The sequence below is a fragment of the Lithobates pipiens genome, unplaced genomic scaffold, assembly GCF_037356315.1.
Source record: "Lithobates pipiens isolate NorthernLeopardFrog02 unplaced genomic scaffold, aLitPip1_a1.2 Scaffold_18, whole genome shotgun sequence".
Taxonomy (NCBI): Eukaryota; Metazoa; Chordata; class Amphibia; order Anura; family Ranidae; genus Lithobates; species Lithobates pipiens.
In genome coordinates, this window is record NW_027507758.1 from 634,126,890 (window position 1) to 634,198,978 (window position 72,089).

General features: G+C 46.2%; 2 protein-coding genes across 2 annotated transcripts; both read left to right on the forward strand.

Moving 5' to 3' along the window:
- Positions 1-7,746: 7,746 nt before the first annotated feature.
- LOC143989643 (uncharacterized) lies at positions 7,747-30,051 on the forward strand. The gene is made up of 5 exons (XM_077489898.1): positions 7,747-7,800; positions 18,497-18,604; positions 18,728-18,859; positions 18,946-19,069; positions 28,397-30,051. Exons 1-5 carry the CDS (start codon positions 7,777-7,779, stop codon positions 29,713-29,715), a joined length of 1,707 nt encoding a protein of 568 aa, XP_077346024.1. The 5' UTR covers positions 7,747-7,776; the 3' UTR covers positions 29,716-30,051.
- Positions 30,052-41,165: 11,114 nt separating this feature from the next.
- Positions 41,166-58,145, forward strand: LOC143989554 (uncharacterized). Its single transcript, XM_077489731.1, has 6 exons — positions 41,166-42,141; positions 42,258-42,355; positions 42,445-42,666; positions 50,451-50,651; positions 50,775-50,916; positions 52,113-58,145. The coding sequence occupies exons 1-6, from the start codon at positions 42,057-42,059 to the stop codon at positions 53,693-53,695; spliced, it is 2,331 nt and encodes a 776-aa protein (XP_077345857.1). The 5' UTR covers positions 41,166-42,056; the 3' UTR covers positions 53,696-58,145.
- The last annotated feature ends 13,944 nt before the right edge of the window (positions 58,146-72,089 follow it).

Here is a 72,089-nt window from a genome sequence, read left to right on the forward strand (position 1 = left end):
TCCGGCTGTGATGAATATTGGATGTATTTTATTTCACACACTGATTTCCTTGGCTCCATCTAGTGGCCATAATGCGCTATTGTATAATTTTTACTAATGACGGTATCTTAGGAAAATTACCCTATTATGGTCACTAGATGGAGCTGACAATCGTAGGAAATCACTTTGCTACATTATGGCCAGAATATGTAATGGCTGGATGAATAATTGTCACATTCGTACCATGAATTTTCTATAAATAGAAACATCCCCTAACAAGGAGATCACAGTAACCCCCGGTACTGTTCAACTGCCTAGACACCACACGTGGAGATTGTTTGTTCCCCCAACAGCATAATATAAGGCCTATGTGCGGATTTGATGCTGGCCACTTATGGGTCCCTAGCACTTTCTGGCTCTTCAGCTCCGTGGGGCGATCTATCAATAATTCTGGCAGATAACCTGCATCTGTCACCTGGTCTCAGGTGACCTGACAGTTTGATCAGCCATGGACCCAGCTGATGTGCTGCTACCCGCAGATGACCCATTGCAGGGCTTAGTTCGCAGACTTGAGACCCAAGAATCGCATCAGACCCAGATGATGCGATTCCTTCAGGATTTGGCATCCCATTTTGAACAGGTTCAGGCCTCATTAGGACCCCCGGTTCAATAACGCTAACGTCTGCTGCACCTATCGCATCAGTCGCAGCCACACATTCATTACAACTACCTGCTCCGGCCCGTTTCTCTGGGGACTCCAAGGCTTGCAGGGGGTTCCTTAGCCAGTGCACAATTCATTTTGAACTTCAGCCCCAAAACTTCCTGTCCGATCGGGCAAAAGTAGCATATATTATAACCCTCCTGTCCAGGGAGGCGCTAGCTTAGGCTGCCCCTCTGTGGGAACTGAATGATCCAGTGGTTTCTAGCCTGTCTGATTTCTTGAAACTTTTTCGGAATATCTTCGAGGAACCGGGTCGTGTCTCCTCAGCAGCTAGCGCTCTTTTACATCTCCATCAAGAGTCCGCGTCTGTGGGACAGTATGCTCTTCAGTTCCGTATCCTCACAGCTGAATTGAGCTGGAATAATGAGGCCCTAGTTGCAACCTTTTTACATGGCCTCTCTGATAGAGTGAAGGAGGAATTAGCAGGAAGATCCCTTCCTGCTGATCTGGACAGTGTCATCACCTTGTGTAACCAGGTCGATATTCGCTTTCAGGAGAGGGCCCTGGAAAAAAGACGCCAGCACTCCCCGTTCTTTAGGCAGCCTGAGTCCCCAGTCCCTTCTCTTCGATCCGAGGAACACCCCCTGCCTACCGAGGAACCTATGCAGTTGGGCTGGACAAAGTTATCTCCTGAAGAACGCGCTAGGCGCAGAACTCTGGGCCTATTCCTCTATTGTGGGGCCAAAGGTCATTTCCGTGACACTTGTTCTCTTCATCCGGAAAAACGCTCAGGGCTAATACATCTGGAAGGTGGAGTATTAGACCCTGAAATATCACCTTCACCTTCTCGTCTTCTCCTTTCTGTGTTGCTTCATGTCGGTGCTTCCTCTCGTTCGGTCTCAGCACATCTGGATTCCGGAGCCGCTGCCAATTTCATGGATTGGGAAACTGCATCCTCCATGAGACTTACCCTTTTGCCCCTTACAACGCCATTGGTGGTCTTGGCGATTGATGGCACTGTTCTCCCAGGGGGCCCTATCCGCTTCCAGACTCTTCCTGTTAAGATGTCAGTAGGAACACTCCAAGAGGAGTGGATATCCTTCCTTGTCTTGCCTAAGGCTTCATCTCCTATCATATTAGGTCTTCCTTGGTTACGGCTCCATTCTCCACACGTTGACTGGTCTGCTGGACAGATCCTGGCTTGGGGTTCCTCCTGTTCCTCTTCCTGCCTACTCAAGGTTACCCCAAAAGAGAAACTTCCTGTTGCCACCATCCCAGTATCTTCTGCTCTTCCCGCTGTATATAGCGATCTCGGGGATGTGTCCTGCAATAGTCGGATTGATGCACTCTCTAGGTCATGTGATACTAGAGGGGCCCACCTATGAATCTGCGTCGATCATTCACTCCAGTTTGCATAACCATTTACCTTTGCCTGTCCCTAATCTCCCTTGGACGCACAGCCAGGCTAACTTGTCTGCAAGTTCCAGAGTCGCTATGCCCTGTGATGCGATTGAGATGGTCACTACACCTGACAATACTATTCAGTCGGCCTCTGCACCAGTTATGCCAGTCCAGCCCATGCCCAGTGAGCTTCCTGCTTCTTGTTCAGGACCTTCTGTAACCTGGCCTCACCCTACTGCTACTATGTCCATTCAAACCTGTTTAAGGGGCTCAATCCATCCTTTGGATAGACTGCCTCATTCGGCCAGGTGGGGTTTTCAATCTTTTTCTCAGGGCTTTCTGCATTCTGTTTGTGTTTCAGCTACTCAGCTTGACTCTTGTGACACATAACCTTCTAACCAACCTGACCTCAGGGATCCACTGACCTCTGCTCAGTCTGGTGGTCCTGTGCTGGATGTTCAGCTCATCTTTAAGGGTTTGGGGGACCCTGCTCAGACTCCTGATCTTCTCATGCCTTTACCCATTCCTAAAAAGCCTTTAGTCCTCAATAATTCCTCTCCCTACACCTGTTCCGGTCTCTGAGGATAATCTAAAATATGAGGTTAATCAAGTTTTGGATTCCCCACTCTGTAAAGGCATTCTTCAGTACCTCGTACACTGGAAAGGGTTTGGCCCTGAGCAGAGGTCTTGGATCACTGCATCTGAGGTCTTTGCTCCTCGTCTGTTGAGGAGGTTCCATCTGGAGTTTCCCTTTAAGCCTGGACCCAGGCGAGGGAGGGGGAGGCCTTGTAAGGGGGGGGGGGGGGGACTGTCATGGTTATGCAGTAATCTTCCACTGTTTGCTTACCTCTCCTCATGTGTTCAGACTAAGAGGCCAGCCACTTCCACCTGGTGGTTTTTATAACCTCTCCTCTAAGCAAGACTCCACCCTAGGTCCTATCAGGGAACCCTATATTAACCTGTGCACTGCAAGCCAGCGGTGCTGATCAACCATTGTATATTTGGCTTCCTGTTTCCTGCTTGCCACGTGCTCTACGTTTGACTCTGTTACCGACCTTGGCGTGTTCTCAACGATTCCTGTCTGCTTGTGACCTTGACCTTTTGGCATGTCTCCGACCATCCCTGTCTGCCTGTGACCCTGAACCTTTGGCGTGTACTCTGTTTGGTAGTTGCCCTGACCTCTGCCTTATCCCCTTACTATCCTTGTCGTTCCAGCCTGCTGCTTCCTTCTCCTGTAGTCTACTGTGAGCTTGAGCTGTGAGACCCTAGGGGCCGCGACCTGGAGCCAGACTGCAGCGAAATCCATCGTCACCACTGGAGGCTCTGGCGAACACTGGCTGGCTCTTAGACTCCGCGCCCTGGGGAATCTATGCTCCAGTTCCCATTGGGATCTGTGTTAGTGATCCAGTAGACCTGTGTCCTGAATCTCCCTGGGTACAATCCGCAGCAGTCAGTCCTAAGGTCCACTACCTAGCGGTGCACTTCCGACTCCTACGGAGTGCATCTGTCACCTGGTCTCAGGTGACCTGACAGTAGTTTTGTTCATTTACAAATAAATGACTACAGCTATTTGTTCTCCTTAGATACGCCTCTGAAGAAGGGAATGTTTTCCTGAAACATGTTAGGCGTTTTGGAGTTCACATTATAAAACCATATATGAAACCTTTGATGTTGTGCAGACTATATATTTATATGTACGATTCCACGCATTGATATATGTATGGATTTTTATACTGTTCTGTAAAACTTTTGTGAATAAATTTGTAATATATTTTTTACTTATATTTTTGGTCTGCCTTAAAAGTCCCGCTGTACCGGGGATCTTTCTATTTACACGTTTTGGGATGTTGGCGGCAACCGATGTACCGGGTAGGTACTGTGATCTCCTTGTTAGGGGATCTTTCTATTTACACGTTTTGGGATGTTGGCGGCAACCGATGTACCGGGTAGGTACTGTGATCTCCTTGTTAGGGGATCTTTCTATTTACACGTTTTGGGATGTTGGCGGCAATGATATTGGAACGTTTGATGCTTTCCTTTATGGTTCATCTCTTATATAATGAATTTTCTAGAAGTAGACTCCTTTAGTTTCCTTCATCAGACATGTCTTCATACTAATACCTGAGATCATACTCATAGACTTCTAATTACCAAAACATCACACAGACCCCCCAAGGTTCTTCTATGTATTTGGGGAACCTTTGGAGGGTCTGTGTGCTGTATAAAAAAATAAAATAAAGAAGCCGGAAATAAAATGTTATTTTCTGGCAATTTAAACGGATTCATTTTTTCTTTGTAAATATCACTTTTTCTGTAGCCGTCCTACAGCAAGAATGAAAAACTGTATAGAGACCCCCAGATACATAGCAGGCCCTCTGAGTATGAGTTTGATATTAAAGGGGACCTCACACAAATAAGTGTGTGCCCCTCAGAACATCCATACCAGACCCGTAATCCAAGCATCCAGCCAGGAAAAGGGCAAGACAAGCGTGCGGCTCCACCCCCCTTCTCCTGAACCATACCAGGCCATGTGCCCTCAACATGGGGGGCCTTGTCAAGGGGGGGACCCCTCATTGTAAAGCACCTTGTTCCCATATTGATAAGGACAAGGGCCTCATCCTCACAACCCTGGCCTGGTGATTGTGGGGGTCTGTGTGCAGGGGGGGCTTATGAGAATCTGGAACCTCTCTTTAATTTTAGGGGTCCCACAGATACTGCCCCCCTACATGAATGAGTTTGGGGTACATAGTACATTGCGCACCTACTCATTCACCCAAAAAATATATATAAAGCAATAAAGACCCTCAATGTCCTTTATTATTAAAAATCCCCCAAAAAGTCTCTCATTGTAAATCCATCGTCAATAACGGTGCCAAACCCCCACAATAACCACCAATGACCCGCCACACAGGAACGATCTCTGATGGTAACACTCACTGATTGATAGTGTCCTGAGCCATCATCAGATATATAAAAGGAAGGGGCGGGGATAGGGGTGACATCATTGCCCAGATATGGTCATATTCAGACAATGATGTCATGTTCTATGCCCCACCCATTTGCCTATGTGGTCATGTAAGTGAATGGGTGGGGTGAAGTCGGTGGTTGCTAAGGACACAGCTGTTGCAGGCAGCCATTGCTTCCCTAGAAACCAGTGACAGACAGAAGCCGTCACATCCATCTGCACCAAATGCCATAAACATTGGATGTTCAGAAGAATGTGGGAGGAGCCAGTGTTCATCCAATCTTCTGTTCAGACACGGAGCTCCTCCCTAATGCAGATTATTGTCAGTATGTGGAAGTGATTGTATCTGGCAGACGGGGATCTGTATGTGTGTGTATCACTGCCTGGCAAACCACTCACATCACACACTTCATCCAATCTGCCCTAAATCATATGTGTGAGGGTGGGCCGGGGGCGGGGAAGTCATCACACCAGGATTCTAGATTGAGGGATCGCTTGGTGGATCCTCTGAAGTGTGTGGGGATCACTTGTCTGCTCCACACTCCTTAGATTGTACCACATTGTATGAAAGATTTGTATCTACCTGTGTGTGTCCAGACAGATAAATGTGGGAGAGTCTCCCTCCAGTGGTGGTCAGCAGTATTGCAGGCTGTGAGAACTGTATCATAGCTGATTTCATCTACCCAGAGAAAGCTCTCCCCTCATTCCTCCTCCACCAATCAAGAATCTCATTACAGTTAGCAAGTCACCATGGGAATGAATTCCTTGTAATCCATTGTTGGTGTCCTTGTGATAAAAAAAAACATTGTTGGTGTCAATATGATAAAATAAATACCTTCTTTGGTGTCAGTGGTATAAAAAAAAAAACAACGTTGGCGTCAGTGAGATAAAATAAGCCCCATTGTTGGTGTCAGTGAGATAAAATAATATGTATAATGTATGGTCCTATGGCTGCACCATCTCTTATGCATTTTTCTAGGGTGTGCCCCCCAAATCTTTGTCTAATGTATGGATTCTGACCAAATCCCTTTAGACTGGAGCACCCCCCCCCCATCATTGACTCTTATTGGTGTCCACCTGTGTTATAGGAGGAGTCCTTAATTTTCCCATTTAGAGGAGTTTGGCTCCCATAGTTCCGAGAAGCAGGATCTGCCATTCTACTACTAGGGTGGGACCCACTAATTCTGGGTACTTTGTCACAGTAAGTGGGCTTAGCACTATATGACCATATAGTGTGACCAAACCCCCGTATTTTTTAAATATGTTCAGGTGTTTTTAACTAGCCTTCAGGATAAATGTCATTTTTGTATGTGTGCGCTGTAATCTTTTTTTTTTTTTTTTTTTACAGTGAGATAAAATAAGCCCCATTGTTGGTGTCAGTGAAATAAAATAAGCCCCATTGTTGGTGTCAGGGAAATAAAATAAGTCCCATCGTTGGTGTCAGTGAAATAATATAAGTCCCATCGTTGGTGTCAGGGAAATAAAATAAGTCCCATTGTTGGTGTCAGGGAAATAAAATAAGTCCCATTGTTGGTGTCAGTGAAATAAAATAAGCCCCATTGTTGGTGTCAGTGAAATAATAGAAGTCCCATCGTTGGTGTCAGTGAAATAAAATAAGCCCCATTGTTGGTGTCAGTGAAATAAAATAAGCCCCATTGTTGGTGTCGGTGAAATAAAATAAGCCCCATTGTTGGTGTCGGTGAAATAAAATAAGCCCCATTGTTGGTGTCGGTGAGAATAAAGTGTAACCCCAGCTCAGCATTGGTGGTCAGTGGGGGTACTTACCTCATTACACACACCCGCTGCCTCTCTGCTGATTTTGGAGTTCTACTATCACTGTCAGAGAGGAGATCACTGCTCCCCACAGTCATCCCCTCACTGACACTCGGCACTCAGAGTCCTGGAACCTGTGAGATGAGGACATGATATCACTGTACCCACAATCCCGGGACTGTCCTCACTCATCCAGGAACACTTGGCAACAATTACAAGGCGGTGTTCACACTAGGAGATATTTCTCGGGGGGCTGTGTAACAACATATTCGGCAACCCATCGCAGTTTGCTACTGAAATGACGTTCTGTCACCGCCATCTTGCTACACCCCACACTTGTCCACAGTAAGGATACACTAAGAAGGGGGAAAGCCGACATGTTGTTACACCCTCTGGAGTTTTGCATTTTACACGTATTTATAACAGTAAACTGCGTTTTGTATAGTGAAATACAGGGCTTAGAACTCTGTCTGACTGCTTAGATGTTGAATTTTAAAAGCAGCAAACTTCTGTCAGATTAGTAAACCTGTGAAATTAGCAGGCATGCCGCTGCTTTTAAAATGCAACATCTAAGCAGTCAGACGGAGTTCTAAGTCCTGTATTTCACTATATAAACTCACTTTTCTGTTATAAATACGTGTAAAATGCAAAACTCCGGTGTGTGTAACAACATGTCCGCTTTCCCCCCTCTCCCTAGTGTAACCTTACTGTGGACGAGTGTGGGGTGTAGCAAGATGGTGGCGACGGACCTTCACTTCCGCAGCAAGCTGCCATGGGTCGCCGAACAGGTCGTTACAGCCGCAGTTCCTCTGATCGCCACAAGGGGAGACCGACAAGAAGCGATGTCAGGTACAGGCAGGAAGTGATGTCAGGTACAGGCAGGAAGTGATGTCAGATGCAGGCAGGAAGTGATGTCAGGTACAGGCAGGAAGTGATGTCAGGTACAGACAGAAAGTTCCAGGTGAGAGGTGAGTCGGGAGGAAGTAGAGAGAAGAGGATGCTGGAGGAAGCAGCAGAGGAGGTGATAAGATCTTATTTTCTATTTACACCCAGTAAGCCCCCCCCCCGTCCCCCCCCGTCATGTCCGTCCTCTTCCTCCATAGTCACTGTGATGTCTTTTATCTCCAGCAGATGATGATACCCACATATATAGTGTGGGCATGTAGAATAACCCCTTCAGGGTCAGAACATTCTCCTCATTGTGGGATGAACTGCCCCGGGTTCCAGTCAAGTGTTGTTCTGTAAACTTCTTAAACCCACTGAAATGAATAGGAGGTGAATCTGTCAACCTAGAAATGAAAATATTTTTTTTTTGGCCTAACAGACAAGGGGGTGCCAAACAATAACATGTGAGGAAGAGCTCCTCCTCCTCCCATGTTACTGTTTGGCACCCCCTTGTCTATTAAGGCCAAAAAAAAAAATATTTAGTTCTAGGTTGACAGATTCACCTCCTATTGCCCCGGGGAACATGAACCAATGAAAAAAAAAAAAACATTTCTTAAAAAATGACATTCAGCCAGGAGCGTTTTTTTTGGGGGGGGGGGGGCTTTTTCTGCTCTAAGCCACAGCTCTAAATACGCCCCAACAAAACAAATCCCATTGCAATGGCCCCCTCTTGACATCTGAGCGTTTTGGTCACCTGAAGCAAAATGCCTGAAGCTCAAAAAAAAAAAAGTACAGGAGTTTATTGCTTTGGCAGATTCCAGGCGTTTTCTGCTTATTACATCGGTGACCTTTTTTCCCCCCGTGCAAAAACGTGGCAAAAATCGCCAGACTTTCTGCCTGAAAACAAAACGCGTAGGTGGGAGCATAGCCTAAATACTTATAGGGGTCATACACCCCCAGTGCTTGTTCACCTTAATGCGGCCTATGTGTCAAGGTCAAAAAACACCTGACACCCCCCAACCACCCCGTTTTTACTCAGCCCTGGAACTTGACCCGGTGGGGGGGCACTCTTCCTCTGCCCGGGGTTCTCGGATCTTGATTGGATAGATTGGTAACAGTACAGCCATTGGCTCCCGCTGCTGCCAATTAGGGATGAGCTCAGGCGAGTTCGCATGCTCCACGTGCAGAGCCCGCCAGGAAGTCGGCGCAGCACTAATCACAGGCAGTGACAGATTGCCTGATCTTTGCAGCCGCACATCGGGCAATGTCTCACTGCCTGTGATTAGTGCTGCGCCGACTTCCTGGTGGGCTCTGCACGTGGAGCATGCGAACACGCCGGAGCTCATCCTTGCTGTCAATCAAATCCAATGACACGAGGGGTGGGGCCGAGTCCTGCATTCGGTCTCTATGAACGCCACATGCTGGACTCGGGAGCACGCCCGCCCGCAAGGTAAACCCCCCCCCGCCCCGGGAGTGTGCTTCTCCCAAGGGGTTATCTGATGTGAGGAGGAGCCGCAAGACTTTTTTGTGGTTGAACTAGATGGACTTGTGTCTTTTTTCAACCTATGTAACTTGGTTGCTTATCTGCATTAAATTAGCCTGAGAACCTGTGTAATTAATGTGTCCTGGATTAAAGGGATGATGTGGCAACTAGGGATGAGCTCAGGCGTGTTCGCATGGAACATGTGCAGAGCCCGCCAGGAAGTGAGCGCAGCGTTGTGCTAATCACAGGCAGTGAGACATTTCCCGACCTACACGGTTTAGGAGATATTTCCAAAAACACAGCCACCGCTGTCTGCGGCGCATGCGCAATAGACAGCGGCATGCAGGCGCACTGGGCAGGCCGCAGATCGCAGCAATATGCCGTGAGTGTCGGCTCCCGTGCGCATGCGCGGGAGTGACATCATCGATGCTCCGGCGAATCACAGTGCCGGAGCAGCAAGACCCGGAAGTCACTCCGGGATACATGGCAGCGGCAGACATGAAGACGGGGGACCGCTTCGGGGGCTTCGTTCTCAGGTAAGTTATTCATAATGAGCTAGTATGCTATGCATACTAGCTCATTATGCCTTTGCCTTGCAGGTTGCCCCCCCCCCCCCCCCCATGGGTTTACAGCCTCTTTAATTGCGGTACTCACCCATAATGTCCTGCACAGTGTTTGAACCTGGTCAGCTGCCTCACGGCAGCCAATAACAAGGTAGCTGAATAACCCCTCCTTGCTATAAGAGGAGGACTGAGATCAACCAATAATAGGAGGATGGATAACCCTCCCTTACTATAAGAGGGGGGACTGAGATAAACCAATAAAGGGGGGTGGATAACCCCCCTTACTATAAGAGGGGGACTGATATCAACCAATAATTGGGGGGAGATGGATAACCCCCCTCACTATAACAAGAGGACTCAGATCAACCAATAATGGGGGAGGTAGATAACCCCCCCCCCCACTAAAAGAGGGAGACTGAGATCAGCCAGCCTATAATAGGATATGGATAACCCAAGCGGGGGACTTAGATCAGTTAATAATGGGGGGGGGGGGGTAGGTGCAGTGTTTTCATTTTGTTCAAGAATACGTTACACACAGAGTTCAAGACAAGAATATGTTACAGGCAGGGTTCAGCAATACGTTACAGCAGGGCTTGACAAATTTGCTTGGAATCTAGGAGCCACCTAAAAAAGTTAGGAGCCAGGTCGGTAACGGCGATCCGGACCTGTCCCTGGCCTGACATGGAGACGAGTGAGGGGAAGATAGCGCCTCCGCCCCCCTCCCCATCTCCAAGTCATTGCCCATAGCTGTTAGAGGGACATTTTATTTATTTTTATTTTTTTCAAATGACATTTTTGTTTAAAATTGCATTTTAGTGTAAATATGAGATCTGACGTCTTTCTGACCCCCCAGATCTCATATTTAGGAGGACTTGTCATGCTTTTTTTCTACTACAAGGGATTTTTACATTCCTTGTAATAGGAATAAAAGTGGCACAATTTTTTTTAAAAGCACAGAGAAAAAATTAAAAATAAAAGTTAAAATAAATAATAATAATAAAAAATTTAAATGCGCCCCGTCGCGCCTAGCTCACGTGCAGGGGCGAACGCATACGTGAGTAGCGCCCGCGTATGAAAGCGTTGTTCAAACCACACATGTGAGGTATCGCCGTGATCTGTAGAGCAAGAGCAATAATTCTAGCCCTAGATGCTCCTCTAACTCAAAACATGCAACCTGTAGAATTTTTTTAAACGTCGCCTATGGAGATTTTAAAGGGTAAATGTTTGTCGCCATTCCACAAGGAGGCGCAATTTTGAAGCGTGACATGTTGGGTATCAATTTACTCGGCGTAACATTATCTTTGACAATATAAAAAAAAATTGGACTAACTTTACTGTTGTCTTATTTTTTAATTAAATAAACTATTTTTCCCCAAAAAAGTGCACTTGTAAGACCGCTGCGCAAATACGGTGTGGCAGACAGTATTGCAATGCCACCATTTTATTCTCTAGGGTGTTAGAATAAAAAATATATATAATGTTTAGGGGTTCTAAGTAAAGGGAAGGAGATAGGTGGGCAGTGAAAACAGGCAGGGGAAGCTTCATTAGCATTGTTGTCATACCAATGGCCACCACAAGAGGGCGCCATATTTCAGAAGGAAGCATAGGACCGCAGAAGTCCTCAAAGCCGGGGCCTCAATTACCGGCCAGTGGCGGCGCGGCTCAACGCGATCACGCTGGGGGGAGGGGGGGTGTGCACGGAGACAGGATACCCCCTAGCGGTACTGCCCCAGGCGCCAGGTCGGTAATTCTAGTCCAGGAGTGCCCTACATGCAGGCTGCAGTGTCCGGGAGTGCCCTACATGCAGGCTGCAGTGTCCGGGAGTGCCCTACATACAGGCTGCAGTGTCCAGGAGTGCCCTACATGCAGGCTGCAGTGTCCAGGAGTGCCCTACATGCAGGCTGCAGTGTCCAGGAGTGCCCTACATGCAGGCTGCAGTGTCCAGGAGTGCCCTACATGCAGGCTGCAGTGTCCAGGAGTGCCCTACATGCAGGCTGCAGTGTCCAGGAGTGCCCTACATGCAGGCTGCAGTGTCCAGGAGTGCCCCCTGCATGCAGGCTGCAGTGTCCAGGAGTGCCCCCTGCATGCAGGCTGCAGTGTCCAGGAGTGCCCCCTGCATGCAGGCTGCAGTGTCCAGGAGTGCCCCCTGCATGCAGGCTGCAGTGTCCAGGAGTGCACTACATACAGGCTGCAGTGTCCAGGAGTGCACTACATACAGGCTGCAGTGTCCAGGAGTGCACTACATACAGGTTGCAGTGTCCAGGAGTGCACTACATACAGGTTGCAGTGTCCAGGAGTGCACTACATACAGGTTGCAGTGTCCAGGAGTGCACTACATACAGGTTGCAGTGTCCAGGAGTGCACTACATACATGTTGCAGTGTCCAGGAGTGCATTATATGCAGGGCTTTAAGAGTGTATTACACACAGGTTGCAGTGTCCAGGAGTGCATTACACACAGGTTTCAGTGTCCAGGAGTGCATTCCGTCCAGGAGTGTACTACATACAGGCTGCAGTGTCTAGGAGTGCACTACATACAGGTTGCAGTGTCCAGGAGTGCACTACATACAGGTTGCAGTGTCCAGGAGTGCACTACATACAGGTTGCAGTGTCCAGGAGTGCACTACATACAGGTTGCAGTGTCCAGGAGTGCACTACATACAGGTTGCAGTGTCCAGGAGTGCACTACATACAGGTTGCAGTGTCCAGGAGTGCACTACATACAGGTTGCAGTGTCCAGGAGTGCACTACATACAGGTTGCAGTGTCCAGGAGTGCACTACATACAGGTTGCAGTGTCCAGGAGTGCACTACATACAGGTTGCAGTGTCCAGGAGTGCACTACATACAGGTTGCAGTGTCCAGGAGTGCACTACATACAGGTTGCAGTGTCCAGGAGTGCACTACATACAGGTTGCAGTGTCCAAGAGTGCACTACATACAGGTTGCAGTGTCCAGGAGTGCATTATATGCAGGGCTTTAAAAGTGTATTACACACAGGTTGCAGTGTCCAGGAGTGCATTACATACAGGTTTCAGTGTCCAGGAGTGCATTCCGTCCAGGAGTGCACTACATACAGGTTGCAGTGTCTAGGAGTGCACTACATACAGGTTGCAGTGTCTAGGAGTGCACTACATACAGGTTGCAGTGTCTAGGAGTGCACTACATACAGGTTGCAGTGTCTAGGAGTGCACTACATACAGGTTGCAGTGTCTAGGAGTGCACTACATACAGGTTGCAGTGTCCAGGAGTGCACTACATACAGGTTGCAGTGTCCAGGAGTGCACTACATACAGGTTGCAGTGTCCAGGAGTGCACTACATACAGGTTGCAGTGTCCAGGAGTGCACTACATACAGGTTGCAGTGTCCAGGAGTGCACTACATACAGGTTGCAGTGTCCAGGAGTGCACTACATACAGGTTGCAGTGTCCAGGAGTGCACTACATACAGGTTGCAGTGTCCAGGAGTGCACTACATACAGGTTGCAGTGTCCAGGAGTGCACTACATACAGGCTGCATTGTCCAGGAGTGCATTCCGTAAAGGGTGCAGTGTCTAGGAGTGCATTCCATACAGGGTGCAGTGTCTAGGAGTGCATTTCATACAGGGTGCAGTGTCTAGGAGTGCATTACATACAAGGTGCAGTGTCTCGGAGTGCATTACATACAGGGTGCAGTGTCTCGGAGTGCATTACATACAGGGTGCAGTGTCTCGGAGTGCATTACATACAGGGTGCAGTGTTCAGGAATGCATTACATACAGGGTGCAGTGTCCAGAAGTGCATTACATGCAGGGTTCAAAGGTGCATTGCATACAGGGTGCAGGGTTCATAAGTGCATATCCCACAGGTCACTCTAAAACAAAAATGAACTCCCCCCCATACCCTTCCCAAATCCCTCTCTAGCACAGATCTCTCCCCCCAATTTGATTAATTTCAGGTTAAAAAAATGCTTACTTTCTGGTAGTTTTATCAGCATCACTTTTCCATCAGGTGGGTGTAAGACCCCTTTCACACTGAGCCACCACCGGCTTCAGAGGTAAAACTGCGCTATTTTTACCACCACTTTACCGTTGTTTTAGCGCCGCTAATCGACCGTTAGCGGGGCGGTTTTAACCCTCAGTATCGACCGAAAAGGGATTAAATCTGCCCGCAAAATGCCGCTGGAGTATCGCAGCGCTGCTCCATTGAATTCAATGGGGAGCAGCGTGGAGGAGCGGTGAGTTCACTGCTCCTTCACAGCTCCAAAGAAGCTGCTGGCAGGACTTTTTCTGACGCCCTACCGGCGCACTGCTCCCCTCAGGCTTTCACACTGAAGTGAATGGAGCCGCTTTTTTCAGGCGCAAAGCAGGTGCTATTTTTAGCGCTGTAGCACCTAAAAAATGCTCCAGTGTGAAAGGGGTCTTAGCCTTGTACACACGGTCGGACATTCTGACAACCAAATCCGTTGGATTAATTCCGACGGATTCATTCCGGGAGAGGTCCGGAGGTGATGTTGCATACACACGGTCGGACTAAGTTGTCAGGAAATCCAATTGTACATAACGTGATGACATTATTTAGTTACGACGGGACTACGTTCAGGCTAGTAGCCAATAGGTTTGGTCTAGGAATTTGATCTGAGCATGCGTGGCACTTTGTCCGTCGGAGTAGGCTACACATGATCGGAGTATGTCCGATCGGAGCATTTTGTTGGAAATTTTTTCCGGCAAGTTGGAAAAGTTGGTCCGTCGGATATTCCAATGGAAACAGTCCGATGCAGACCACACACAGTCGGAATATCCGACAAAACGGTCCGATAGGAAACATTCCGACGGAATCTCCGACCGTGTGTACAAGGGCTAAGTGTGATCTGATAAGTGGAAGTAACAACACATCTGAAAGCCATAGGAAGGGGTCATCTTATCACATTACAATTAGGGATGAGCTTTCTGTTCGGGTCAAACATGAGTTCGACTCGAACATTGGCCCGTTCGTCGAAAACCGAACATTCTGGGCCGTTCGTGCCAAATTCGAGTGGCGTGTAACGGCCCATAATGTACTGCGGGAGCGCAGTACATTGCTGTATGATGATTGGCCAGAGCATGCACCATGACCTGCATGCTTTCACCAATCACAGTGCCCTCAGCTGAGAGAGCCATAGGGTGCCTTTTGCCAATAATGGCTCAGGGGGACTAAGTCCACGCCCCACACTATATAAGGCCGCCTGCACGTCTGCCTCGTGTAGTGTGTAGTTGGCGTGGACGGAGAGAGAGTGTCATTTAGATTGAGCAAGCAGACAGGCAGGTTATTCAGTTAGCTGCAGTGTATTTAATTAATAAATGATATATAAATATCCTCTGTATCCAGTTTTAGCTAGATCTGACTGCAGTCTGTTCCAGGTGTACTGTTTCTAATATACTTCAGGCAGGCAGGTGATTCAGTTAGCTGCAGTGTATTTAAGATATAGATATAGTCATATATATATTTTTTTATTGTATATAATATACTGTATCCAGTTTAGCTATATCTGACTGCAGGCCGTTCCCGGTGTACTTTTTCTAATTTAGTTCGGGCGGTGTACACATTATACAGTGCTGTGCACCCATAGTGCAGTTGCTCATACTTTTCTGGTGGTCAATACAGTACACCAAGAACCAGAACGCCAATTGGCATTGCATATAGTTACTGCAACTAAATTGACCATGGCAAAAGCCTGGAAAACTCCGTCTTTCAGTTTTGAAGCAGTTCAAAATTGCATAAATGACATCATGGTTAACAAAAAACTGACAGCCGTGTTTTCTGACACATATGACAAATTCCTCCAGACTTGGCAACCTTGGGTGGCATATACCCACCCTTCCCGGTTCGACCCAGCACTACTCTTTCTATAGTATGTCTCCACCCCCCCCACCCCGTGGACTCCCCTCTTGTCTCTTATTCCCCTTTCTTTTTTCTTCTGCTTCTTCCCCTCTTTATCTATCCTACACACCTATTCCATTCCTCTTCTGGTCTTCCCCCTTCTCATGCTTTCTTCCTACCTGCTCTTTTCTATGCTCTTTGCCAGGGATATGCAATTAGCGGACCTCCAGCTGTTGCAGAACTACAACTCCCATGAGGCATAGCAAGAATCTACCAGCCACAAGTATGACACCCAGAGGCAAAGGCATGATGGGACTTGTAGTTTTGCAACAGCTGGAGGTCCGCTAATTGCATATCCCTGCTCTATGCTATACCTGCTCTTTTCTATGTCTCTCTGGCCCACGGGCTAGGTCCTGCTGGGATTGGACACATGGCGAGAAATCGTTTACGGGTATATACTGCCTTTCTTTAAGTACGCTCAACAATTTCTTTATTTTTTGTCTTTTTTTCTCTCCATCCATTCTCCTTTTTAAATGCTATGTTTTACATGATCTCTCGACGTTTGTGCCATCTTAGGCACGGCAAAATCACTTATACACAGCTGAAATTTAGCGTGTTACCACACCATCAGGAGTTACGGACCTCATATGATCGCCCTTGAATCTTCAGGAATTGGCGCAAACTCTTGTGTCCCAGACTATAATATTTTTGACACCTGAAGTTTATGTGAATATGTATACAGGATGTGTCCAACACTGTTTCTTTTTTCTTCTTTTTTTTTGTATTATTCTGTTGATGTTCAATAAAAGCCTTTGTATAAGAAGAGAAAAAAATCCTACAGCGGCGTGAGGACAAAGCTTTGAGGGGGAGGGGGGAGGTCGGGGATTCAGAAGAATATGTAGCCCACCATTGTAATCGATATGGCTTAACTTAAGACCCATCACCCTTCTCCCATTTTCCTCCAAGCTCATCGAACGCCTTGTCCATGACTGAATGAGTCGCTACCTCACAGACAACAACATTCTCAACCCCTTACAGTCTGGCTTCCGTCCACAACATTCCACTGAAACTGCCCTACTAAAACTCACCAATGACCTTCTAACTGCTAAAACCAATGGCCATTACTCCATACTCATACTCTTAGCCCTTCTACACACGGTCAGAGATTCCGACTACCAAATCCGTCTGAGTAATTCCGACGGATTAATTCCGGAAGAGGTCCGGAGGTGATGTTGCATACACACGGTCGGACTAAGTTGTCAGAAAATCCAGTTGTACATAACGTGATGACGTTATTTCGTTATGACGGGACTACGTTCAGGCTACTAGCCAATAGCTTTGGTCTAGGAATTTGATCTGAGCATGCGTGGCACTTTGTCCGTCGGAGTAGGCTACACATGATCGGAGTATGTCCGATAGGAGCATTTTGTCGGAAAATTTTACCGGCAAGTTGGAAAACTTGGTCCGTCGGATATTCCGATGGAAACAGTCCAATGGAGACCACACACAGTCGGGATATCCGACAAAATGGTCCGATAGGACACATTCCGTCGGAATCTCCGACCGTGTGTACAAGGGCTTAGATCTCTCTTCTGCCTTCAACACAGTTGATCACCTGCTCCTCCTCGGCAAACTACACTCCCTTGGCCTCTGCGATTCTGCTTTATCCTGGTTCTCCTCCTACCTATCTCATCGCACTTTCTGTTGGGGTACCCCAAGGCTCTGTCATTGGGCCCCTCCTATTTTCGCTCTATACCTCTTCCCTGGGCCAGTTGATAACCTCCCATGGCTTTCAATACCATCTCTATGCCGACGACACCCAGATCTATCTCTCCACTCCTCAAATCACCCTCTCGATCTCCTCCTGGATCTCAAACTTACTGAAGACATATCGGTATGGATGTCGCACCACTTTCTCAAACTCAATCTTTCTAAAACAGCTTGTTATATTTTCTCCTTCCAGTCCCCCCCCCCCCCATGACTTTACCATTAAGATCCACAACACAACCATTGGTCCCTCCACACATGCCAGGGTGCTGGGTGTAATCCTTGACTCTGACCTCTCTTACAGCCCCCACAACCAAACAGTGGCTAAATCCTGCCACCTTAACTTCCTCAACATCTCCAGAATTCGACCCTTCCTGACTGACACCACAAAGCAACTTATTCACTCCTTGATTATTTCCCGCCTTGATTACTGCAACTCTCTCCTTAATGGCCTACCCTTACGCAGGCTATCCCTCTTCAGTCTATTATGAATGCTGCTATTATGAATGCTGCACCTCACTAACCAATCCATGACTGCTGCCTTTATCTGCCAATCCCTTCACTGGCTTCCCCTCCCCCACCGTATAAAATTCAAAATGCTAACCACAACACACAAGGCCATCCACAACGTTGCCACCATCTACATCACCAATCTCATCTGCAGAAATCGTCCTGTCCGCTCCTCTCGGGACCCCCTGCTCTCTAGCTCCCTTGTTACCTCGCTGCCTCTCATGCTCGCCTTCAGGACTTCTTCAGAGCCTCTCCCATCCTCTGGAACTCCCTGCCCCAGTATATCCAATCAGCCCCTAACCTGTCCACCTTTAGGAGATCCCTGAAAACTCACTTATTCAGGGAAGCCTATCCCACACCCACCTAACAACTGCTCCAAGCCACCCCCATCAAATCATTTCCTGCATCTATTACCTTTTGTTCCACCAACCCCTCCCTTTAGAATGTAAGCTTTACGAGCAGTCCTGTCACTCCTGTATTAAACTGTACTGTAATTGTGCTGTCCCCACCTCTACATTGTAAAGCGCTGCTTAAACTGTTAGCGCTATATAAATCGTTGGGAGCTAAAACGTTCATAGTGAGGGGACGGGGTTATCTATTTCTTCACATTATCTGCTCTTACAAATCAGCTGATCAGAGGCTAAACAGTGTATTTTCCACTATCCGTCTACAGAGAAATCCACATATGACCTCATCGATGAGAATGGAGGAGGAACGGAGTCACGTGACTGAGAAGATACTAAACTTCACCCTGGAGATCATCTACCTGCTGACCGGGGAGGTGAGGAGGATTCTGGGAGGTCACATGACATCACTCTTCTCTATTAATAAAACAGACCTGACCGGAGAGGGGAGGAGGATTCTAGGATTCTAACATGATATTCCTATTGGTTCCCCAATACAGAGATTTCCTCTTGTGAAGTCAGGTGATCATATGACCATCACAGTGCTTCCATGTGACTCCCTAAAACCTGAGAGACACATGGAGAAGATTCTAGAAGTCACCAAGAAAATGATGGAGCTGCTGACAGGAGAGGTGAGCGGTGCCGGGAATTCTGGGACATTATCCAGTAACAGACAAGGGATGTGTCTGGATGGTGACTGTATCATTGTGTGTGTCAGGTTCCTATAAGGTGTCAGGATGTCACTGTCTATTTCTCCATGGAGGAGTGGGAGTATTTAGAAGGACACAAGGATCTCTACAAGGACGTCATGATGGACAATCAGCCGCCCCTCACATCACCGGGTAAGAGGAGACTTTATTGTGTATGTATTCAGTATCGGGAGATGGGAGGCAGCGGTGTGGGACCTCTGCAACTTTGTTTCCAGTAAACCTTTAAGCTTCCATTTATTACTGAATACAGTGGAACCTTGGATTACGAGCATAATCCGTTACCAGGAGAATGCTTGTAAGCCAAAACACTCGCATATCAAAGTGAGTTTCCCCATAGAAGTCAATGGAAACTAAGATAATTCGTTACACATTGAGTTCTATTACATGCAATACCACATGTGCCCAGAGGTGGGGGGGCGCTGGAGAGCCTCGGAAATACTCGGGGACAACTCAACTGAACTTGGAAAGCCTTGGAAACACTTGGGAACAGAGTATTTCTGTGTAATTCCAAGTATTTCCGAGCGGCTCTGAACCGTTCCGAGTGTCCACGATGCCCGAGCACCTCGGGCCAAATGCGGTACTGCACGCCCCATTAACTTGAATTCTGCTCGTTTTGCGAGACGACACTCGAAAACTGATTTTAGAATAAAAAAAAAAAAAAAAAAAAAAGTTGCTTGTCTCATCAGGGTTTACTTCCTCTTTAACCACGTTACTCGTTAACCAAGGTTCCACTGTACCAATATCGTGAGTCCTGACCCTTATACTGTATAATTTATATTATAGTTGTAAATGGTGGAAAGCTGTGAGAATGCCATCATCCCGGTCATAACATTAAAAAAAAATACCCTCCAATGGAGTAGGGACTATAATGGGCATATCACACAAAATAAATTCCAAAAACATGGATTATAAAGCAATATAAATGTTAGTACATACAGATTAAAAACGAGATTATAAAAGAATGTGGCTTGTGAACATTTGTGAAAGAGCAGTTCAACAGTATGATTACCAAGACCTCAACCAAAACATAATAATGACAAATGAGACATCCGAGTCATTTTGAAAATGAGGGTTGGAAACCTTCTTCAGGGATGGTCATATGAGATATATATATATATATATATATATATATATATATAATATATATGTGTGTGTGTGTATTCAGGCCACTTGCGATGCCTTCACATGGACAAGTTAAGGATCATAAAGACAAGATATTGTGCCGCCACCTTGATGTCTTATGTCGCGTACACCCGACCAGACTAGGTCCGACGGTCTTCCCGGCGGAGTTCCGATGGACTTTCCGAATGAACGGACTTGGCCACACACAAGCACACCAAAGTCTGATGGATTTGAACTGGATGACGTACGACTGGACTAGAATAAGGAAGTTCATAGCCAGTAGCCAATAGCTGCCCTAGCTTCGGTTTTCATCCGTCGGACTAGCATACAGACAAACGCATTTTTTTGACCGGACTCAAGTTTTGAAGCATGTTTTATTTCTAGGTCCATCGAACTTTTGGGGGAAAAAAAAGAGTCCGCTGGAGCCCATACACGATCGTAATATCCGACAGATTCATTCCGTTGGACCTAATCTATAGAAAAGTAATTTCTATAGTTTTACCTGTTGAACAGGTTCACCAGTACGTTGATTTAGCAGACGCACTGTGTTTCACAGTAGATGCTATGAGAGACGCGTCCATTCAGAATTCACATCTGATGTTGGGACTAGTGCATTCTTTGTCTTGAGTTCTTTGGTTTAAGAGTTGGTCAGCCGAAGCACCGTGTAAGAAGCTCCTAGCCAGTTTCCCTTTTCATGGTGAACGGCTATTCGGAGAAGATTTGGATAAATACTTATAAAAGATTTCCAATGGCAAAAGCACTCTGTTGCTAGTAAAGAAGAAATTTAGACATTTCTCATTTAAACGAGCCTCTTCTGTATCAGGGACATCAGCCTCTAGGCCAGTGATGGCGAACCTTGGCACCCCAGATGTTTTGGAACTACATTTCCCATGATGCTCAGCTACACTGCAGAGTGCATGAGCATCATGGGAAATGTAGTTCTAAAACATCTGGGGTGCCAAGGTTCGCCATCACTGCTCTAGGCAGTCTCGACGGCCTCAGCTGTCAGGTTCAAGGGGCAATCCCCAGGGACAGCACCAAGGTCAGAAAAGATCTTGGGGAAAGAAGCCTACCAAGCAGAGTACTAAAGCCTTCCTTATGAAGGGGCGCCCCCACTCGCTTGGGTGGGGGGAAGGCTCCTGCAATTTTCAAAGATCTGGCAGGAGCAATGTCAGGACTTCTTCAGGTTTCTAAGGTCAGGGGTTCCCAAGGACCCATAAAAGAAGGCGGCTCTGCTTCTAGCACTGGACCATCTGCTAGCCAAAGCAGTCATATCAGAGGTTCCCTTAGAGGAACAGGGCACAGGTTTTTATTCAAACCTCTTCACGGCCCCGAAATCAAATGGGGAAGTAAGACCTATTTTAGATCTCAGAGATCTAAATCAGCACTTGTGCATCCGATCCTTCCGTATGGAATCAATTCGGTCTGTAGTAGCCATCCTCCAAGTAGAAGAATTTTGGCTTCAATTGATATGAAGGATGCCTACCTTCATGTGCCAATATTTCCCGCTCACCAGAGGTTTCTACGATTCGAAGTAGAAAACCGTCACTTTCAGTTCGTGGCCCTGCCATTCTAGCCATAGCTCCTTGAGTATTCACCAAGATTCTGGCTCCTGCTTTAGCCAGGTTAAGGGCTCGGGGCATAATGGTCCTAGCCTATTTGGATGACCTACTCTTAGTAGATCATTCGGTTTCCGGGTTAGACCACGGTCTGGTGACAACAGTAAACTACCTGGAATCTCTAGTCTGGGTTCTCAACCTAGAAAAGTCGTCCTTGAGGCCATCAAGGAGGGTACAGTACCTGGGATTAATCATGGATACCAGGCAGGAAAAGGTATTTCTACCTCCAAAGAGAATCGGTTCCATTGTAGAACTAATTCACCTCATCAATGCAAAGAAAAAGCCTTCAATTCTGTTGTGCATGAGATTATTGGGGAGGATGGTGGCCTCCTTCGAGGCCATCTCTTACGCTCAGTTACATTCAAGATTGCTACAAAGCGTATTCCTGTCAGCCTGGAACAAAAAGGTTCAGGCCTTAGATTTTCCGATTCAGTTGCTCCCAAAGTACATAAGAGCCTAAATTGGTGGCTGATGTCCAGCAACCTTCAAAAGGGAAGGACATTTCTGCCTTGCACCTGGAAAGTAGCAACCACAGATGCCAGTCTTTCAGGCTGGGGAACAGTCCTGGAAGAGGATTCTGTCCAGGCAAGGTGGTCCAGGTTGGAAAGGACCTTGCCTATCAATATTTTGGAAATTCGGGCAGTCCATCTGGCCTTAAGATCCTGGACGGCAAGACTAAAGGGCTGTCCTGTCAGGATTCAGCCCGACAACACCACGGCTGTGGGTTACGTCAATCACCAGGGGGGCACGAGGAGTCCTGCAGCCCAGAGAGAGGTGAATCACGTTTTGTCTTGGACAGAACACAACGTTCCTTGCCTATCGGCAGTGTTCATTCCCGGGATAGAGAATTGACAGGCGGACTACTTAAGCCGCCAACAACTGCTTCCAGGAGAGTGGTCTCTTCACTCTGAAATCTTTCTTGCAATATGTCAGAGATTGGGTACTCCAGACATGGACCTGTTCACGTCCAGATTCAACAACAAAGTTGACAACTTTGTATCAAGGACAAGGGATCCGCTAGCTTGCTGAGCAGACGTATTAGTCTTCCCATGGGATCAGTTTTCTCTGATCTATGCATTTCCTCCAGTTCTGCTACTTACGCGTCTTCTTCGCAAGATCAGACCGGAACAAAGGGAGGGGATTCTCGTGGCCCAGAAGGTCTTGGTTTGCCGAGATCATAAGGATGGCAGTAGGAGTTCCCTGGACTCTGCCATTACGGCCAGACCTTCTTTTGCAGGGTCTGGTATTCCATCCTACCTTACAGATGCTAAATTTGACGGTCTGGCTATTCAGACCCACATCCTAAGGGGTCATGGGTTATCTCCTTCAGTCATATCTACCTTGATTAATGCCAGGAAGCCAGCTTCCAGGATCATCTACTATAGAGTCTGGAAGGCATATGTTGCCTGGTGCAGATCCAGGGGTTGGCACCCCAGGAAATATGTTATAGGTAGAATTCTTGAATTCCTACAGATGGGATTAGAGATGAATCTGGCCTTGAATACCATCAAGGACCAGATCTCAGCCTTGTCAGTGTTCTTTGAATGAATGAAATATTTGTATAGCGCACAATGCGAACTGAATCGCCTCTAGGCGCTGTGGCGAGCTTTGATCATCTGCTAAAAGAGGAAGGTCTTGAGTTTTTTCCTAAAAGCCAGGTGATTTTCTTCCAGACGGATGTCGATTGGTAGAGCATTCCATAGCCGGGGCCCTTGGACAGCGAATCTCCAATCCCCCTTGGATTTATACCGGGCTTTGGGCACGAGGAGGAGGTTTTTGTTGGCTGATCGAAGAGTACGGTTTGGTGTGTAATGATTTATTTTCTCCATAAGGTATTGCGGAGCTTCTTTATGCACGCATTTGTGGGTGAGGCAAAGGGTCTTGAACGTGATCCGATTTTTTACAGTTAGCCAATGTAAGCTTTTCTTTCAGCGGACTTTCGTTTCTTAGCTTCCGGGATCATCTACTATAGAATCTGGAAGGCATATGTTGCCTGGTGCGGATCCAGGGGTTGGCACCCCAGGAAATATCTTATAGGTAGAATTCAAGAATTCCTACAGATGGGATTAGAGATGAATCTGGCCTTGAATACCATCAAGGACCAGATCTCGGCCTTGTCAGTGTTCTTTCAGTGGCCTTTAGTTTCTCACTCTTTAGTGCGTAGCTTTGTGCAGGGGGTAACACGGATCAGTCCTCCGATCAGGACACCCCTAAATCCTTGGGATTTGAACTTTGTCCTGTCCGCTTTACAAAAGCAGCCTTTTGAACCTTTACGGGAGATTCCCTTGGTTCTGTTGACCAGAAAAAAATAGTATTTCTGGTTGCCATTTCTTCTGCCAGAAAAGTTACTGAACTAGCAGCTCTATCTTGTAGGGAGCCATATCTGATTATGCATAAGGATAAGGTGGTTTTACGCCCTCATCCTGAATTCCTGCCAAAGGTAGTGACAGGGTTTCACTTACACCAAGATATTGTTCTTCCTTCATTCTTCCCAGAGCCTCAATCTAGGGAAGAGAGGTTGCTACATTCCCTGGATGTAGTAAGGGTGGTCAGAGTGTATTTAAGGGCGACCACTCAGGTTCGTAAGACAGATATTTAGTTTATTCTGCCGGATGGTCCAAAGAGAGGACAGGCAGCATCTAGATCCACTGTTGCCAAGTGGATTCGTCAAGTCATTGTGCAGGCTTATGGTTTAAAGAGGAAGATTCCTCCTTTTCATATTAAAGCACACTCTACCAGGGCGATTAGTACCTCCTGGGCGGTGCATCATGAAGGCCTCTGTGGCTCAGATCTGTAAAGCCGCGACATGGTCTTCAGTTCATACATTACCAGATTTTATCAAATCGATGTTAAGGGTCAGGATTCTGCCTTTGGGCGCAGCGTATTGCAGGCTGCAGTATAAGTCCCCTGACTTCCTTTTTTGTTATGTCTCCTCCCCCCCTTCAGTTGCCATTGCTATGGGACATCCCATGTAGTAAGTACTACGGCTCTGTGTCCCCTGATGTAAGAAAAGAAAATAGGATTTTTAAAACAGCTTTCCTTTTCTTTGATGTAAATCAGGGGACACAGAGGTCCCTCCCTTCTTCTTATACACTTATATTGCTTGGCTACAAAACTGAGGACTCCCAGTAATGGGAGGGGTTATATGGGGAAAGTTCACGCCTTAAGGGGCGTGCCAGTGTCCAGCACCTGATAAGCCGATATAACCCACATAGTAAGTACTACGGCTCTGTGTCCCCTGATGTACATCAAAGAAAAGGATTTTACAGGTAAGCTGTTTTAAAAATCCTATTTTTTGGCCACCAAAAAAAAATGCTATGTCTGGCGCAAACCCATCACATCACCCAAAGAACACCATACCCACTGTGAGACATGGTGGTGGCAGCATCATGCTGTGGGGATGTTTTTCAGCAGTCAGGACTGGGAAACTGGTCAGAGTTGAGGGAAAGATGGATGGTGCTAAATGCAGGCATATTCTTGAGCAAAACCTGCACCACTCTGTGTTATTTGAGGCTAGGATGGAGGGTCACCTTCCAGCAGGACAATGACCCCATACATACTGTGAAAATGGACCCACGCGCCACTAAGTGCTAAAGGTGAAAATATATCTAAATGCGTGTAAGTCAAAAATTGAAAAATATACCAACAAAAACAATATATAAAGTAAACAGTAAAATAATACAAAAGTGCAAGTGCTACTTGGTAATGCAAAAAAATGCAGTGGGACAAAATAGTAAACACAAACTATCACATCAAATAAATAAAGTAAAGAGTCCTGCGCAAATCGTGCCACTAAAAAAATTAATAGATAGAACTGTATAAAAATGTGTGAAACAGTCAATATAAAAATAAGAAAAAAAAATATATATCAAAATTCACACACCGATGAGTGAGGATAAATAATGAAAAAAAGAGAAAGGACGGGACCAAATGTTCAAAAATTCACCAATCCAGGCTCTCGGAACTCTCACCTCAAGATGAAATAGGCAAGCAAATGAAAATAACCCCAGACACTTCTCCTTTGCTTCTCTGTATAAAGCTTCCAAGGAATTGCAGATAAAGCCTGTAATATACACTTCTGCCACTAGAGGGCCATTCCCAGCTCTTTGCACTGCAGATAAAAGCTTCTATTTCTGTAGTATGGAGCTTGAAAAAAACACAAAGGAGAGGGGGAAGGGGAGAGAGGGGACTCCAATCGTGTAGTAGTTCAAATAAAGCAGATAAAATTTATTAAGAAATAACCTAGACTCTCACATTTCAAGCATAAAAAATACACAGATAGAGGAAGATGGAGATCTGGCGTCTTCCGCCAGTCTTACGCTACTTCCGGTTTGTCCTACGGCCACTCCCTATGCGTTACGTCATACCACGTGACTTCTTCATTATTAATCCCCATGAAGAAGTCACGTAGTATGACGTAACGCATAGGGAGTGGCCGTAGGACAAACCGGAAGTAGCGTAAGACTGGCGGAAGACGCCAGATCTCCATCTTCCTCTATCTGTGTATTTTTTATGCTTGAAATGTGAGAGTCTAGGTTATTTCTTAATAAATTTTATCTGCTTTATTTGAACTACTACACGATTGGAGTCCCCTCTCTCTCTCCCCTTCCCCCTCTCCTTTTTGTTTTTTTTCGAGCTCCATACTACAGAAAAAGAAGCTTTTATCTGCAGTGCAAAGAGCTGGGAATGGCCCTCTAGTGGCAGAAGTGTATATTACAGGCTTTATCTGCAATTCCTTGGAAGCTTTATACAGAGAAGCAAAGGAGAAGTGTCTGGGGTTATTTTCATTTGCTTGCCTATTTCATCTTGAGGTGAGAGTTCTGAGAGCCTGGATTGGTGAATTTTGGAACATTTGGTCCCGTCCTTTCTCTTTTTTTCATTATTTATCCTCACTCATCGGTGTGTGAATTTTGATATATATTTTTTTTCTTATTTTTATATTGACTGTTTCACACATTTTTATACAGTTCTATCTATTAATAATTTTTTTAGTGGCACGATTTGCGCAGGACTCTTTACTTTATTTACCCCATACATACTGCTTAAGCAACACTTGAGTGGTTTAAGGGGAAACATGTAAATGTGTTGGAATGGCCTAGTCAAAGCCCATACCTCAATCCAATAGAAAATCTGTGGTCAGACTTAAAGATTGCTGTTCACAAGCGCAAACCATCCAACTTGAAGGAGCTGGAGCAGTTTTGCAAGGAGGAATGGGCAAAAATCTTAGTGGTAAGATGTGGCAAGACTCATAGAGACTTATCCAAAGCGACTTTTGCAGGGCACTGTATACTCTGTGATTTACATTAAATACTTCTGACCCCTGCACTATATACTCTATATTGTTACATTGCATACTGACCAGTGGTGGATGGTGCTCAAAATTTTAAGGGGGGGGCACAGAAAATGAAAAGTTCTGGAAAAAAACATCAATTGCAGCCACTGTGCCCCATGAAACGCACCCACTGTGCCTCATCAAATAGTACCTCTGTGGCCCCTCGCCGTCTGCCCAGCACTTACCCTGTCTCGGCGAGCGGTGAGACCTTGCAGCGGGTCAGAGAGCTCCTGTGTCCTCCGTACGTCTCCTCCCCTCTTCCCGATAGGAGTCCAATTGTAGCGCCTGTCCTTTCAGCCAATCAGGTGATGGGTAACAGACGCACGCACTTGATTGGCAGAGAGGCAGTTCACTTTCCTAACACACGTGGGTGGGCTCATAGTGCAATGCTTTGCATCACGAGTGCACGTTTTTTGAAGCCTATGGTGCAATTCAGGCACCCGGCATCCGAAAAGGGGCCGGACACCCGAATAGGGGATGGCGGTGGCCGTGACCATGGATAGATTCATGGATTCTATCCATTATACACAGAGGGGGTGGTTGGAGAGAGGGGCAGCGCACGTGCACCCTTAATGGATGCACCGCCACTGCTCCTGACCCCTGCACTATATACTCTGATGTACATTAAGTACTCCTGACCTCTGCACTATATGCTCTGTTATACATTACATAATTCTGATACTGTAGTATAGTATAGTCTGTATAGTCCTATCTGTTCTATCTTATACAATATGTTATACATTACATAGTCCTGACTTCTGCTCTCTACCCACTGCTATATATACACATAATGTGTTTTCTCTTTTTTGTTACACCCATTTTCTACCAGCTGGACATTTTATATCTGATGATTTGATTGGAGCACAGACTTTTACATGTTGATAACAATGTGATAACCTCCTCAAACTTTGGAACCTTAAACAGAAAGTGATAATGAGGGAGGAGTCAATAACCCAATGATGGGGGTCTTCAGGATCAGTCCAGTCTTCATCTTGGTTGTTCTCCCCCCATCCTCACTCTCTGACCTCTGGTGGGGCTCAGCCCCGCTGTTATTCATGACTAAATCATGGACTAAATAAGGAAGTGCAGGACTTCTTGTGTTGGGAAGATGGCAATGAGTGATAGAGGGGGAGGGGACACTCGTCCTATAATCCCCTCATCACTGTCACTCCTATAAAAGACAGTTCTCGTTGTTTCCTCACTCTCTGACTAAGGTCCATGAATAAAGAAATGATCTGGTAGGAGATCAGAGGACCCATTTACTAGTTACCTTGAGGGGGGAATTGTAAGATCCTCAGAGACAAAGCTGCCTGATGTGGGCGGAGTCCTGGTTTAGGGGAACCAATCAGCTCATGTCTAGTAATAATCTTTTTATTTCTATTTTAGTAGATGGACGGGAGATGAGGAAAACCTCAGAGGATTGTCTCACTTTATCTCCAGACTGTAAAGTAGAAGATGAGGACATCACACAGTATAGTCCAGGAGAAAACCCAACTACCTCAAATGTCCATCCGGCACCACACAGTGTAGATGGACCATCGTATTCCTCTTATCTTGAGCACAGGGACAGTGCCCTCCTTCCAAAAGATAAGAGGTTTTCCTGTACTGAGTGCGGGAAGTGTTTCCCTTCTACATCCAAACTTAATAGGCATAAAAGAACTCACACAGGGGAGAAGCCATATTCCTGTCCTGTGTGTGGGAAGACTTTTATACAAAAATCACATCTGGTCACACATCAAAGGCTTCACACAGGGGAAAAACCGTACTCCTGTTCTGAGTGCGGGAAATGTTTTTCACACAAGTCTGTTTATAACAAACATCAAAGACTGCACACAGGTGAGAAGCCGTATTCCTGTTCCGAGTGCGGGAAATGTTTTATCCAAAAATCACATCTGGTCAGACATCAAAGGCTTCACACAGGGGAAAAACCGTACTCCTGTTCTGTGTGCGGGAAATGTTTTTCACACAAGTCTGTTTATCAGAGACATCAAAGAGTGCACACAGGTGAGAAGCCGTATTCCTGTTCTGAGTGTGGGAAATGTTTTGTACAAAAATCATATGTGGTCAGACATCAAAGGCTTCACACAGGGGAAAAACCATACTTGTGTTCTGAGTGCGGGAAATGTTTTTCACACAAGTCCCTTTATCGCACACATCAACGATTGCACACAGGTGAGAAGCCTTATTCCTGTCCCGAGTGTGGGAAATGTTTTGTATTAAAAGCAAAACTTGTCACACATCAGAGGTCCCATACGGGGGAGAAGCCATATTCCTGTCCTAAATGCAGAAAACGTTTTTCAGATAAATCCAATTTTTCCAGACATCAGAAATGTCATATGTGTGAAAAGCCATATTCCTGTCTCGAGTGCGGAAAATCTTTTTCAGGGATGGCTCGCCTTTACACACATCAGCGATCTCACACAGAAGACAAGCCACTTTCCTGTTCTGAGTGTGGGGAATTTTTTTCAAGTAAGTCCAGTCTTCGTACCCATCAGAGAATACACACAGGTGAAAAGCCACATTCCTGTCCTGAGTGTGGGAAATGCTTTTCACGTAAGTCCAATCTTTACATACATCAGAGATCTCATACGGGGGAGAAGCCGTATTCCTGTCCTCAGTGCGGGAAATGTTTTTCACAGAGGTCAAATCTTTACACACATCAGAAATCTCACACGGGGGAGAAGCCATATTCCTGTCCTGAGTGAGGGAATTGTTCCTCACTGCAGTCCTGTCTTCCTGTACATCAGGGATCCCACACAACCCTCGAGGTGTATTAGAGCCTTGAGTGCGGGAAATGTCTCTCAAGTGTGGAAGAAGCACAATCCGCTCTACACCTCAGATATAGTTACATAGGGGTTCCTTTACCAAAAATTAGGAGAAGCAATAGATGTTAGACGCCTAATTGCAACAACTGCCTTCCTTACCTGGAATATGTAGTCTATGGACTAAGATGTATGTTATAGTGCGAAGATACTTAAGGAACTTGATGTACAATATAATATTTGAATGTAAGTGAACTTCATGTCTGTGTTTTATTTTGAAACTCCAATAAAAAACAATAAAAAAATAAAGAATATCTAATTATTATATATCTTAATTCTTAAATCATGGTACTGCTATATATGCTAATGACTGTCTTTTGAAATGATTCAGTGTGTGTGTCTCTCTGCTAGCAATCGTAAGTGAAAGTAAGTTGGCTGTACGTGTGTACTTAGTTCTAGCTATTTTACTGCTCCTCCTCTTTGGTTACAATCAGCCAATAACATTCATCATCATCATCATCATATTTATTTTACTTCCCCCACCCAATTCCAGCAGCGATCTTTCCTCTCTCTGTCGAATCTTTTCTCTCTCTCTCTCTCTCTCTCTCTCTCTCTCTCTCTCTCTCTCTCTCTCTCTCGAATCTTTTCGCTCTCTCTCTCTCGAATCTTTTCGCTCTCTCTCTCTCTCGAATCTTTTCGCTCTCTCTCTCTCTCGAATCTTTTCGCTCTCTCTCTCTCTCTCTCGAATCTTTTCGCTCTCTCTCTCTCTCGAATCTTTTCGCTCTCTCTCTCTCTCGAATCTTTTCGCTCTCTCTCTCTCATCCTTTCGCTCTCTCTCTCTCTCTCTCTCTCTCTCTCTCTCTCTCTCTCCTTTTCTCTCTCTCTCTCTCTCTCTCTCTCTCTCTCTCATCTTTTCTCTCTCTCTCTCTCTCTCTCATCTTTTCTCTCTCTCTCTCTCTCTCTCTCTCTCTCTCTCTCTCATCTTTTCTCTCTCTCTCTCTCTCTCTCTCTCTCTCTCTCTCTCTCTCTCTCTCTTTCTCTCTCTCTCTCTCTCTCTCTCTCTCTCTCTCTCTCTCTCTCTCTCTCTCTCTCTCTCTCTCTCTCTCTCTCTCTCTCTCTCTCTCATATCTTTTCTCTCTCTCTCTCTCTCTCTCTCTCTCTCATCTTTTCTCTCTCTCTCTCTCTCTCTCTCTCTCGAATAATCCCGGACTAATAGAGCTAAGGTTAGGCACATTCGACCACAGGTTCGATGGAAACAGATTGTTATTGTCAGCGTTATGTCGACTCTCCTATCTATATCGAACTGTTGTCGCAACGAAAGTTTAAATAAAGCGAAAATACCTGAAATTCGGACGAAAATGCATTCGGACGAAAACAAATGCACATGTCTACTGCTATATATTCTAATAGCATGGGCAGCATAGTGGCTTAGTGGCTAGAACTTCTGCCTAGCAGCACTAGAGACCTGGGTTCAAATCCCAACCATGACATCAGAGTCCTGTGTGTTTTTCCAGGCAAAAAGCTGTGGCTGGTGTAGGTGGGCTATAAGATGTCTCTCGATATTATATTAACAACAAACTTTAATCACGTCGCTCTTACCCAACAGATATTTCCCCCTCCCCCCACTCAATTTGCACAGCCTGTCTTCTTTGTGTGTGCATTTTTTTTTCATTTTCAGCTGCTGCAGTGTGCCTTAAAGTGGTTGTAAACCCTCTGAAAAAAAAAACACCCTGCAAGATAAAGGCATAATGAGCTAGTATGCATAACTTACTAGCTCATTATGAATTACTTACCTGAGAACGAAGCCCCCCCGCAGCCGTCCTCGTCTCCCCCTCCGGCCGGCAACATCTATCCCGGAGGTTACTTCCGGGTATTGCGGCTCCGGTGCTTTGATTGGCCATAGCCGCGACGACGTCACTCCCGCGCATGTGCGGGAGCCGCCGGGAACGGCACAGTACAACTGTAAATGGTTTACAACCACTTTAAAGCGGAGTTCCACCCTCACAAAAGTTTTTTTTTTTGTTTTTTTTTTTTTAAAGTCAACAGCTACAAACACTGTAGCTGCTAATGTTTAATGACACTTACCTGTCCAGGGAGCCTAAGGGAAACCATTCAGGCTTCACAGTGCGCATGCTCGAGTCACGCGGCGCTTTCTGAATGGCCTCATTTTCTTCTGGGACACACACAGGTCCCAGAATGCAGTTGGGGGGGGCAGAGCCAGAAAAGGAAATTGCGTACCTCGCCGTGGGTTGACTGGGACAGAAGGTCACCTTTTTACTACATAAAGGTAAGAAAAAAAAATGTATATCCAAAAATGAGGGGTGGTCTTTAGTTTAAAATCAGTTAGTAAGGTTGGGTGGAACTCCACCTTAAGGGCCAGTTCACTCCACATGCAGTCCAATGCATTTTTTCTGCATCAAAAACACATTGAAAGTAAGTTATATGGTTTCCAATTGGCATAGTTTACAGCAGTGTGGTCAGTTCCAGTACGTTCCATTTTCAGGGAAAAAAAAAAAGTAGAACCTGCTGCATTTTTCCTGTACTGGAACATGGTAAAAACGATCAAAAATGCATTGGAATGCATCAAAAATGCACTAGACCCTAGTACAAAAAAAAAACACCAGAATGCACCGGAACACATCCAAAAATGCACCAGACCCCAGTATAGTGAGAACAAAAAACTGGGGAAAAAAGAAGCAATAAGCATCTGGAAATGCATCAAAAACGCAAAGGCAGAAATGCATCTGGAATGCATGTGGGGTGTGTTCGTGGGGTGAACTGACCCTTAGTAAGGCCCAAGCAACAGACCGATGTTCTTATGACTGGGAAAAATGTGTGTATAAAAAAAAAAAAAAGTAGAGATTTTTTTATGGAAATATATATTTTTCATTTATGTAACATAAATCATCACTTTAATCCGAGCACTTCAGGGTCACCATAGTAACACTGCACTACTCCGGGGGGGGGGGTGATCACCATAGTAACACTGCACTACTCTGGGGGGGGGGTGATCACCATAGTAGTACTGCACTACTCTGGGGGGTGATCACCATAGTAACACTGCACTACTCTGGGGGGGGGTGATCACCATAGTAACACTGCACTACTCTGGGGGGTGATCACCATAGTAACACTGCGCCACTCTGGGGGGGTGATCATCATTAGGGATGGCTGAACTGTTCGCGATTCGCCCGATCGGCGGACGATTGCCGCTGTTCGCCCGGCAGACATATGTGTTTACAGTGTGAAAAAACTTTGACCCATGATGACACATCCATCATGGGGTACAGGACAGCCAATTGAGACATTTCAGCACATGGACAATTGGACATTCCCCCTACCTTATAAATAGACCTGATCTGGTGGCCATTTTACATTCTGTCTTATGTCATTATAGGGAGAGGTTGCTGTGTGGAGCAGGGACAGACTGTAGTGACACAAATCACTAGCTATTAGGTCCACAAAAGTCCTTTTAAGGACTGGTATGGTATAGGTGTAGTACAGTCTATAGGGTTCAATGCACTGCTATGCTGGTGATTGCAGCAGCCTGTCTTTTGTCAGTGCAGGGAGGGACAGGACACTGTGTGCAGCAGGGACAGTCAGTTTAATCACTAGCTATTACTATTAGGTCCACAAAGGTCCTTTTAAGGACTGGTATAGGTGTACAGTATATAGGGTTGTACACGTATAATATACTTTCTTCCAAATATAGAAAGAATATTATACTTGACTGCTGCCCAATTCTGCAGCAGTCGTTTATCAGTGTAGGGACTGAGGTACAGTCTGCAAATCACTAGCTACTAGGTCCACAAAGGTCCTTGTAAGGACTGGTATAGGTGTACAATATATAGGGTGCTGGTGCACTGCTGCAGATTACTGCCCTATTCTGCAGCAGTCCTTTATCAGTGTAGGGACTGAGGTACAGTCTGCAAATCACTAGCTACTAGGTCCACAAAGGTCCTTGTAAGGACTGGTATAGGTGTACTATTTGGTGTGCAGTATATAGGTGTGTAATACACGTATAAAATACTTGCCCATATAGAAAGCATAGTATAGTGCATTTCCACTGTGCAGCATTGTGACTGCTGAGCGGTTCTGCAGCGATACTACAAACAGTGACAAACGCAATAAAAAAAAAGTATTATAACTGGTGTGATAGACCAGTGGCCCCCAAAAACAACAGATTGAAGCGGGGTGTTATATACCTTCTTCCACATACATACTGCACTTCTCTAGAGACTTTTATCACAGGGTCATTTAAAAAATGACAGGCAGAGGAAGAGGGAGGCCCTTCCGCAGGGGTGGTAGGGGTAGGGCAGGAGCAACAGACTTGAGCCAAAGTGGCAAATTGCAGAAGGTGTGTGTGATTACGTCAAAGGATGCACCAGACTTGGTTGAGTGGCTCACTCAGCCTTAGCCCACGTACACACGGTCGGAGATTTTGCCAACCAAATCCGTCGGATTTTGCCCGTCGGATTTAGTCCGACGGATTGTGTCCGAAACTGTTGCATACACACGGTCGGGCCAAGTTGGCGAAAAATCCGATCTTTCAGAACGTGATGACGTAATTTCATTACGATGGGACTACATTCAGGCTAGTAGCCAATAGCTTTGATGTAGGAATTTGATCTGAGCATGCGTGGCACTTGGTCCGATGAAAATGCTCTACACATGATCGGATTAGGTCCGTCCGGCCCAGTTGGTCGGGAAATATTTCCAACAAGTTGGAAAATTGGGTCGGACGGAGATTCGGACGGAATCAGTCCGATGCATACCACACACAGTCGGATTATCTGACGACACAGTCCGATAAGACTCATTCCGACAGATTCTCTGACCGTGTGTACAAGGGCTTACTCTTCTGCACCCTCCTCATTCTCTCGATCTGCACCTTCTTCACTCTCTGCTATGTGCACCCCCAAAGACACTACCACCAACACCACCACCACCACCATATACCTTACGCTTGAGTCACAGGAATTATTTTCTGATCCATATTAAGACATTTCCGATGCGCAGCCAATCTTGGCATTGGATCAGGAAGAGGAGGTAGCAACAACCGCTACTCAGCAGTCTGACGACAGTACCCAGATCAGCCCAAGGAGGAGGTTTGTCCCCGCTGTTGCTGCCTACTCCGAGATCTCTAATTATAGCGGTGGGGAAGGTGATGTCGATGATGACGTGTCTAGTGATGCCACGTGGGTGCCCACAAGAGAGGAAGAGGAGGGGAGTTCAGAGGGAGATATGGACCAGCAGATAGGGAGGAGAAGCAGGAAGAACTTAGATTGCACAGGAGGGACAAAGCAGAATGCAAGTGTATCAGGAGCAAGGCATCAACCATGTACGGTCACATCTGGCGCTCCCAGGACACCAGCACATGGCTCCGCAGTGTGGGTTTTTTTTAACGTGTCCGCTGCTGACAATAGTGTTGCCATCTGCAATCTTTGCAGGCAATGCATAAGTCGCGGTAAGCCCAACACTCACCTAGGGACGTCCGCCTTAAGAAGGCACATGAGCTGCCATCACCGAGCCCAGTGGGAGCAACGGAACACACAAAGCCACACTCCAGGCTCTCACCGTCCAGCCTCGTCTTCTACTTCTCCTTCTCCTTTCTCCTCAAAATTGTCCTCCACTCCACCTTCCATCATGCCAAGCTCACGTTTTTCTGCAAAAAGGCAGGCTTCCGTGGGCCAAATGTTCGAGCGTAAAAAAATGATGACGCCAGATAACCCTCTTGCTCAACGGTTGACGGCTGGCTTGTCAGAACTGATAGCTCACCAACTACTGCCATATAAACTGGTGGACTTGGAGGCCTTTCGAAAATTTGTGCCCATTGGAACACCACAATGGAAGGTCCCAGAAAGGAAGTATTTCTCACAGAAGGGCATCCCAGCGCTATATGGACATGCTCAGTGGCAAGTGAATGTATCTCTGGCACACAGTGTCGGTGCCAAGATACATCTGACCACAGACACGTGGTCTAGCAAACACGGGCAGGGAAGGTATATCACTTTTACTGCCCACTGGGTGAACCTTCTGACCGCCGTCAAGCATGTAACCCGTGGCCCCCGTGTAGATTTGGTTTTACCGCCATGGATTGCATGCAGGCCTGGCTCTTCTTCTCCTCCTCCATCCTCCTCCCTCTCCTCCTCGGCTGACTCCTCCTTTTCCGCTGCTAGCGTCTTTTCCACTGTGCCGTCCAAGCTCCCCAGAACCTATTCGACATGCCAGGTGAGACGTTGCCATGCCGTGCTGCGTCTGTTGTGCCTGGAAGCCAAGAGCCACACTGGCCCAGCACTCCTTTTAGCTTTGCGTTCACAGGCAGATCAGTGGCTAACACCGCTCAATTTGACAGTTGGTAAAGTGGTGTGTGACAACGGTGCAAATCTGCTTAGCGCATTGAAACAGGGCAAAATTACACACGTGCCATGCATGGCACACGTATTAAACTTGGTCGTGCATCGATTCGTTGTCAAATACCCTGGGGTCCAGGACATCTTGCGGCAGGCAAGGAAAATCTCGGCTCATTTCAGAAGATCTTACACGGCCATGGCTAGCCTTGCTGACATTCAGCGGCGACACAATTTGCCGGTCAGACATCTTATTTGTGATTGCCCGACGCGATGGAACTCAACCTTCTATATTCTTGATAGGCTGCTCCAGCAGAAACGTGCAGTTAACGACTACCTGCACGAACTCTGTGGCAGAACAGGTTCTGGGTAGCTTGGAGACTTCTGCGGCCATTTGATGATCACCAAACTGGTCAGTCGCAGCCATGACGCCATCAGTGACATCGTACCTTATGCCTTCTTTATGGAGCGTGCATTGCGTCATGTCATTGATCAAGCCATGGAGGAGCAGGAGTAGGAAGATGAGGAAGTCGCAATGCTGGATGAATTCCCTACTCTATCTGAGACAAGTCAACAACAGGAGTCTGAAGAGGAGTCAGAGGAGGATGGTGCCGAGGCGGATGAAGAGGACCAAGAAGAGCATGCTTTAAACCTTTCTGGGATCCCTGTTGTTGTGCGTGGATGGGGAGAGGAGAACGAGGAGGACGACATTATCCTGGATGATGAGCAGGAGCCAGGCCACCACACCGCTTCCAGTTTAGTGCAAATGGTGGCCTTCATGCTCCAGTGTTTTAACAGGAACCCCCGTATAAAAAGCATAAAGGTCAAGGACCAGTACTGGGTGGCAACGTACTTAGACCCCCGGTACAAACACAAAATGGCGGAAATGTTACCACCGTCAAAGAGGACTGTCAGAATGGAGCACTTCCAGGCCTTGCTTTGAGAAACGCTGCATTCTGCTTTTGTGTGCGCTGGCAGAGGAGGAATTCCCACTCCCAGAGAAAGAGTTGCGGGTACCAATCCAACAGCCTGCAAGAAGAGGGCGGTTTGAAGATGTGTTGGTGACTTCTGATATGAGGTCATTCTTTCAGCCGACCCATCGTCAGGTCTCATCCGGATCCAGCATCAGGGAACGCCTAGACCGACAGGTGTCCGACTACATCGAGTTAACGGCCGATGTGGACGCTCTGAGGTGTGATGAACTCCTGGACTACTGGCAGGCTTGACCTCTGGCCAGAGCTTTCCCAATTTGCAATGGAACTGTTGGCTTGCCCCTTGTCCAATGTCCGGTCCCAAAGGACGTTCAGCGCAGCAGGGGGGATCGTGACCGATAAGCACACTTGCGTAGCTCACGACAGTGTTGACTACCTCACATTTATAAAAATGAATGAGGCATGGATCTCGGAGGAATTCAACACATGTGACCAGTAGACCATGTATATGCATAACTCTATAAACAATTTATTTAATCGAGCACACAGACCTTTTTTCTACCTTTGGCTCACTTCCATGTACAAAAAAAGAACACTGTTTGAAGAGGTTGAGCGGTGTCATATTTTTGGATCCCGCAGCGAGTTGCTGGTATCAGTGCTGCTGTCAGTGCTCTCTATCTCGGTGCTGGTGTCAGTGCTCTCTCTCTCGGTGCTGGTGTGGTCTCAGTGCTCTCTATCTCGGTACTGGTGTGTTCTCAGTGCTCTCTATCTCACTGCTGGTGTCAGTGCTCTCTCTCTATCTTGGTGCTGGTGTCAGTGCTCTCTATCTCAGTGCTGGTGTCAGTGCTCTCTATCTCGGTGCTGGTGTCAGTGCTCTCTATCTTGCTGCTGATGTCAGTGCTCTCTATCACAGTGCTGGTGCCATTGCTCTCTATCACGGTGCTGGTGTCAGTGCTCTCTATCTCGGTGCTGGTGTCAGTGCTCTTTATTTCGGTGCTGGTGTCAGTGCTCTCTATCACGGCGCTGGTGTCAGTGCTCTCTATCACGGTGCTGGTGTCAGTGCTCTCTATCTCGGTGCTGGTGTCAGTGCTCAGTCTCTATCGCGGTGCTGGTGTCAGTGCTCAGTCTCTATCGCTGTGCTGGTTTCAGACAGTGAGGGAGATAGCAGCGGAGAAGCCAATCAGCAGGCAGTGCCAGCACCATGGCTGAGGATCAGCACTGGACTGCCACCTCCGGACCACCGCAGAGGAGCCCTGCATAGGTGGGGGTAAGGGCCTGGCAGAGGGAGGGGCTCAAGCACAGGTTGGCACACTGGGACACTGGCACAGGACTGCACTGCCCTGACTGTGGCACTGATCATCTCCTGCATCTCCTTCATATCCTGGCCTGACCTTGCCTCTCCTCCATGGCCTTCATGCGCTCCTGAATTGTCAAAATTTCACAGATAAAAAAAGAATACTTGTCGTTGTCGATCCCAGATTCACTTAATACTTTTGTTATGCCAGTGTCCATGTTGTAGGACTATGTGTGCACAGCTAGTAATTTGTGGCTGAAAATATGACCTGTAGGTTGTTAAGGTTCGCCTGCCATTAAAGTCAATGGGGTCCGCCGCGAAATTTGCGGTTCGCAAACTTTTGGCTGCGTTCGCGAAACGTCCCGTCGGAAATTCGTCCATCACTAATTATTTCACATGCCTTTTGTCCCTAGTGGTCTGCCCAGTGCCCTCCATGCAGTTTTATATTATAAATACTGCCTGGAAACTGGAGATTGTCCATAGCAACCAAAACTGTCCCTTTACATCAAAAGTGGTTTTAGACCAGCTAGAAAACAGCGGTAATAAATTAGAATCACTCGCAGAATTGAGCGATATCGATTTGTGGGGAGATCCGTCATCAAATACTGAAAAATAATGACAGCGACAATTCTGCAACTGAGCAAATTTCAGTGTTTTTGATTTGATTACATTATTGAATCATTTTTATTATTATTATATTATTATTTGGTATACATTTTTTATAGTTATTTATTATATTTTAATTTATGATTTTGTTTTTCAAATTTTATCATACCCGGGATGTCTACTGGACTCTGGTTTGGACAGATTTAAGTGAGTTATTCCTAGGCCTACAATATAAAACGCCAAATTTCCCTGAAAAATAATGGTACCGCTTTCAGCACCTAAAATCTAAAATAATCATCCCGCCAGGGAGGTTATACATGCCAAATCTTATTTATTTTCTTTAGTGTCACTGTGAAATACAAAATAGTGCTTCTATTAAGGTTTCATGTGAGTACTTCTTTCTTAAACTTTACAATTAATGTATTATAATACGGGGTTTCTGTAGTTGCTTAATTTTTTCAGAGGAATGTACTGTATCTTTTCAGGTATTCAATGAAAAACACTATTCTAATGAAAAATTTAGAAAACAAGTACAATTTCATGATACCCGCTGTCATTATCATGCCATGCAATAAATATAACTGTACCAGCTTGCTTGAATCAGAATCTAGTTCCAATTTAGTTTTTTAAGTTTTGGTGATACATAATATTTGAACTGTTTTGCTTTGTGGTGACCTTCGGTATGTTCCCTGGTGACGTCTTGCTTGGCCTCCTATTCTCTTTTTGTCTGTCCTCACATTCCCACAGCCGGTCAGGAAATGGTTGAGTAGGAGCACAGGGGGCCACAATTTTTAGAGCGTTGGACCCAAGCACTTTCCCTTTGGAGCTGTTATTTAATGAGTAACAGTCATCAGTGTGCTGTGTCCTCCTCCTGTGCCCCTTTCACCTCTCCACAGCTGTCCTGCCCTGACCTCCTGTAGTATGTCTGCATCCTCTGTCCACCTCCTGTAGTATGCCGCAAGCCTCTGTCCACCTCCTGTATCATGTCTGCAGCCTCTGTCCACCTCCTGTAGTATGTCCGCAGCCTCTGTCCACCTCCTGTAATATGTCCGCAAGCCTCTGTCTACCTCCTGTATCATGTCTGCAGCCTCTGTCCACCTCCTGTAGTATGTTCCGCAAGCCTCTGTCCACCTCCTGTATCATGTCTTCAGCCTCTGTCCACCTCCTGTAGTATGTCCGCAGCCTCTGTCCACCTCCTGTATCATGTCTGCAGCCTCTGTCCACCTCCTGTAGTATTTCCGCAGCCTCTGTCTACCTCCTGTATCATGTCCGCAACCTCTGTCCACCTCCTGTATCATGTCCACAACCTCTGTCCACCTCCTGTATCATGTCCGCAACCTCTGTCCACCTTCTGTATCATGTCCACAGCCTCTGTTCACCTCCTGTATCATGTCCGCAGCCTCTGACCATTTCTTGTCTTTTATCATTTCTGCAGTCTCTGACGGGATCCTAGAAAGGAGTCAAGAGTGGGAGCGCCGCCAGGATGGGGGGTTAGGGGAAGAAAAAGACGTGTGTGGACTGTGGAGAGGAGACTATAGAAAAAAATCAGAGCCGTCAAGCTGGAGCTGTCTGACTGAGCCCTGCACGGTGCACCTGAGAGGAGGTCAGTGACAGCGCCGCCAGGCCAGTCTGAGGGGGTCACTGATGTAAGGGGGGAGTGAATACAATAATGTAAGGGGGCACTGATATAACGGTTCCCCCTATATTAGTAACCCCCCTTACCTTAGTGTATTCACTCTGCGAAAGGTGGTCTATGGTCACCATCCTGCAGACTCTGATGTAAGGGAGAACTCTGTGCTGGCTGGGTTATAGTATCCTGACCTTCATGTAAATTGAGAAATGTGTTTAACTTAAACACATTGCTAATAGCACTACCTATGTGTTTATAGTTCAAATATTGACATTAGCACTAAAAACTTAATTTTAGGTACAGTAAAAAATGTGGATCCATCAGTAAATTCCATGATTTTTTGCCAGTAAAAAATTGGTGCAGTTTTTAAATTTTGGCGTTCTTCTAGTAGATTTCACTGGGGGGGGGGGGGGGGGGGGGGGGGGGTTCGCAACACTGACTACGAGATGTTTCCTGGGCTGCAGTTCCTCTGAGCTCCACAAGGTGGTGATCTCACCTCTACCCAGACAGGAAGTCTCTATGGAATACAGACAGGAAGTGATGTCAGGTACAAACAGAACAAAGGACATTCCATTTGGTAAGTGTAGAGAGAGGAGACGTTGCTGAATCTGGCAGCAGAGGAGGTAATATGTAGATTAACCCCTTCAGGGGGATCAGTTGATGATGAATATATCTTCATTCCAAATCTGGCCATACATGGTTCAGTTTTATCGTTCATCCAGCGGGATGAGAGGAAAAAATGGAAGTGATTCCCCCATTCACACATTGGAGGGGGATGGGGGAATCCTCCCCGCTGCACTATTGTATTCTGACAATGGGGGACGCTCCTCCGCTCTCAGAATACACAGATCAGTGATGAAGCTATTGGCTGCAGCCGCTGATGGAGTGACTTTTATCCGGCAGTGACCACACATGGATGGAAATGTGACTGATCCTTGCTGAACCCGCTGAATTTCCATGTCTCTATGGTCACCATAAGTGACTTCCTCCCCTCCCCCTCATCTCCCTCATTATGTAAGTCATGCTGAGATCATCTCCCATTGGCTGAGCAATATTCTCATTTGTCTCTGAGCTCCTTCTTGCTATTCCTCGTCCTTCCTGTTGTTTCCTTGGATTGATTTTCTGTGTAGTGACCCCGGCTTCATCTCTTGGATGCGCTCGTCTGTTGCTTGTCCTGACCTTTATCCTGATTCCTGGATCTCCTCCTCATCTCTCCTCCATATCCTCTTACACAGCTTTTCTCCACACCTGCAGTGATCCTGGGGGGTGGAAACTTGGCACCAGCACGCAGCAAAATCCATCCCCACCATTAGGAGCTCTGGAGAAAATTGTCTGCTATTTACACTCCGTTCCTCCGCACGTCACCTGATCACATGAGAGCTTACTTTCACACATTCCTGTCTGGATGGTGACTGTATCATTGTGTGTGTCAGGTTCCTATAAGGTGTCAGGATGTCACTGTCTATTTCTCCATGGAGGAGTGGGAGTATTTAGAAGGACACAAGGATCTCTACAAGGACGTCATGATGGACAATCAGCCGCCCCTCACATCACCGGGTAAGAGGAGACTTTATTGTAAAGGAGAGAGCAGTACGGAGGCTCCACCTAGATCCCCCATCATCTGATAAACACATAGAAACAATGTATTCAGTCAGTGTGTGTGTTTCCTACAGATGGATCCAGTAATGGGAACCCACCAGAGAGATGTCCCCGTCCTCTGTATTCCCGGGATTCCACACAGGAAGGTCACACCATCCCCCACCATCATCAGGTAGATGAGGAACAATCACTGATAGTATCATTAGGATCTGTACATTATCTGCATTGTTACCATTTATGTCATTTTTATTCTATATTCAGAGTGGAAACCTGAGAGATTCTAAAGTTGAAGTTAAAGAAGAGATAAAAGAGGAGGATGATGAGGATGGGGTGATGGAGGAGTCTCTAAAAGAACACGAAGATCTGTACCAGGACACCATGATGGAGCCACCTAATACCAGGAACCCACCAGAGAGATGTCCCCGTCCTCTGTATTCCCAGGATTCCACACAGGAAGATCACACCATCCCTCATCATCATCAGGTAGATGATTGACAATTATTGGTAGTTCTGATTTATACACAGCATTTTTTTTTCCTTTTTTATTAAAGTTTTGCAAACCTTCACCATTGTAAAGCATAGGTGATGCAATATACAATATGAAAATCAAGAAAACGTTAGTGAATACAAGTATATCAAAGCAGAATTCTTATGACAATATGTTATGGAGTCCAGATTTCAGATCCAGGTACATGGAGGGGGTTGGGGGGCGTTATGACGAGGTAGTGGACAACTTTATACTTAAGCAATTAGGCAGAGAGAGAGGGTTGTGTTCAGCAAATAGGGTAGGCATCATCATGTTCAACAGAGAGTAGCACTGTGTAATCAACAAAGTGTTAATATTGAAATAATTGAGCCATGGAGCCCATTCGCTCTGGAATTTAGGCAGGGTCGGGTTTGCTTTGGGAAACATAAGTTCCATCTGCAGATGTTGATTAAGGAGTTGGGGAGACTAGTTGAGAAGAAGGTGGAGATATGATATTCCAGTTCCTTGTTATGGAAAGTCTAGTTGCAATTAGGATGTGGGTGAGGATGATATGATTAGAAGAATTCCATGTTCCCAAGCCTAGCAATGCCAGTTGGGGTGTGATTTTTGTAGAATTGCCGGTGATGCGTGTTTGAATAGATTGCCAGAAGGGAAGGAGAAGAGGGCAGGACCACCAGACATGTAAAGTGGACCCTGTGCCTCAGCAATTTCTCCAACAAGCAGGTGAACGGGATAATTTTGTTGGCGTGTAATACCAATGGTGGAGAATTTTTTGCGCTGTTTCCCAGTGCGATATGCATCTAGAGGCTTTCAATGTGAGGTGCCAAGATGTTAGGTCTGTGGAAAAGTCCAGGGTATCTTCCCATTTTTTTCATCAATGGAGTCTTCTCTGGGGTTGGTGTAGAGTCCAGCATTTTTTAGAAAACAGAGGATCTCTTTAGGAGTGATGCAGGGCGGTCGTAGATTTGTATATGGTCGGTCGTGATGGGTTGATCCGATTTTGTGATAGAGGACAGAGCATTGTCTCACTCTTAGGTACTTGAAGAAGTCCTTATTGGGAATGTTGTAATCTTCATGTAGGTATTGGAAGGGGTGTAGCTTCCCTTCATGTTAAATGTTTCCAATTGTGGTAATGCCCGCTGTTATCCAGGAGGCTAGGGACATATCAGAGCATATTATTTCCAGCACAGCCAGAGGAAGAGATTTCCCATTTCTTTCTCCTAGAGACCGTTATTTTGATGATGAATTGAACTCCACACTTTGAGGGTTGTCTTTACTGTGCTTAAGAAAGATGGCGTTGGTCCATGTTGTAGCCATATGGCCGCTAGCAGAGATTTGGTGGGGTATTCTATTTGCACCCACAGAGGGTGAGATAACCATCAATGTTGGGTTTGGTTTAGGAGAACTGCTTTGTAGTAGTTCCTGAGGTTAGGAGCTCCCATTCCTGCTTTGGCCGTTGCAGTGCACATGGTGGAGTGTTTAACTCTGGGGCATTTGCCATCCCAGATATAGTTGTTGATGGTGCGTTGTAGCGTATCCAGTTGAGAAGAGAGTAGCTGTACTGGGAGAGTTCGGGAACATATATAGCAGGTGAGGCAAGAGGAACATTTTGGATAGTGCTATCTTCCCAGCCCAGGAAGTCTGGGTGGTTCGGAGGGAGGTGCCGATATTCTGCAGTTTCTTAAGACATGCTTCATAATTTGTACGGAGGATGTTGCAGGAGGGGACAGTTAAATGTATCCCTAGGTAAGTAAGCATTGAGGCTGGGGCCCATGAAAATGGGGATAGACGAGTGAGACTTGTTTTTGTACCTTGATCTAGGCATATTCCTATCAAATTTGATTTGGAGCAGTTGATTTTGTAGAAGGATATCTGGCCAAACTGTATGAACAGGTCATGAAGTGCTGGTTGGGACTGAAGAGGATTGGTCAGAACTACGACATCATCAGTGTAGAGTCCTTATTTGGGGGTAGTGTCTGCGATTTGTAATCCTGAGATCATCGGGTGGGCTCTTATGGCTGCTTCAAGGGGTTCCATCACTAGAGCAAATATTAACGGGGAGAGGAGGCATCCCTGTCTTGTTCCATTGGAAATCGTGAAAGGGTCAGAGGTCATACCGGACCTCCAAACCCTTGCTGATGGGTGTGAATACAAAGCTAGTACTGCAGTGTTGATGTTGCCTGCAAATCCAAATTTAGTTAAGGTAGGACCAATGGACTCTAATGGAGATCTAAGCCCTTGTACACACGGTCGGAGAATCCGTCGGAATGTGTCCTATCGGACCGTGTTGTCAGATAATCCGACTGTGTGTGGTATGCATCAGACTGATTTCGTCGGAATATCCGTCGGACCCAATTTTCCAACTTGTTGGAAATATTTCCCGACCAACTGGGCCAATCGGACATACTCCGATCATGTGTAGAGAATTTTGATCGGACCAAGTGCCACGCATGCTCAGATCAAATTCCTACATCAAAGCTATTGGTTACTAGCCTGAATGTAGTCCCATCGTAACGAAATTACGTCATCACGTTCTGAAAGATCGGACTTTTCGACAACTTTGTCCGACCGTGTGTATGCAACAGTTTCGGACAAGATCCGACGGACAAAATCCGACAGGCAAAATCCGACGGATTTGGTTGTCGAAATCTCCGACCGTGTGTACAGGGGCTAAGATTCTCCTAGTGCTGTCAGATGCTTGGAATAAATCTGACCTGGTCTGCATGTATTAGTAAAGGGATGTGACGTGATATACGGGAGGCTAGGATCTTTGCATAGATTTTAAGATCAGTGTTTAGGAGTGAGATAGGCCTATAATTGGCTGGGTTGTCGTGAGGTTTACCTGGTTTGGGAATCGTGACAATGAGGGCCTCTAAGGATTCTTTTGGAATGTTGCCTGTCTGCATAATGTGATTAAAGGAAGTACAGAGGTGTGGTGTTAGAGTGTCTGCATATGTTTTAAAGTACTCATTACAAAAGCCATCAGCTCCTGGGGCTTTATGTAAGGGTAGAGAGCGGATCGCTTTTAAGATTTCTGGCGCAGAGAACGGGGCGTTAAGATCTGCTAGTTGGTCGGGCGTAAGTGAGGGCAGTTGCAATGGGTTGAGGAACTGGGAGATGTGGGAGGTTTTTGGATTAGTGGTATCTTTTGAGTTATTTTGTTTGTATAGGGATGCATAGAAATCTCGAAAAGCAGTAGGCGATGTCTACGGGATTACTGACTTTTTGACCCTGGGCTGTTTGCATGTATGAGATTTTGGAGGCGGCGGCTTTACGTTTCATTTGTCTGGCTAGGAGAGCACCTGGTCTATTGCCAGAGGTATTCCATGTGACTTTGTCGTTTTGATGTGGTGATCAAAGGAGGCATATAGGAAGGACCAAAACTCCTCTCTGAGTGTACATAAGCAGGTGGTATCTGCATCAATAGGGGAGGTTTTGTTAGTCTTTTCTAATTTGTGCATTTCTGATCAAGGATGTGATTGTATTTCTCGTTTTGCACACGTTTCTCTTGGGCCCCAAGCTTAATGAAAACACCTCTCATAAAGGCTTTATGGGAGTTCCAAAGCAGTACGTTATTTGATACTGAGTTCATATTACATGCAAAGTAGATCTCCAACTCCTCCTGCTTGATCTTTTCCTGACACTGAGGTTGGGATAAAAGGGAGATGTTCATGGCCAGACGGTGGACGGTTTATTGGACCGGTTGATTGATATGTTGATCGTAACCGGTGCATGGTCCACCATGTAATTAAGCCTATATTTGCATGGGATACGGTTTGCAGGGTATTTTTCTGTAACAGGAAAAGGTCAATTCTGGAGTATGGTTTTTGTGCGGCAGAATAGAAGGTATAGTCCTTTTCCGTCCTGTGTAAACACCGCCAGGGATCATAACGATCTTCCAGTTGTGTGAGTGTGGAAAGGGCCGTGGATCTTTGTGCTGGTTAGAGGAGTCAAGAGTGGTATCCTTTGGGTAATAGCTTATTCATTATTGTTTTTGATAAGAATTTTGAGCATATATGTTGGCTATAACATATGGTATATTGCCAAAGAGAGCATCTAGGATTAGGTATCTGCCATAGGGATCAACCTCCAGGTGACAGAGCTGGAAAGCTAGGGATTTACTTATAGCAATCATGACAACCCCTCATTTTTTTGGTAGCATGTGCAAATTAAGTATGGGGGTAGAGGTGGTGTTGACATTAAGGAGCTTTGTCTTGCATAAAGTGCTTTTCTTGACTGCAGAGTATGTCTGTTTTTTTAGTGATGGCTTCTTGCCACATTCTAGAACTTTTTGTAGGGGCTAATAAGGCCATTTGCATTGATAGTATCACTAATCAATATGTCCATCCGTATTACCACTATCGTTAGAAGGATGCAAAATGAAGAGGTAGAAGTGCCACGAGTTGAAGGTGTATGGGAGGGTAGAGAACGGTACCTGGACTCAGGTTAGTATTATCATTACAGTGATACAAAAAGACGCCACATGCTCACACCTATAGCTGGCTATCGCAGTAAGAAGCTTGGAAGGCTAACAACAGATACAAACAAAACCAAGGATAAACCGAGGAAAAAAACAAGCTTAACTTACCATCAGCCCACAGGCAACCAAATAACCTGTCTAACAGTATGCGTTAAAAGCGGGGAGTTTAGTCTGCACACACTTGCAAATGCATGCGTAAGCCACAGAGCCTCGGTGGTACCTAACACTAACTTATAGGTGACCCCACAGTGGAGGCACGTGCATTGGTGGTAAGTTAAGCTTGGTTTTTTCCTCGGTTTATCATTGGGTTTGTTTGTATCTGTTTTTAGCCTTCCAAGCTTCTTACTGCGATAGCAATCTATAGGTGTGAGCGAGTGGCGTCTTTTTGTATCACTGTCATGTTTTTTTGGTCAGGCATCGCACTTACACCTTTGTTGCCATTGTGCTGGGCGTTCAGTGTGCTCCTGTACCTTTAAGAAGGGGTGGCTCCCCTTCAGTCCACCTGCTCTCACCTATACATCAGAATGCATGTGCTTCCACTGTGGGGACACTTATAAGTTAGTGTTAGGTACTACAGATACTGGGGTGCCTTGACGAGGCTCTGTGGCTTACGCATTTGCAAATGTGTGCAGACTAAACCCCTGATTTTAACGCATACTGTTAGACAGGCTATTTGGTTGTCTGTGGGCTGGTGGTAAGTTAAGCTTGTTTTTTTTCCTAGGTTTATCCTTGGGTTTGTTTGTATCTAGTATTATCATGAGTAGTAGGTTATGATTAACCACTTCCCACCTGGCCACTGCATATGTATGGCCTTGTGGGCGCTCTCTTCTGAGTGGACGTTCAGGAACATCCCTCAGAAGGAGGGGGATCGCCCGCATCCTGATGCACTCGTGACACCCGGATACGGCGCATCTCAGATTGGCAAGGGGGCTCTGTGATTGGCCCTCCTGATCACATGACAGCTGTGTCCAATCACAGACGTCATGTGATGTAAACAGAGAGCCGGTTGCAAGGCGATCGTCTCTCCTCACACATTAGTTGTCGGAGAGGAGAATGGATCGCTGCAGCCGGCTGGTGATCAGTGTGTATGAGCTTTTTTTTTACAGCTTTTTACTGATCACCAGCATAGTAATACACAGTGTAAAACGCAATGTCCCAAAACACATGTTCCCACATAGTAAAAACACCTGTCCCCCACATATGTCCCAGTAAAATCACATGTCCCAATGATTATCTGCACACATATGTCCGTGATCACCTGCGCACATCTGTACATGATCATTTGCGTACATCTGTCCGTGATGACACAAACCAATTATTATACACTTGACTGGATTTTTTTCCCCAGAGACATTTAGCAGAATACATTTTGGCTTAAATTTAGGACAAAATTAGAATTCATTGGATTTCTTTTAAAATAGAATAAAGAAAATATTGTTTTTTTTTTTTTTTTTCAAATTTCCACTTTTTTCACTTATATGGCAAAAAATTAAAAACTGAGTCATGAATAAATACCACCAAAAGAAAGCTCAGCACAGCGTAGCAAAAGTACAGGGTAGCATGACCCCGCAATTGTCATTGAAAATGCGAGAGCGATGAAAGCTGAAAATCAGCCTGGGAAGGAAGGGGGTGAAAGTGCACTGTATTGATGTGGTTAAACAAACGGTCGTAATTAGCACAAAAATAGAAACAATTGCAGGGAATGTAGGCTGTATACGTAGCACACTTCGTTTCAGGGCGTGCGATAACCAGAAAAAGGTCAAACAGATGAACAAGTTATAATATTTTGGTCCACATTGTGGGCCTCAGACCAAGTGGGTAATGAGGAACTAGACATCTTGTCTGAGGGGGGAGTAGGTAGACTTTGTGGTCATGAGAGAATCAGGTAGGTTTTCCGATTGCTATGCAGCATATCTCTCAGGATTTAGAGATTGCATTGTTACTTGGGCGACTTGTTGATGATGAAGGTGTTAGGCCCCTGTAGCCATCTTTAGGGGATGTGAAGGTGATTTGTTGGCTCTGATATGTGACCAGCAATTTGGTGGGGAAGCCCCAGCGGTAAACTATATTGTAGTCTCTCAAAATCACAGTGCGATTTTGAGAGACCACAATATAGTTTACCTATAGTTTATTCTTTTCTCAATTTTGAGGTTCTGCAGACAGTTCCCGATACAGGGCTATACCCTCATAGCAATCATGTCACCCCTCATTTTTTTGGTAGCATGTGCAAAGTAAGTATGGGGTAGAGGTGGTGTTGACATGAGGAAGCGTGAGAGTGGGAGGGGAGAGTGCGCGGGAGGATCTGGCCTCTCTAAACAGGCATTCTTTGATATAATAAATATGGATCCTCGTTAGCACTTCTCTAGGGACTGTATCAGGCAGATCTGTTGGTTTGGGGATCCTGTGTGCTCTATCCATTAGTAAATCTGGGATGAACTTTAGAAAAACCTGCTGCAAGTAAAGTATGAGCTCTTGTGGTTTAACATTTTCAGGGATTTCTCTTATCTTTTAAATTATTGCGGCAGGAGCGATCCTCTAAATCTGCAACTTTCAATTGTAGTTTATGGATCATGTCCATTTTTTTTCCTCATGAGCATCCACCATTTCATCATGTGCTTTTATGATCACTCCTAACTGTGATTCTAGGTGATCTGTGTGGTCTTCAATGCCATCTGTTCTGTGAGTAAGGTGGGACACTGAGGAGCGTAACTCAGAATGCAGACCAGCCTGGAGGGGTAATAACATAGGCTTAATGGTGTTTTCAGGCAGGGGCATCTGATGCAGGGAAGGCAGCTAGGGATGCTGTGTGCTCTGCTACTGACTCAGGGATGTCTGCCCAGTGGTGCTTCTTAGCTGAGGGAAGTTTTTGTGGAGAGTTATTCTATAGCTCTCATGCCTCTATTAGAACCTGTGGGGTTGTCTTGCTGCTGTAAGGAGTCCCCCATGTCAGACAGATCGTCTGAGGCTGTAGGAGGTAAAGGCTCTGTGTGAGGAGGAAGAGGAGAGAGACCGTTCTCCCAAGGACCATCTTGTGCATCCTTGCTGGTCGTCTGCATAGAAAAAAATCTGTTAGGCAGCTCAGCCCCTTGTTTCTGATTTCTTCTGCGGGACATAGCCTGGTTGTCCCTGTTTGGGGCTGTAAGTGGCTGTCTAGTGCGCTGTGAACTGCTGTGAGCCACGATAGACACCTGGGGTGTGGCAGGGAGTTCTAGAACCAAGCTCCCATCTTAGTCTGCGGCTTGGACATGCCCCCTATAGATAGCATGTTTGTTACAATGAATATTTTATTACAACTTTCAGAGTGGAAACCTCGGGGATGATACTATTGATGTTAAAGAAGAGTATAAAGAGTTAGATGAGAAGGATGGAGTGATGGAGGAGTTTTCAGAAGGACACAAGGATAAGATAGAGCCACCTAATACCAGGAACCCACCAGAGAGTTGTCCCCGTCCTTCCCGGGATTCCACACAGGAAGATCACACCATCCCCCACTGCTACAAGGTTGGTGGAATGGAGCTTATGAAACACAGACTTGTGGAGACAATGTGTGAATTTTCTATGTGATGTCACAATAACAAAGCTTATATTTTACAGATAATATTCTCTCTCATTTTCTTGGTTTAGAGTGGAGATCCAATCGATATAGAATTTGAGGTGAAATCAGAAGAAGAAGAGAGGTATGTGAGGGATGATCAGCAGTCTATGGAGGAGGATGGAATAACGGTGACATTTATAGAGGAGGACACTCCTACAGAGATCAGCACAGGTGGGTCATTAACACTAAATACATTCCTCCACCCATACTGCTCACTGATTGGTCCAGAGCAGGGTGGGGACTGGGTGATATCAGCCTGTAATCTCTGGTAACTTTCCTGAGCTGCGTTCCCCGTCCTGTATTACTGGATTTCTCTCGGATAATCTTCCTTCTCTGTGCTGCAGACACAATTTATGTATCTAGACTGGATTTATGGAAATTCTGGGGTTCAACTGCCAGCAAAATGTTCATTTTCACCATAGACGTTACTGGGGTATGGGCTTCTGCCCCGACAGAACAATTCACCTAGGATTATTTGCTCTGTTGTCTGCTGGCTGTGCCGGGTGGAGGGATATGTCTGTATAGTCTCAGACCCAAGTCACTGAGTGCAGTCTCAGGAGATGGAAGGCAGCGGTGTGGGACCTCTGCAACTTGTCTCATGTAAACATTTCATCTTCCACTGATTACTGAATACCAATATTATGAGTCCTGACCCTTACACTGTATAATTTTATATTGTACATTACATACTCCTGACCCCTGCACTATATATTCTATGTTGTACATTACATCATTCTGATACTATAAAATCCTAACTGTTGTATCCTATATAATAAGTTGTACATTAAGTAGGCCTTACTACTTTTTCACCCATTTCCTACCAGCTGGACATTTAAAATCTGATGATGTGATTGGAGCACAGACTTTTACATGTTGATTATAATGTGATAACATCCTCAACCTTAAACAGAAAGTGATAATGAGGGAGGAGTCAATAACCCAATGATGGGGGTCTTCAGGATCAGTCCAGTCTTCATCTTGGTTGTTCTCCCATCCTCACTCTCTGACCTCTGGTGGGGCTCAGCCCCGCTGTTATTCATGACTAAATCATGGACTAAATAAGGAAGTGCAGGACTTCTTGTGTTGGGAAGATGGCAATGAGTGATAGAGGGGGAGGGGACACTCGTCCTATAATCCCCTACACTGTCACTCCTATAAAAGACAGTTCTCGTTGTTTCCTCGCTCTCTGACTAAGGTCCATGAATAAAGAAATGATCTGGTAGGAGATCAGAGGACCCATTTACTAGTTACCTTGAGGGGGGAATTGTAAGATCCTCAGAGACAAAGCTGCCTGATGTGGGCGGAGTCCTGGTTTAGGGGAACCAATCAGCTCATGTCTAGTAATAATCTTTGTATTTCTATTTTAGTAGATGGACGGGAGATGAGGAAAACCTCAGAGGATTGTCTCACTTTGTCTCCAGACTGTAAAGTAGAAGATGAGGACATCACACAGTATAGTCCAGGAGAAAACCCGACTACCTCAAATGTCCATCCGGCACCACACAGTGTAGATGGACCATCGTATTCCTCTTATCCTGAGGAACCTCAGACTGTGAGGGATGGTGCCATCCTTCCAACAGAGAAGAGCTTTTCCTGTACTGAGTGTGGGAAGTGTTTCCGTTTTAAATCTGATCTAAATGTGCATAAAAGATCTCACACAGGGGAGAAGCCGTATTCCTGTCCTGAGTGCGGGAAATGTTTTTCAGTGAAGTCCAATCTTTACCAACATCAGAGATCTCACACAGGGGAGAAGCCGTATTCCTGTCCTGAGTGTGGGAAATGTTTTTCAGAGAAGTCCAGTCTTTCCCTACATCAGAGATCTCACACGGGGGAGAAACCGTATTCCTGTCCTGAATGTGGGAAATGTTTTTCACAGAAATCCAGTCTTAACATACATCAGAGATCTCATACGGGTGAGAAACCGTATTCCTGTCCTGAGTGCAGGAAATATTTTTCAGTGAAGTCCAATCTTTACAAGCATCAGAGATCTCACACGGGGGCGAAGCCATATTCCTGTCCTGAGTGCGGGAAATGTTTTTCACAGAAGTCCCATCTTTACACACATCAGGAAACTCACATGGGGGAAAAGCCGTATTCCTGTTCTGAGTGTGGGAAATGTTTTTCACAGAAGTCCAGTCTTTACACACATCAGAGATCTCACATGGAGGGGAAGCCGTATTCATGTTCTGAGTGTGGGAAATGTTTTTCAGGGAAGTCCTATCTTTACAACCATCAGAGATCTCACACAGGGGAGAAGCCATATTCCTGTCCTGAGTGTGGGAAATGTTTTTCACAGAAGTCCAATCTTTACACACATCAGAGATCTCACACGGAGGGGAAGCTGTATTCATGTTCTGAGTGCGGGAAATGTTTTTCCCACAAGTCCAATCTTGACACACATCAGAGAACTCACACGGGGCAGAAGCCGTATTCCTGTCCTGAGTGCGGGAAATGTTTTTCACTGAAGTCCGATCTTTACTTACATGAGAGATCTCATACAGGGGAGAAGCCGTATTCTTGTCCTGAGTGTGGGAAATGTTTTTCCAACAAGTCCAATCTTTACACACATCAGAGAACTCACACAGGGCAGAAGCCATATTCCTGTCCTGAGTGTGGGAAATGTTTTTCAGAGAAGTCCAGTCTTTACAAACATCAGAGATCTCATACGGGGGAGAAGCCATATTCCTGTCCTGAGTGCGAGAAATGTTTTTCACAGAAGTCCAGTCTTAACACACATCAAAGATCTCACACAGGGCAGAAGCCGTATTCCTGTCCTGAGTGTGGGAAATGTTTTTCAGTGAAGTCCAATCTTCACACACATCAGAAATCTCACACGGGGGAGAAGCCGTATTCCTGTCCTGAGTGTGGGAAATGTTTTTCACAGAAGTCCAGTCTTTCCACACATCAGAGATCTCACATGAGGGAGAAGCCACTTTCCTGTCTTGAGTGAAGGAATTGTTCCTCACTGAAGTCCTGTCTTTCTGTACATCAGGGACCCCACACAACCCTTGAGGTGTATTAGTGCCTTGAGTGCGGGAAATGTCTTCTATATGAATGTTGCTGGACATCACAGCTCTCATGTGGGGAAGAAGCACACCCTGATATACACCTCAGATATACTCCATGGCTGATCTTCATTAAGTAAGAAACAGTTCCAGGGGTGTGTAAATTTTTTGAAAAAAGGTCAGAGGTACTAAATCGGGGTCCCAATCTCCTTGTCCCTTATGACAATCTCCTTGTCCCTCATCTACCAGAGAGCTCAGCAGTGGTGTGGGAGTTCATTGAAAACTACAAGCCGACATTGGCAAATTACAGAACTCTGTGAATGAATGGCACGGCCGCGATCTGTTCATAAAGTGACAGCCGGTACGGGGAACTTCTCCCCACACTGCTGAAGTGAAAAATTGTATAGGGATATCAGAGACACTTAGTGGTAACAGTGGATACCCCGAGGTAAACACTGGTAAAGGGTGCCAGCATCCTCAATAATTATAAACAGAGCAAGTTAAATTGTACCAAAATGTACCATCTCCGAGAACTCCTATGTTTAAATCCAAATCCCAACGCTTTCCAGACCTCATGTCAAACCCTAACATCTGGGCTTTTTTGAAAAGCTCTGTTAATGTCATCAAACAGTTGCAATTGACTTCAAAACCTAGTAATCTGACTCCTTCTCAAATAGAATCGATTCAACGATTAAAAAACCATCCAGATCTAGAGATTAAATCCGCCGATAAAGGCGGCAACATTGTGCTAATGACTAAGGCCTCATATACTGCCATGGTGCAAAAAAATCTTGCGCAACAGAGAGTGGTATAAACCCATTCCAGCATCATACAGTATATTCAAGCATCCAAAAATGAATATTTGCAAATGATCGGCCTGGCATATCAGAAAGGTCTGATTGATAAGGATCTGTATGAATTTCTAAACATCAAACATCCTAAAGTGGCAACTTTTTACGCCCTTCCCAAAATACATAAGCATCCTACCAATCCCCCTGGCAGACCAATTGTATCAGGGATAGGTTCACTTACAGAAAACGCGAGAAGACTGGTGGATTACATCTTGATGCCACATGTACTCACCTTGCCGTCATACATTAAAGACACTTTGGATTTACTGAAACATATCGAGGGAATGGCGTCGCCCTCCTAATGACTTTGGATGTGGAGGCACTATACTCCAGCATCCCTCATGAACAGGGCGTCGGGATAGCCCGTACCTCTCTTTTTGAACAAACCAATCACTGTTGGGAATTCTGTGAATTTATTCTGGATTTACTCAACTTTATTCTTACACATAATTTTTTTATTTTTGGAGAGTCCTACTTCCTTCAGGTACAGGGGGTGGCTATGGGCACTGTGTGTGTGACCCGGCCTACACTAACCTCTACCTGGGGGGGTGGGAACGTAACATTTTCTCTGATGACACCTTGTCGATGTACACCAGCCATGCTATTTGCTGGCTGAGGTATATCGACGACGTGTTCACCATCTGGACAGGCACCAATACAGAGCTTGAATCGTTTGTTACTGAACTTAATAATAATCGGTTCAATTTAAAATTCACGGTTACCAGCCATACATCAAAAATTACCTTGATCTCACTATTTTAAAAGACGATGAGGGGTGTATTGCGTCCACCCTTTACCGTAAGGAAACAGCAGGTAGCACGCTCTTACATGCAGCAAGCGCACACCCGGACACTCTATTACGGAGTATTCCATACGCCCAGTATGTTAGGCTGCGTCGCAACTGTACACACACTGCTGAATTCAAAATTCAAGCTGATCTACTACGAGAACGTTTAAAATTAAGGGGGTATAGTAAATCCCTTTTACGTAAAGCTTATAACAGAGCTCTGCGACAATCTCGCAGCTCTCTCTTATATAGACAAAAAAAATCGGGAACAAACCTCCATTGTGAGATTTATAACTAGATTTTCCAATCACCATGCTGACCTGCGTGAAGTATTAGCTTCATATTGGCCTCTTTTACGGGAAGGCCCTATTCTTGCTAAGTACATTAATTCTAGACCTAATATTACTTTTCGTAGATCTTTACGAGACCAATTAACTTCTAGTCATTTCACTCATACTCCTCAAAACCGTTCTCGTTGCGTAATATTTAGATGTCCGTTCTGTTCTCTGATCTAAACAGGCCAATGTTTTACACTACCTAATGGAGAAAAATTTGTCCCTAAATTTTATGCAGACTGCGACACCCGTGGAGTAATCTATCTTATGCTATGCAGATGTTCTGCTTTTTACGTAGGTAAAACCATTAGACAATTCCGTGGCCGCATCAAAGATCACGTTTACTTCTCCTCGGGGGGGTAAGATGGTTACGTCCATAAGCAGACATTTGGACCTGTATCACAAATTTGACACCTCAGTTATTTCATTTATTGCATTAGACGTAGTCCCCCCCAATATACGTGGAGGTGACTGGGACAAATTAATCTTAAGAAAATAAACTCTATGGATTGAGAGACTGAACGCTACACATGCCCCAGGTATTAATGAGTCTCAGTCCTATAAACCTTTCCTTTGAATTGCAATGTTTCTTCCTTGCCCCCTTTATTTATCTTTTTACAATTCAATATGCTGTCACATATTGTATTGTTATTACTTTATTTATAACTTTTATTTTTTTTTGTCCACTTGATGTGGACATTATATCTGTCTATATTAAATTTATATACATTTATGTTTTATACACTTTTGTCTTGCTGCCCATACGTTTGGGCTGTGCATGTATTTAGTCTCTGAGTTGCTGCCATGAGGACTGATCGAGCCATACACCTGGATGGTCGAGCACTGTGCGGCCGCCCAGTATCGCAGGCTTGTTGCCATGCCGACGCATATGGATCTCATGTTTGGCCGGCTGCGGATTCACCTACTGGCCGCTGAGATCTCCTCTGGCAGTCACGCGCGTCATTCCTCATCCCCTGCGTACAGCGGGAATCTCTGTGCAGGCGCGGTGGGAGGGGACGGACGTGACGCGCGGGAGTTTCTCGGCCCGCCCAATTGACGTCATCACGGCTGATTGCCGCTTGGACGTCACTGGGCGGGACACATACATTTAAGGAGATGCCTGTACCGGTATCTCCCTATGACGGGGGATCTTTTGTGCAGCCGTCTCTTTTTTTCTGGACGGCTGAACGATTGAACCTTGTGCCATATCAACTTCAAGGTAATCTTTACTGGCCAATAATGACTGACCTAGACTGGACTCTTTGTATTTACATGTTGGTCCTTAATGGGTATTTATACTTGTCCTTTTCTTTAGACATTTACCTATAAGCCCTTGTACACACGGTCGGAAATTCCGACGGAATGTGTCCTATCGGACCGTTTTGTCGGATATTCTGACTGTGTGTGGTCTCCATCGGACTGTTTCCGTCGGAATGTCCGACGGACCAACTTTTCCAACTTACCGGTAAAATTTTCCCACAAAATGCTCCGAACGGACATACTCTGATCATGTGTAGCCTACTCCGACGGACAAAGTGCCACACATGCTCAGATCAAATTCCTAGACCAAAGCTATTGGCTACTAGCCTGAACGTAGTCCCGTCGTAACGAAATAACGTCATCACGTTATGTACAATCGGATTTTCCGACAACTTTGTCCGACCGTGTGTAGGCAAAATCACTTCCGGACCTCTTCTGGAATTAATCCGTCTGAATTACTCCGACGGATTTGGTTGTCGGAATCTCCGACCGTGTGTACAAGGGCTAAGGCTTTGAGATGTGGACATAGTTGCTTGCTCCTTTTTATTGGTTCCTTGTGGAGCGCTGCCTATATAGGGTCGGGTACACATCATCCCTCTAATACGCTTCATCATATTTTATTATGTTTATCGGAAAGAAAAACATTATTCTGGTGAGCTTTTTTTACCCCACCTATTACTATACTATAATATATCAAAAATATATATAATTATTTATTTTTTGTGTCCTTTTTTGTGACACTTTATTGTGGAATACATATATAGACACCTTCATACATATATTTATTTTTCCCAGTCCTGGCTGCTATACCTTTGAATCCTTTCTGAGATCCTTATAATCTAACATTTGGCAGCGATCCTTCAACTAAAGGGTAATTTGACCATTATATACTTGTTTGCACTATATGGTTGTGTGTCCCCACAGTGCTCATGTGTGACTATCTCTGCGGTGTTTGTTCGAACTCTGCCCTTGCTAACACTCAGACTGACATTACTAGCTTATATATATATAAATTTTTTTATTTGTTTCTGTGTGGCTTTTTTATTAATGTTATGTTTTTTCTGCTTTTAAGAATCTAATAATTTGAGCCCCTGAAGAAGCGTTAATCTGACGTGAAACATGTCGGGCATGGGACCAATATCAGCACTTTACCAACTTGGATGTACACTAGTGATGGACGAACTTCCGACGGGACGTTTCGCGAACGCGAAACGCGAACGGACACAAACGTTCGCGAAAACGACCGTTCGCCGCGGGCTCCATTGACTTCAATGGGAGGCGAATTTCGCAAACCTTTAGGTCGAATTTGCGGCCACGGGGTAATTATTAGGGGGTAGCACGTAGTCCCACCACCTGGACAATAGCATAATACATGTATGAGGTGAATTTGGGATCGATAACTACAAGCATTTTTTTTTTATTTGGGAAATTGTTCTGACAATTCAGGACTATGGAGCTAATGAAGGCAATGGAGGAGAGGGAAGGTCAGGGACCAGGGTAGGCAAACAAGAGGGTGCAGGAGATACAGAGCACTGACAGCAGCACCGTAATACAGAGCACTGACATCAGCACCGTGACATACAGCGCTGACAGCAGCTCCGTGACATACAGCGCTGACAGCAGCTCCGTGACATACAGCGCTGACAGCAGCTCCGTGACATACAGCGCTGACAGCAGCTCCGTGACATACAGCGCTGACAGCAGCTCCGTGACATACAGCGCTGACAGCAGCACCGTGACATACAGCGCTGACAGCAGCTCCGTGACATACAGCGCTGACAGCAGCTCCGTGACATACAGCGCTGACAGCAGCTCCGTGACATACAGCGCTGACAGCAGCTCCGTGACATACAGCGCTGACAGCAGCTCCGTGACATACAGCGCTGACAGCAGCACCGTGACATACAGCGCTGACAGCAGCTCCGTGACATACAGCGCTGACAGCAGCTCCGTGACATACAGCGCTGACAGCAGCTCCGTGACATACAGCACTGACAGCAGCTCCGTGACATACAGCGCTGACAGCAGCTCCGTGACATACAGCGCTGACAGCAGCACCGTGACATACAGCGCTGACAGCAGCTCCGTGACATACAGCGCTGACAGCAGCTCCGTGACATACAGCGCTGACAGCAGCTCCGTGACATACAGCGCTGACAGCAGCTCCGTGACATACAGCGCTGACAGCAGCTCCGTGACATACAGCGCTGACAGCAGCTCCGTGACATACAGCGCTGACAGCAGCTCCGTGACATACAGCGCTGACAGCAGCTCCGTGACATACAGCGCTGACAGCAGCTCCGTGACATACAGCGCTGACAGCAGCTCCGTGACATACAGCGCTGACAGCAGCTCTGTGACATACAGCGCTGACAGCAGCTCCGTGACATACAGCGCTGACAGCAGCTCCGTGACATACAGCGCTGACAGCAGCTCCGTGACATACAGCGCTGACAGCAGCTCCGTGACATACAGCGCTGACAGCAGCACCGTAAGCAGCCCCAGGAGGAAGTCAGCACAGCACAGGGATGGTGTGATCCCCTCATAATAAGAACCCCCAGGAGGAAGTCAGCACAGCACAGGGATGGTGGGAGCCCCTCATAATAAGAACACCCAGGAGGAAGTCAGCACAGCACAGGGATGGTGGGAACCCCTCATAATAAGCAGCCCCAGTAGAAATATGACACCGCTCAACCTCTTCAAAGAGGAGGGTAGGGGCATATAGTACGGTGTGCTTTTTTGGGTCAGGGAAGTGAGCCAAATGAATTAAGAAGGTCTGTGTGCTTGATTCCAAAAATTGTTTATAGACATATACATGGTCTACTGATCACATGTGTTGAATTCCTCCGAGATCCATGCCTCATTCATTTTTAGAAATGTGAGGTAGTTAACACTGTGGTGAGCTAGGCGAGTACGCTTATCGGTCACAATCCCCCCTGCTGCGCTGAACGTCCTTTCGGACAGGACACTGGATGAGGGGCAAGCCAACAGTTCGATTGCAAATTGGGCAAGCTCTGGCCAGAGGTCAAGCCTGCCCACCCAGTAGTCTAGGGGTTCATCACTCCTCAGAGCGTCCACATCGGCCGTTAACCCAATGTAGTCGGACACCTGACGGTCTAGGCGTTCCCTGATGCTGGATCCGGATGACACCTGTCGATGGGTCGGCTGAAAGAATGACCTCATATCCGAAGTCACCAACACATCTTCAAACCGGCCTCTTCTTGCAGGCGCTGTTGGATTGGTACCCGCAAATCCTTCTCTGGGAGTGGGAATTGCTCCTCTGCCAGCGCACGCAAAAGCAGAATGCAGCATTTCTCGAAGCAAGGCCTGGAAGTGCTGCATTCTGACAGCCCTCTGCGACGGCGGTAACATTTCCGCCATTTTGTGTTTGTACCGGGGGTCTAAGTACGTTGCCACCCAGTACTGGTCCTTGACCCTCATGCTTTTTATACGGGGGTCCCTATTAAAACACTGGAGCATGAAGGCCCCCATTTGCACTAAAGTGGAAGCGGTGTGGTGGCCTGGCTCCTGCTCATCATCCAGGATAATGTCGTCCTCTTCATTCTCCTCTCCCCATCCTCGCACAACAGGGATCCCAGAAAGGTTTAAAGCATGCTCTTCTTGCTCCTGCTCATCCGCCCCGGCACCATCCTCCTCTGACTCCTCATCAGACTCCTGTTGTTGACTTGTCTCAGATAGAGTAGCCCCCCCTGGGAATTCATCCAGCATTGCGACTTCCTCATCTTCCCGCTCCTGCTCCTCCACAGCCTGATCAATGACACGACGCAATGCACGCTCCAGAAAGAAGGCATAAGGTACCATGTCACTGATGGCGCCATGGCTGCGACTGACCAGTTTGGTGATCTCCTCAAATGGCCGCAGAAGTCTGCATGTGTCGCGCATGAGCAGCCACTGGCGCGGTGAAAAAAAACCCAGCTCCCCAGAACCGTTTCTTTCGCAGAGTTCATACAGGTAGACGTTAACTGCACGTTTCTGCTGGAGCAGCCTATCAAGCATATAGAAGGTTGAGTTCCATCGCGTCGGGCAATCGCAAATAAGACGTCTGACCGGCAGATGGTGTCGCCGCTGAATGTCAGCAAGGCGAGCCATGGCCGTGTAAGATCTTCTGAAATGGGCCGAGATTTTCCTTGCCTGCCGCAAGATGTCCTGGACCCCAGGGTATTTGACAAGGAATCGCTGCACGACCAAGTTTAAGACGTGTGCCATGCACGGCACGTGCGTGATTTTGCCCTGTTTCAATGCGCTAAGCAGATTGGCACCGTTGTCACACACCACTTTACCAACTGTCAAATTGAGCGGTGTTAGCCACTCATCTGCCTGTGAACGCAAAGCTGAAAGGAGTGCCGGGCCAGTGTGGCTCTTTGCTTCCAGGCACAACAGACGCAGCACGGCATGGCAACGTCTCACCTGGCATGTGGAATAGGTTCTGGGGAGCTTGGGCGGTGCAGTGGAAGAGACGCTAGCAGCGGAAAAGGAGGAGGCAGCTGAGGAGGAGAGGGAGGAGGATGGAGTAGGAGGAGGAGAAGAAGAGTCAGGCCTGCATGCAATCCGTGGCGGTAAAACCAAATCTACACGGGTGCCACGGGTTACATGCTTGACGGCCGTCAGAAGGTTCACCCAGTGGGCAGTAAAACTGATATACCTTCCCTGCCCGTGTTTGCTAGACCACGTGTCTGTGGTCAGATGTATCTTGGCACCGACACTGTGTGCCAGAGATACATTCACTTGCCGCTGAACATGGCCATATAGCTCTGGGATGCCCTTCTCTGAGAAATACTTCCTTCCTGGGACCTTCCATTGTGGTGTTCCAATGGCCACAAATTTGCGAAAGGCCTCCGAGTCCACCAGTTTATATGGCAGTAGTTGGCGGGCTATGAGTTCTGACAAGCCAGCCGCCAACCGTTGGGCAAGAGGGTTATCCGGCGTCATCATTTTTTTACGCTCAAACATTAGGCCCACGGAAGCCTGCCTTTTTGCAGAAAAATGTGAGCTTGGCGTGATGGAAGGTGGAGTGGAGGACAATTGTGAGGAGAGAGGAGAAGGAGAAGTAGAAGACGAGGCTGGACGGTGAGAGCCTGCAGTGTGGCTTTGTGTGTTCCGTTGCTCCCACTGGGCTCGGTGATGGCTGCTCATGTGCCTTCTTAAGGCGGTCGTCCCTAGGTGAGTATTGGGCTTACCGCGACTAACGCGTTGACTGCAAAGATTGCAGATGGCAACGCTATTGTCAGCAGCGGACACGTTAAAAAAAGCCCACACTGCGGAGCCATGTGCCGGTGTCCTGGGAGCGCCAGATGTGACCGTACATGGTCGATGACTCGCTCCTGATACATTTGCAGTCTGCTTTGTCCCTGCTGTGCAATGTAAGTCATTGCTGCTTCTCCTCCCTATCTGCTGGTCCATATCTCCCTCTGAACTCCCCTCCTCTTCCTCTCTTGTGGGCACCCACGTGACATCACTAGACACGTCATCATCAACGTCACCTTCCCCACCGCTATAAGTAGAGTAGGCAGCAACACCGGGGACCAACCTCCTCCTTGGGCTGATCTGGGTACTGGCGTCAGACTGCTGAGTAGCGCTTGTTGCTACCTCCTCTTCCTGATCCAATACCAAGAGTGGCTGCGCATCAGAAATGTCCTCTTGATATGGATCGGAAAATAATTCCAGTGACTCAAGCGGAAGGTATGTGGTGGTGGTGGTGGTGGTCGTGTTGTTGGTGGTAGTGTCTTTGGGGGTGCACATAGCAGAGAGTGAAGAAGAGGGTGCAGATCGAGAGGATGAGGAGGGTGCAGAAGAGTAAGGCTGAGCGAGCCACTCAACCAAGTCTGGTGCATCCTTTAAAGTAATTGAACGCACCTTCTGCAACTTCCCACTTTGGCTCAAGCCTGTTGCTCCTGCCCTACCCCTACCACCCCTGCGGAAGGGCCTGCCTCTTCCTCTGCATGTCATTTTTTAAATGACCCTGTGACAAAACTCTTAGTCCCTATACCGCTGAAGGACTGCTGCAGTATAGGTGAGCGGTCAGCAGTGGTGCACGTCAACCCTATCTATTGTGGACCGATAGCGGTCCTTACAGAACAGCAGACTGTACCGCACTCAAGCCTATGTACCGTAGCACCCTATACCAAGTTACCAGTCCTTATAAGAACTTTTGTGGAACAAGCAGGTTGTGTGTTAGTGATTAGCAGACTGTACGTCAGTCCCTATACCGCTGAAGGACTGCTGCAGTATAGGTGAGCGGTCAGCAGTGGTGCACGTCAACCCTATCTATTGTGGACCGATAGCGGTCCTTACAGAACAGCAGACTGTACCGCACTCAAGCCTATGTACCGTAGCACCCTATACCAAGTTACCAGTCCTTATAAGAACTTTTGTGGACCAAGCAGGTTGTGTATTAGTGTTTAGCAGACTGTACGTCAGTCCCTATACCGCTGAAGGACTGCTGCAGTATAGGGCAGCGGTCAGCAGTAGTGCACGGCAACCCTATGTATTGTGGACCGATAGCGGTCCTTACAGAACAGCAGACTGTAACGCACTCAGGCCTATGTACCGTAGCACCCTATACCAAGTTACCAGTCCTTATAAGAACTTTTGTGGACCAAGCAGGTTGTGTGTTAGTGATTAGCAGACTGTACGTCAGTCCCTATACCAATGAAGGACTGCTGCAGTATAGGGCAGCGGTCAGCAGTAGTGCACGGCAACCCTATGTATTGTGGACCGATAGCGGTCCTTACAGAACAGCAGACTGTAACGCACTCAGGCCTATGTACCGTAGCACCCTATACCAAGTTACCAGTCCTTATAAGAACTTTTGTGGAACAAGCAGGTTGTGTGTTAGTGATTAGCAGACTGTACGTCAGTCCCTATACCGCTGAAGGACTGCTGCAGTATAGGTGAGCGGTCAGCAGTGGTGCACGTCAACCCTATCTATTGTGGACCGATAGCGGTCCTTACAGAACAGCAGACTGTACCGCACTCAAGCCTATGTACCGTAGCACCCTATACCAAGTTACCAGTCCTTATAAGAACTTTTGTGGACCAAGCAGGTTGTGTGTTAGTGATTAGCAGACTGTACGTCAGTCCCTATACCAATGAAGGACTGCTGCAGTATAGGGCAGCGGTCAGCAGTAGTGCACGGCAACCCTATGTATTGTGGACCGATAGCGGTCCTTACAGAACAGCAGACTGTAACGCACTCAGGCCTATGTACCGTAGCACCCTATACCAAGTTACCAGTCCTTATAAGAACTTTTGTGGAACAAGCAGGTTGTGTGTTAGTGATTAGCAGACTGTACGTCAGTCCCTATACCGCTGAAGGACTGCTGCAGTATAGGTGAGCGGTCAGCAGTGGTGCACGTCAACCCTATCTATTGTGGACCGATAGCGGTCCTTACAGAACAGCAGACTGTACCGCACTCAAGCCTATGTACCGTAGCACCCTATACCAAGTTACCAGTCCTTATAAGAACTTTTGTGGACCAAGCAGGTTGTGTATTAGTGTTTAGCAGACTGTACGTCAGTCCCTATACCGCTGAAGGACTGCTGCAGTATAGGGCAGCGGTCAGCAGTAGTGCACGGCAACCCTATGTATTGTGGACCGATAGCGGTCCTTACAGAACAGCAGACTGTAACGCACTCAGGCCTATGTACCGTAGCACCCTATACCAAGTTACCAGTCCTTATAAGAACTTTTGTGGACCAAGCAGGTTGTGTGTTAGTGATTAGCAGACTGTACGTCAGTCCCTATACCAATGAAGGACTGCTGCAGTATAGGGCAGCGGTCAGCAGTAGTGCACGGCAACCCTATGTATTGTGGACCGATAGCGGTCCTTACAGAACAGCAGACTGTACTGCACTCAGGCCTATGTACCGTAGCACCCTATACCAAGTTACCAGTCCTTATAAGAACTTTTGTGGACCAAGCAGGTTGTGTGTTAGTGATTAGCAGACTGTACGTCAGTCCCTATACCAATGAAGGACTGCTGCAGTATAGGGCAGCGGTCAGCAGTAGTGCACGGCAACCCTATGTATTGTGGACCGATAGCGGTCCTTACAGAACAGCAGACTGTAACGCACTCAGGCCTATGTACCGTAGCACCCTATACCAAGTTACCAGTCCTTATAAGAACTTTTGTGGAACAAGCAGGTTGTGTGTTAGTGATTAGCAGACTGTACGTCAGTCCCTATACCGCTGAAGGACTGCTGCAGTATAGGGCAGCGGTCAGCAGTAGTGCACGGCAACCCTATGTATTGTGGACCGATAGCGGTCCTTACAGAACAGCAGACTGTAACGCACTCAGGCCTATGTACCGTAGCACCCTATACCAAGTTACCAGTCCTTATAAGAACTTTTGTGGACCAAGCAGGTTGTGTGTTAGTGATTAGCAGACTGTACGTCAGTCCCTATACCAATGAAGGACTGCTGCAGTATAGGGCAGCGGTCAGCAGTAGTGCACGGCAACCCTATGTATTGTGGACCGATAGCGGTCCTTACAGAACAGCAGACTGTAACGCACTCAGGCCTATGTACCGTAGCACCCTATACCAAGTTACCAGTCCTTATAAGAACTTTTGTGGACCAAGCAGGTTGTGTGTTAGTGATTAGCAGACTGTACGTCAGTCCCTATACCAATGAAGGACTGCTGCAGTATAGGGCAGCGGTCAGCAGTAGTGCACGGCAACCCTATGTATTGTGGACCGATAGCGGTCCTTACAGAACAGCAGACTGTAACGCACTCAGGCCTATGTACCGTAGCACCCTATACCAAGTTACCAGTCCTTATAAGAACTTTTGTGGACCAAGCAGGTTGTGTGTTAGTGATTAGCAGACTGTACGTCAGTCCCTATACCAATGAAGGACTGCTGCAGTATAGGGCAGCGGTCAGCAGTAGTGCACGGCAACCCTATGTATTGTGGACCGATAGCGGTCCTTACAGAACAGCAGACTGTAACGCACTCAGGCCTATGTACCGTAGCACCCTATACCAAGTTACCAGTCCTTATAAGAACTTTTGTGGACCAAGCAGGTTGTGTGTTAGTGATTAGCAGACTGTACGTCAGTCCCTATACCAATGAAGGACTGCTGCAGTATAGGGCAGCGGTCAGCAGTAGTGCACGGCAACCCTATGTATTGTGGACCGATAGCGGTCCTTACAGAACAGCAGACTGTAACGCACTCAGGCCTATGTACCGTAGCACCCTATACCAAGTTACCAGTCCTTATAAGAACTTTTGTGGAACAAGCAGGTTGTGTGTTAGTGATTAGCAGACTGTACGTCAGTCCCTATACCGCTGAAGGACTGCTGCAGTATAGGTGAGCGGTCAGCAGTAGTGCACGGCAACCCTATGTATTGTGGACCGATAGCGGTCCTTACAGAACAGCAGACTGTACTGCACTCAGGCCTATGTACCGTAGCACCCTATACCAAGTTACCAGTCCTTATAAGAACTTTTGTGGACCAAGCAGGTTGTGTGTTAGTGATTAGCAGACTGTACGTCAGTCCCTATACCAATGAAGGACTGCTGCAGTATAGGGCAGCGGTCAGCAGTAGTGCACGGCAACCCTATGTATTGTGGACCGATAGCGGTCCTTACAGAACAGCAGACTGTAACGCACTCAGGCCTATGTACCGTAGCACCCTATACCAAGTTACCAGTCCTTATAAGAACTTTTGTGGACCAAGCAGGTTGTGTGTTAGTGATTAGCAGACTGTACGTCAGTCCCTATACCAATGAAGGACTGCTGCAGTATAGGGCAGCGGTCAGCAGTAGTGCACGGCAACCCTATGTATTGTGGACCGATAGCGGTCCTTACAGAACAGCAGACTGTACTGCACTCAGGCCTATGTACCGTAGCACCCTATACCAAGTTACCAGTCCTTATAAAAACTTTTGTGGACCAAGCAGGTTGTGTGTTAGTGTTTAGCAGACTGTGCGTCAGTCCCTATACCGCTGAAGGACTGCTGCAGTATAGGGCAGCGGTCAGCAGTAGTGCACGGCAACCCTATGTATTGTGGACCGATAGCGGTCCTTACAGAACAGCAGACTGTAACGCACTCAGGCCTATGTACCGTAGCACCCTATACCAAGTTACCAGTCCTTATAAGAACTTTTGTGGACCAAGCAGGTTGTGTGTTAGTGATTAGCAGACTGTACGTCAGTCCCTATACCAATGAAGGACTGCTGCAGTATAGGGCAGCGGTCAGCAGTAGTGCACGGCAACCCTATGTATTGTGGACCGATAGCGGTCCTTACAGAACAGCAGACTGTACTGCACTCAGGCCTATGTACCGTAGCACCCTATACCAAGTTACCAGTCCTTATAAGAACTTTTGTGGACCAAGCAGGTTGTGTGTTAGTGATTAGCAGACTGTACGTCAGTCCCTATACCAATGAAGGACTGCTGCAGTATAGGGCAGCGGTCAGCAGTAGTGCACGGCAACCCTATGTATTGTGGACCGATAGCGGTCCTTACAGAACAGCAGACTGTACTGCACTCAGGCCTATGTACCGTAGCACCCTATACCAAGTTACCAGTCCTTATAAGAACTTTTGTGGACCAAGCAGGTTGTGTATTAGTGTTTAGCAGACTGTGCGTCAGTCCCTATACCGCTGAAGGACTGCTGCAGTATAGGGCAGCGGTCAGCAGTAGTGCACGGCAACCCTATGTATTGTGGACCGATAGCGGTCCTTACAGAACAGCAGACTGTACCGCACCCAAGCCTATGTACCGTAGCACCCTAGACAGACCAAGTTACCAGTCCTGATAAAGAGCTTTGTGGAACAAGTGAGTTGTGAATGATTAGCAGACTGCAGCAGAAGGGCAGCAGTCAAGTATAATATTCTTTCTATATTTGGAAGAAAGAATATTATACGTGTACAAGCCTATTACCGTACCACTGATACCAGTCCTGAAAAGAACCTTTGTGGAACTAATAGTAACAGCAAGTCTTTAAAATTATCCTCACTGCCTGACACACTGCTTCCTGCCTGTCCCTATACAAATTGGCAAAAAAGAGTAGGCTGGAACGATTAGCTGGAACAGCTCTTTTGTGGACCTGATAGTAACAGCTAATGATGATGATGATGATGATGATGAAGAAAGACTAATCTGGCTGAGCTGTCCCTAAAATAGCAGCATACAGCGCTCTGTCCCTTTATCTAAACTGACAAAAGAAACTCAGGCTGCTGACCTAACACCTATACCAGTCCTGAAAAGAACTTTTGTGTACCAAATAGCTAGCGTTTTCTCTGTCCCTACTCCACACAGGATCCTTTCCCTACAGTGACAGAAGAAAGAATGTAAAATGGCCACCGGATCGGGTGTATTTATAGGTTAGGGGGAATGTCCAAGTGTCCATGAGCTGTCATGTCTCAATTGGTTGTCCTGTAACACATGATAAACGTGTCACGAAAGGTTAAAGTTCTTGTATACATTAAACACGTAAGTCCGCCGGGGCGAACGACGGAAAAAGGCGTTCGAACCCGCGGACGGCGAAAGTCGGAAATTCGCCGCGAAACGACCGCCGGGCGAACCGTTCGGCCATCACTAATGTACACCATGTTTCAGTTTGTGATATAATATTTATGGCTATCAAGTCAAGTGCTTGTATTATGTGATACTGATTGATTACATCCTATGCTATGCTGAGTGTGGTCATATTGACAAATGTACTTTTCTATTCTTGTTTTTAATGAATTTTTATATGTTATTTGTATAAATAAAATTTATTAATGAATTACCCTTACTTACTGGTGCCTGTAAAGTCCATAAGCTCCCTGCACTGCTGTCACACAGAGGACTCTGATTGCTGAGCCGCCGCAGGAACAGGAACATGGGACATCTTCCCGAAGGTGAACGTTTCCTTTAACCCTTTCACTGCCAAAGCCAGTTTTGCTTCTTTTTTTTTGCCCACATGTTTAACACCTTCAATACCAGACACTTTCACCCCCTTCCTACCCAGGTCAAATTTCAGCTTACAGCGCTCTCACATATTGAATGATAATTGCGCGGTCATGTAACACTGTACCCATATGACATTTTTATAATTTTGTTTCCACAAATAGAGCTTTCTTTTGGTGGTATTTGATCACCTCTGGGGCTTTTCTTTTTTGTGCTACAAAATAAAAAAAGTTTTTTTTTTTTCAAAATGTTCTCTTTGTTTCTGTTATAAAATGTTGTAAATAAGTAAGTTTTTTTCTCCTTCACTGATGAGGACACACTAATATGCAGCACTGATGGCACTTATAAGTACCACAAGCGTTGCCTCATGAGGCAATGATTGGCATCACTGGCAGGCACTAGTGGTCATCGCTTATAGGCCTGTACTGATAATCAAAGCTGAATATCAGTGCAGATCCCTCCTGTCAGGAGAGACGCTGATTGGCTCTCCTCTACTCGCGCCTTGTCAGCATGAATAAAGGAAAGCCGATAACTGGAACTTCCTGGTTACGATGTGATTAGCTTTGATTGGACACACCTGATCACATGGTAAAGAGCCAACGTCATAAGCTCTTTACCAAGATTGGAGATGCGGTATGTCAGAGCGATACCGCACCATCAATCACGGTGTGCCCGAGCAGCTTATTCTCCTGGATGTCACATGACATCCAGTCAGGATAATGGAACCGTCATTATGCTATAGGCTGGGCGGGAAGGAGTTGTTACTGCAGCGAGACGCTCGCTGGATTCACAACTTGTCAGCTCTCAAAACCCCAGGATTAAATTATGCTTTCAGTTACAAGCCATTTTTATAAGTGGTCCCGTTTCTGATTCATCATGATTCCTTCCTTTTGATTCACTCCCTAAAATTGCCTCAAATCTGTTTATCTTATCGCCATGGAGATACCCGTGATCGTCTCGCAGGGAGACTGAACGGGGAGATGCCATTGTAAACAGCATCTCCCCGTTCTGCCTAGCAACAAGTGACGCTGATCTCTGCTCCATGTGATTGGAGCAGAGATCAGTGTTCACTAACACAAAGCCCAGCCCCCCACAGTTAGTAACGCGCCTCTAGGAACACTGCCACCCCCTGGTTAACCCCTTCACTGCCAGTGTCATTTACACAGGAATCAGTGCATTTGTATAGCACTGATCGCTGTATAAATGACAATGGTCCCAAAAATGTCCGATGTGTCCGCCATAATGTTGCAGTCACAATAAAAATCGCTGATCGATGCCATTACTAATAAAAAAAAATTATTAATAAAAATGCCATAAAACTATCCTCTATTTTGTAAACGCTATAACTTTTGCGCAAACCAATCAATAATCACTTATTGTAATTTTTTTTTTTACCAAAAGTATGTAGAAGAATACGTATCCGCCTAAACTGAGGGAAAACATTTTTTTTATATATTTTTGGTGGATATTTATTATAACAAAAAGTAAAAAAGAATGCGTTTTTTTCAAAATGGTCGCTCTATTTTTGTTTATAGCGCAAAAATAAAAAAAATGCAGGGGTGATCAAATACCACCAAAGGAAAGCTCTATTTGTGGAGAAAAAAAGGACGTCAATTTTGTTTTGGAGCCACGTCGCGCGACCGCGCAATTGTCAGTTAAAGCGGCGCAGTGCCGAATCGCAAAAAGTGGTCTGGTCTTAAGCCAGTAAAAGTGGTTAAATAAATAAGTGCTGACTCCTATGCCAATACAAATCCCAAAAATATTGTAGAAATATGTGCAATCCGTGAAATAAATAAAATTATATGTGTGTTACAATGTATTACATGCAGTATAATTGACAATTGATGCGCTATTAGTAACTTTAGTTAAAATGCGCAGTGCTTCTTTAATCAATAAGTGCTGACTCCTATAACCAATATAAATCCAGAAAATGGTATATAAATTGTGCAATCCATAAAATACGTAACTTGTGTATGTGTTACAATAAATACCATACAGTATGGGCACTCCAAAAAACACACTCAACTTGCGATCTATATAAAAAGTCCACATACATATGCCGATCAACTTGCTTCAATGAATGGAGACAATGATGGTAAGAAGCGCACACCTAACTCAGATGTCTCATATGTCTTTCTCTCCTCAATATCCATCATAAGATGCCGATCTCAAAAAAGAAAGAAAGCTCATCGCGCAACACTAACTTATATCAAACTGTGTATGTAAGCTCACAATATGCACTCACATATACCCAGCTTCAAATGAGCATGTGTCAGCAGTCAGGCTCGTAGGCTACACAGCCTTGCTTCTCCTCCGTATCTCCGAACACTGAGGTGACGTCACTGGCTCTTCGTCCCGACACATTGCGTCACAGGTCACATGACTTTTTCAAGGGAATCCGTCTTTTAATTGTTTTTTTTTGCTGAATCCAAAAACTTTCATTTTTTTGTCTATGGAAAGCATTGTTAATGATCCTGACCAATCGCGGCCATTTTCGCTGCTATTTAGGCTCCGAGAAAATGGACTCAGACCCAGTTCCTGATGACGTGCGCTCTAGCGTGAAATGCATAGAGGTGAGGCCTGATGCTTACAACTATAGGAGCCCTATACCAGTGTTTATCAACTCCAGTCCTCAAGGCGCCCAATCAGGTTTTCCATTATTTTGCACAGGTGATTTGATTAGTTTCACTGCCTTAGTAATTACCACAGCCGTTCCATCTGAGGGAAATCCTGAAAACATGACCTGTTGGGGCGCCTTGAGGACTGGAGTTGAGAAACACTGCCCTATACTATTGCTTGCACAGATGAGATGCACCACGCACATTGTGAGTCTTATACCGGCGTCAGGCCGCTTTCTGCTTCCTCTTGAGCGGATTGTTTGTGATTACATGCTGGATTATGTAAGTGCTCTTTTTAAACAATAAAACATAAAGTGGTATTATACTATATCCTGCCTTCTGTGGCTCTTTGTTGGGAAACTATTTCACAGACATACTTAATGCAAGTTGATATACCTGTGCACAGCTATAGTGTCTGTCCGATAAATTCTAACCTTATTGTAAATCTTGTATTTTTCAGCTGTACAAGCTATGGCCGACATCTGCGTCTCCTACACTCCAACACATCGCTACTTTTACTCTATTTATCTGATATGGCAGTGTCGCGGTGCCCACCCCTTGATGCATT

Excerpts from the sequence above, each read along its gene's own strand:
- LOC143989554 (XM_077489731.1), top strand. The coding sequence starts at position 42,057 with ATGGAGGAGTGGGAGTATTTAGAAGGACACAAGGATCTCTACAAGGAC. Across the intron at positions 50,652-50,774 it reads CCATCCCCCACTGCTACAAG|AGTGGAGATCCAATCGATAT; the intron begins GTTGGTGGAATG and ends TTCTTGGTTTAG. Across the intron at positions 50,917-52,112 it reads TCCTACAGAGATCAGCACAG|TAGATGGACGGGAGATGAGG; the intron begins GTGGGTCATTAA and ends TTTCTATTTTAG.
- LOC143989643 (XM_077489898.1), top strand. The coding sequence starts at position 7,777 with ATGCTGGAGGAAGCAGCAGAGGAG. Across the intron at positions 18,605-18,727 it reads TCTACCTGCTGACCGGGGAG|AGATTTCCTCTTGTGAAGTC; the intron begins GTGAGGAGGATT and ends TCCCCAATACAG. Across the intron at positions 18,860-18,945 it reads TGGAGCTGCTGACAGGAGAG|GTTCCTATAAGGTGTCAGGA; the intron begins GTGAGCGGTGCC and ends TGTGTGTGTCAG.